General features: G+C 37.5%; 5 protein-coding genes across 5 annotated transcripts; 2 read left to right on the top strand and 3 right to left on the bottom strand.

Annotated features, from left to right (window-relative positions):
* Nucleotides 1–16,966: 16,966 nt before the first annotated feature.
* On the bottom strand, nt 16,967–18,690 carry LOC122597011. The gene is made up of 5 exons (XM_043769651.1): nt 18,378–18,690; nt 18,003–18,331; nt 17,497–17,921; nt 17,291–17,302; nt 16,967–17,219 (listed from the first exon to the last, which is right to left on the bottom strand). The coding sequence occupies exons 1-5, from the start codon at nt 18,688–18,690 to the stop codon at nt 16,967–16,969; spliced, it is 1,332 nt and encodes a 443-aa protein (XP_043625586.1).
* Nucleotides 18,691–20,786: 2,096 nt separating this feature from the next.
* Nucleotides 20,787–21,356, bottom strand: LOC122597010. Its single transcript, XM_043769650.1, has one exon. It carries the CDS (start codon nt 21,354–21,356, stop codon nt 20,787–20,789), a length of 570 nt encoding a protein of 189 aa, XP_043625585.1.
* An 11,570-nt stretch (nt 21,357–32,926) lies between these two features.
* On the top strand, nt 32,927–33,967 carry LOC122597009. Its single transcript, XM_043769649.1, has one exon. The coding sequence runs from the start codon at nt 32,927–32,929 to the stop codon at nt 33,965–33,967; it is 1,041 nt and encodes a 346-aa protein (XP_043625584.1).
* A 6,362-nt stretch (nt 33,968–40,329) lies between these two features.
* LOC122597008 lies at nt 40,330–49,115 on the top strand. The gene is made up of 4 exons (XM_043769648.1): nt 40,330–41,263; nt 41,525–42,717; nt 48,509–48,658; nt 49,083–49,115. Exons 1-4 carry the CDS (start codon nt 40,330–40,332, stop codon nt 49,113–49,115), a joined length of 2,310 nt encoding a protein of 769 aa, XP_043625583.1.
* Nucleotides 49,116–52,753: 3,638 nt separating this feature from the next.
* Nucleotides 52,754–53,612, bottom strand: LOC122597007. Its single transcript, XM_043769647.1, has 3 exons — nt 53,457–53,612; nt 53,293–53,385; nt 52,754–53,215 (listed from the first exon to the last, which is right to left on the bottom strand). Exons 1-3 carry the CDS (start codon nt 53,604–53,606, stop codon nt 52,754–52,756), a joined length of 705 nt encoding a protein of 234 aa, XP_043625582.1. The 5' UTR covers nt 53,607–53,612.
* Nucleotides 53,613–72,089: the final 18,477 nt, after the last annotated feature.

Below are 72,089 nucleotides of genomic sequence, written 5' to 3'. Positions count from 1 at the left end.
TACTGAGAAAGGAAAAACTGTATGGAAAATTTTCCAAATGTGAGTTTTGGCTTGATGAGATACACTTTCTGGGACATGTCGTGAGCAAGGATGGAATACACGTGGATCCTGGCAAGATTGACTCAGTCAAGAACTGGAGAACACCAGAGACACCGACTGAAGTCAGACAATTTCTTGGACTGGCTGGCTACTATAGAAAGTTCATCGAGAATTTCTCTAAGATTGCGTTGCCGCTTATGCAGTTAACTCAGAAGGATAGGCCGTATGTCTGGGGTGATAAACAAGAGGCAGCGTTTCAAATCTTGAAAGATAAGCTATGTAATGCGCCGATTTTGAGTCTGCCTGAAGGATCTGACGATTTTGTAGTGTATTGCGATGCATCGGGTCAAGGATTAGGTTGTGTGCTCATGCAAAAAGGCAAAGTGATTGCTTACACCTCACGACAATTGAAGGTCCATGAGAAGAATTATACAACCCATGATTTGGAATTAGGAGCAGTGATTTTTGCATTAAAGTGTTGGAGGCATTATTTGTATGGGACTAAGTATGTAATCTACACGGATCATAAGAGCTTACAACATATTTTCAATCAACAAGATTTGAATATGAGACAACGAAGATGGCTTGAGTTACTCAGTGATTATGACTGTGACATTCGTTATCACCCGGGGAAAGCCAATGTAGTGGCCGATGCCTTAAGTCGTAAGGAAAGTGTTAAGCCTAGACGAGTACGTGTTATGAGTATTACAGTGCAAAGGAGTGTTAGAGATCAGATCATAGAAGCACAATTGGTGGTTGCTGGCGATAAAGATATTCTTAAGAAGGAACTACGAGGAATGGAACAACATTTGGATAGAAAAGACGATGATGGTTTGTATTTCGTGGACAGACTATGGGTTCCTTCCACTGGTGACCTACGAACATTAATATTGAACGAAGCTCATAATACAAGGTATTCAGTACATCCGGGTACCGACAAGATGTACTATGATTTGCATGAATTATATTGGTGGCCTGGCATGAAGAAAGATGTTGTTGAGTTTGTAAGTCGATGCTTGACATGTCTAGAGGTGAAGGCAGAACATCAAAAGCCTGCGGGATTACTCAGACAACAAGAAATTCCTGAATGGAAGTGGGAGAACATAACTATGGATTTCATTACCAAACTACCTAGGACGAAGGAGGGTCATGATATGATATGGGTGATCGTCGATAGATTGACAAAGTCTGCTCATATCTTAGCCATTCGTGAAAAAGATCCCACAGAGAAATTGGTGAGGAAGTATGTAAGGGAAGTCGTATCGAAACATGGCGTACCAGTTTCGATTATATCAGACAGAGATACTCGCTTTAATTCTCAGTTTTGGCGAGGGTTTCAAAAGGCTTTTGGGACTAGGATAGACATAAGTACGACGTACCATCCACAAACTAATGGTCAGAGTGAACGTACTATTCAGACTTTAGAAGACATGTTGAGAGCTTGTGTCTTAGATTTTGGTGGTAACTGGGATGATCATCTACATTTAATAGAATTCTCTTACAACAATAGTTATCATGCGAGTATTAATAGGGCTCCTTTCAAGGCATTATATGGACGGAAGTGTAGATCACCTGTCACATGGTCTGACTTTGGCGATAGTCAGTTGGTTGGACCTGAGCTTATTGAAGAGACCGCCGAGAAAATAATCCAGATAAAGGAGCGACTTAGATTAGCACGTGAACGACAAAAGAAGTATGCCGACGTCAGACGTAGACCTTTAGAATTCAATGTTGGAGACCGTGTACTTCTTAAGGTTTCCCCTTGGAAGGGAGTGGTTAGATTTGTCAAGAGTGGAAAGCTTGGGCCTAGATTTATTGGACCTTTTGAGATACTAGAAAGAGTTGGCGAAGTAGCTTATCGATTGAGACTTTCGGAAGAGCTTAAGGGAGTTCATGACGTATTTCATGTGTCTCACCTTAGAAAATGTCTAGCTGAAGAAGATCGTCAAGTGCCTATGGATGAGATCCGAATTGACGATAAGTTGAATTTCGTTGAAGAGCCTTTAGAGATTGTAGACCGCAAGGTGCGGAAACTAAAGAAAACCAAGTATACACTTATCAAAGTTCAATGGAATTCAAAGCGAGGGCCTGAGTATACTTGGGAATGGGAAGATCATTTTAAGACAAAATACCCCCAATTGTTTAATAGGACTAGTTCGAGTTGAATTTCGGGACGAAATTCTTTTAACAGGGTAATGCTGTGACAACCGTCATCTGAGCGTACATCCTGAAACACTTTCCGGTCACTTTAGTTCGTTTGGTTTATGTATGTCAGTAGCCTTTAAAACTTTATCATGGAATAAGTGAATTTATGTTTGATTTGAGCTTTATGAGCACCTAGACTTTAGAAAAATTGTACATGGACTCAAGAACAGGAGGAAGACTAGTTGTCTTGTGGAAGTGCCAAATTAAGTAAAATACTTAAAATTAAATCAATAAAAGGTTTAATGAATAGATATAGACATATTTATATCCATTAGAAAGCTATTGAAAAGTTATATTTAACTATGTCGATGATATGAATTAACGGGTCACGAGTCTTCTAGAATGGTCGAGTCAAACGAGCTTTAGTGGAGTCAAAGATGGTCAAATTTCGGTCAAACTAGGGAAAAGGCTAAACAAAACCCTAAAATTTCTAACCCTAGCCCCATTTCCACATTTCACTTTTTCTCTCACACACTTCTCTTCTCTTTTCTCTCCCTAGCCGTCCCCTCTCCCCCTCTCTCTTTTTGGCAGCCACGAGCCACACGAACCACCACGAATTCATTCTTCTTTTCTTATTTTCTTTGAGTTGTGGTAAGATTACATAAATCCATGCATTAGATCGGTTTTTCTTCATCAAAATCATTTCTTTTTATATATTATGTATATATAATTCGGCCATGTATATATATATATGGAACCGAAAAGTTTTTTAAAAATATGTATAGATCGGGCCTTCTTCTTCTTCCTTCTTTCAACAATCGTTATGTATATATATATGTATATATATAGGTCCGAAAATATTATTTTTGTACATACATAAACCGGTTGTGATTATACATATAGATATAGACTCAAATTTTTGACTAAAACTATATATATTTCGGCTGTATATACCCGAAATTCTTTGAATCCGAGTTCTTGATCCGAAATCTCCTTAGATCCGAAAAGATACATATCCGAAATCTTGTTATAATCCGAAAAAAATGTGTTGTTCCGGTTGTTTTCGGTTTGATCCGAATTGTATTAGTGAATTTGTTCTTGGAATTGTATTTCGTTCAGTCAAACGGCCGGTCAACGCCGGTCAAACCGGCCGGGAAATATATTTGGGTTGGTCAAACTGGGTCAAACTGGTTGAAATGTATATTTTTGAGTCTAGAAGTCGATTTGAATTGCTTTTGGTGTTTAGATCTTGATTTTTCGGTTCGGTCAACCGTCGGTCAAACTGTTGGTCAAACTTAGTCAACAACGGCTTAATGATAAAGATTAGGGTTGGGCATTATTTTGGGTATTTAGTCAAAAATTTAAAGTTTTTGAACAAGTCAAATTGTATTTCAATTAATTGATCTATAATAAAAATTAAATCTGAAGTTTTTATAATAATGAAATTAATATGGATATATATATATACAAATGTATTAAAAGACTAATTTAATTAGATATATATATACAAGATTTATATTGATATGGACATATGTATATATATATATAAGGATTAAAAATTTAATATGGACATATGATTAAATATATATATATTAAAAAGATTTTGTAAAGACTATATAAATTATACATTTGTATAATAATAATCAATGACTCATTGGACTTAACATATTTTACGATGACGTTCCATACGAATACTTGACGAGATATAAACATAAAACGTGACATTATTATTGGACAATTTATAAGGACAACAAGACTATTATATATATTAAGACATTGACGAGACATAATGGCATTTCTAAGACACTAATATGGGACATACACGAGTACAATCAAATCCAAGTTCTTATTGGGTGACTTGTGGACAATGTAGGATCTTCGGATAGTTAGTGTACGTGCTCCAAGTGTATTTGACTACTCGTGTCCTTGTTCATTCATCTAGGATAATTGTGCTTGTGCTGTTTACAGGTGAGTTTCGTAGCCCCTCTTTTTATAAGTTTTGGGGTGGAAAGTATACTTATTTTCAAACAGTTTTGTCGATTTCTGTTTTATGTTCAATATTGAGCCTGTGCGTATAGAGTTATTTGTGCCATTGACGTGCTTTGATCTTGTTGTATGTGTGTGATTATGTGTTTGTTGGTTGTGCTTTGGACGTACTTATTGTATGAGCTGAGACTTGAGACTTTGGACTAAGGTAGGTACCATAAGGCCGGACTTTGAGACATTGAGGCATTTGGACTTATTATGGCGTAACTCTGCTCGTTATATATTGAACTATTACTTGTTTAGACTTAAGGGAATCGACAAAAGACTTATTTCTTTTATTAGACTTTTGACATAAAACCTACGAACTCACCAACCTTTGTGTTGACACGTTTTAGTATAGTTTTCAGGTGCTCAGGTTAATCAGGGATAAAGGCTGCTCTGGTAGGCTGGATTTCGGAGATTAGTACTCCTTAATAATTGTCAGACTTTGAGGCTACATGCCTTGGATTATCTCTTTATGGACTTGGTTGTAATAAGCTATTTTAGCACTGTTATGACTTTGAACTCATGTTTTTAGGAATATATTTATTATATTCTATTTCATTTAGCAGTATCTATGTAATTCCATGTCGTGCTGTACTTTTCATGACACCTCATGATTCTGCCCACGGTGGGGTGTTACACAATCCCAATGCTTCTCCTTCTAACTCTCAGTCTAGTTCTTTACCTAAGGTGTCTAAGTCTAGCTCAGGTTTGCTAAATAAGGACATATCGAATGGTTCAACTAGATATAAGGATATTTATGGATAGTTTTCTCATGATACACCAAAGAAGCAAGAAATTTCCTTACCTCCAAAAGAGACCAAAAAGATGAAAGTGTTTAAAACCCCTCGTTCTAATCTTCTTAGTTTCAATTCAACAGGTGGAAAGAGCATAAATAGTGATACTAAATGGGTAGCTAAGTCATTAGTACCTAAGATCACTAGTAAGCATGTTGAGGAAAAAAAGAAGAGGAGGAGGAGAAAGAGTCATAATAGGAAGAAGAGAGTTCCTATTGATCTGAACAATTCATCTTTGAAAAACAATGTTAATAAAGCCAAGGCAATGCCTTGTGGGTCTGTAAACAATTTTAACTCTCGTGCTTGTGTGAATGATTTGAATGCTGATAGACATGTTACCTTTAATTCCCGTGTGAATGTTCGTACTTCTTATCCAAATATGCTTGTTGATAATGTGATTGTTAATGCTTATGTTGATTCTAAAGCATGTTTGTATGCATTTCCTAAGTTATATACCCTGCCTGTGTTAACTAACCACAAAGGACCCGTCTTCAAGTGGGTACCTAAAGTCGGTTAAATTTCTTTGATTGCAGGAAATAACCATCTGTGTTTAGATACTCGATTTCGGGTGTTCAAAACACATGACTGGCAATAAAGCATTGCTCAAGAACTTTATCGAACGATTCATGGGAACTGTTCAATTTGGGAACAACAATTTCGCTCCTATCTTAGGTTATGAAGACATTGAACGCAATGGAATTGTCATTAGCACCTCTTCATTTGCTTCACATGGATCTTTGTGGGCCGATGAAAGTACATAGCCGAAATGGGAAGAGATACATCTTGGTTATTGTTGATGATTATTCAAGATATACTTGGGTCAAGTTTCTTGCATCCAAAGATGAAACAACTCAGATTTTGATTGATTTCATCACTTCTACTCAAGTAAATCTTTAACTTCCAGTTCGTTACATCCGTTCGGATAACGGAATTGAGTTCAAAAATGTCGTTTTTGATGAGTTTTGTAAATCCAAGGGCATTACTCACCAATTCTCTGCGGTTCGTACCCCACGACCAAACGGTGTTGTTGAAAGGAGAAATCGAACGCTGAAGCTGAAGCTGTTGACACTGCTTGTCACACTCAGAATCGGTCTATTGTCAATCAGCGTTTCGAGAAGACTCCTTATGAGGTTGTTAACAAATGCAAACCCAACATCAACTATTTTCATATCTTTGGGTGTGTTTGCTATACTTTGAATGATCGGGAGAATCTTGGAAAGTTCGAAAAGAAAGGTGATGAAGGTTACTTTGTTGGTTATTCCAAGACATCAATTGCCTACCGAATCTACAATCGCCGAAAGTTTGCTACCAACAAGTAATGATCCAAGTGCTTCAAGTACTTCATCAAGAACTTCTACTTTAGCATCTAAATTCAAGAAGTTTCCAACTCCAACAAGTGATGAATTAGATATTCTTTTTGAAGAATTCTACAATTCTAAACCGATTCATGATAAAGAACCTCAAGTCATCGTTGAACCAATTCCGAACAATGATCCAGTTCCTGACAACAATCATGAATCATCATCAAGTTCTTCTGAACAAGGTGCTACTTCCTCAAGTAATAGTTCTTCATCCTCTTTTAATGATTCTTCTTCACCATCCTCTCCTGATAATTCTTCTCAAGTAAATGTTCAAGAACAACCTACCCAATTTACTCAGATAACAAACCCGATGAACACTCCAAATGTGTATGTGCCACTTGACTTCGATCATCCATCCTATGAGGAAGTTGTTCTACCAAGCTATGATTCCATCTCTCAAAAAAACTCAGGTTTTAATGATGATGATGTTGATGTTCAACAACAAGATCCTCTTCCTCATGATCGCAAATGGTCACGTATGCTGAAAAATCATCCTACTGATCAAATTATTGGAGATCCACAAGCTAGAGTAACTACTCGTACTTCAGTAAACGAGTGTCTTGTTGCACTTTCTCTCAGCAACATCGAACCCAAAATTGTCTCTGAAGCTCTTCATGATCCAGAGTGGGTTAAGGCAATGCAAGAAGAACTCGCACAGTTTGAAAGACTGAAAGTATGGAGATTAGTTCCAAATCCGAGAAAAGATGAACCAATTGGAACAAAGTGGATTTTCAAGAACAAAAAGGATGAAAATGGAGTGGTAGTAAGGAACAAAGCTCAACTTGTTGCAAAGGGTTATTGCCAACAACATGGTGTTGACTTCGACAAAACTTTTGCTCCAGTTGCAAGAATGGAAGCCATTCGGATTTTCTTAGCTTGTGCCGCATTCAGAAACTTCACTGTGTTTCAAATGGATGTGAAGACAGCTTTCTTGAATGGTGACCTCAAAGAAGAAGTTTACGTTGAACAACCAGAAGGTTTTGTTGATCCTAAAAGGCCAAACCATGTCTACAGGTTAGACAAGGCTCTCTACGGTCTTAAGCAAGCACCCCACGCATGGTATGATTCCTTAACTACTTTCTTGATGAGAGGTAGATTTACCAAAGGCACAATTGACCCTACCTTGTTCATTCGCAAACAAGGTAAGCATGTTCTTCTTGTCCAAATATATGTTGATGACATTATCTTTGGGTCAACCAGTCAAACATTTTGTCAAAACTTTTCATCTCTGATGGTTAATCATTTTGAAATGAGTATGATTTGGGGAAATGAACTACTTTTTGGGTCTTTAAATCAAACAATTACTAAATGGTATTTTTATATCACAAGGTAAATACATAAATGATATGTTGAAAAAGTTTGATATGACTTCATGTTCTTCAATTTCTACCCCAATGGCTGCTCGAACAAACATAAATGTTGATAAAAATGGGAAACCATTTGACCAAAAGAGATATCGAAGTATGATTGGTTCATTATTGTATCTCATAGCATCTCACCCAGATATAATGTTTGCAACATGTATGTGTGCTAGGTATCAAGCTGCTCCAACTGATTTACATTTTCAAGCCGTGAAACGAATATTTCGTTATATGAAGGGTACACCCAATTTAGGTCTCTGGTATCCAAGGGATACTGGATTCAATCTAACTGCCTATTCAGATGCAGATCATGCAGGTTGTAAGCTTGATCGCAATAGCACTTCCGGTACTTTATAATTTTTAGGTGATAAAATTGTGAGTTGGTCTTCCAAGAAACAGAATTGAGTGTCACTATCAACAGCTGAAGCTGAATATGTGGCTGCGGCTAGTTGTCTGAAATATGATCATATCCCTATCTATTGTGACTCTCAAAGTGCCATTGCTATTGCAGTCAACTCAGTAAACCACTCTCGATCAAAGCATATTGATGTGAGATATCATTTTCTCAAAGATCATATTGACAAAGGTGACATCGAGCTCTACTTTGTGGGTACTGACTATCAGCTTGCAGATTTGTTCACCAAACCATTGGACGAAAAGAGGTTTAACTTTCTTATCTCAAAGCTTGGCATGTTAAATCTTGAGCCTTAACTTATTTTGTTCTTGATACATTCTTAAAAACAAAATACAAAATTTGAAAAGACAAAATCAAATACAAAAGTATAAAATTTTGAAAAATAACAAAAATATTTTTTTTGTTAAAGGTGGTTTACATATGCTATGTATGTAACCCGTGCTTCATTGATTTATTTATATCACAGTGGCTTATACATACTCTGTGTATAACCCGGGCTTCATAGTTTTATTTATTTCCAAAAGAGGCTTTCATGATTTCTTTTTAAGATCATGGGCAAGAATTATTTTTCCCGCCAAAAGAATTTGTTACTATATATTGTTAAACAATTTTTTTTCCAAAAACTCTCAATTGTTGATATGAGAAGCAAAGGATCGAACCCCTTTGTGTACTCCCTAGTTGTCTCATCTTGAACAATTGATTGAGTCAAAAAAAATTTTTGCTTAAAATGTTTATTTGCATCCAACTTGTTGATGTAAGATGCGAAGGATCGAATGCCTTTGTGTACTCCCTAGCATTCTTACTATGAACATTGTTGGTGAAGCAAAATTTTGTGTTACTTAAAATTTTGTTCACATTAGACTCTCAAATTTTTTTGAATGTATCACAACCAAGATTTTACTCTTTTTGATTTCACAAAAACCAATTTTTGCTCTACCTTTCTATGAAAAACATTTTGATCTACCTTTGCATAGATTAAGAGGGAGTTTGTGATTTCAAAACTTTCAAAAAACTTCAAATGTGTTTTAAATCTTCTCATATACACGTTTGATGATTTTCAAATGACTTTTCATCAATTTTCATTAGATAGTAAGGGTATTTTGAGTGCTGATGGTTTCGTGCAAATAGGATGGAGGGAGTAAAGTCAAAAAGTGAGAGGTTACGGTGATATGTTGTGAGAAAAGGGTTAAAAGAAATGATACCCTTCCCTAAATTCTCAAATCGCCGGGTGAAATAAATTTCTATCGGATGTCATTTGTTGAGATCTTGATAAAGACTTCATGGACCCAGTGAAGCAATGCACATCTTTACCTAACCACTCAAGTGTTTCTTAACAAATACTTGTTTCATTTCTCACGGAGATTTTCACATTTCTATTGACTCTTCATTTGGAAGATGTTGATATTGAAAAAGGGCGACATTCTGCTCCAGTCCCCGACTTCATTTGATCATGTTGTGTCTAGAGCTATCTTGATCAATCATTAATTTGATTATTATTCATTTCTTTAAGACACATTCGAGTCATATCTTTGTGATATTATTGCTTATCTATGTGATATAGCCGGAACATTTGTAGTGATATCTTAATTGGTATTCCACGATGATCAAATGGAAATCCTACCAATGCTAACATCTTTTCCAATGTTGAACGTAGGTCTCATAATTATAGTTATGTGATTATTGAGTGAACGAGAAGTCTAACAGTGACCTCGGATTTTACCTAAAAGTCTTTAAGGATAATAGATTGTGGTTATCGAACGCTTTGGCTGTACTAACCATGATTTATATTCTTTGAAGCAATCTCGTGGTTGAAAAGCTGCAGACCGAACTATGTTAGAATATTGCTTTGTGCATGTCTCAATGATACATAGGAAATCCGAAAAATGTAACACATTTATATCGGTCATTTCATTAATCATTTTGATTTTTGAATATGTTAACGGATCATTCTTATCCGATTTTCATTTCTCATCTCACAAATACAAAAACCACCAACACCATTCTATAACATTTGTATCAACAACTTCAACCTTACATTTTAATTACCCTTAGGATTCTTTGGGTTGGGCTAATGGTTTGGGTTGATACGTTGATGGTTGATATTTCTCCATGTGAATCTCGTTTTAGTTTGTCATATTTCTTTTCTCAATCAATGTTTGCATAATGACATTGGTTCCCAACTTTGTCATTATGAGGGGGAGAAAAAGATTATGATTGATTGAGAAAGAAAATTTTGAGCTTGATTTGTGCAATCATGGAGTTAGTGTGAAAAGGTTGTATTGATTGGGTGTATTAAAGATGAAGTTGAGAAAGAATAATTAGATTTCAGTCAATTGAGCTCAGATTTTCACAGTTCTTGACTTGAAAAAAACCTGAGATGATTACAAAGATAAGAATAAGACCAAAGATGAGAGGATATTATCTCAAGATGGAACAAATGTACAAAGATGCTCCAAAATGTTTATACTCATGGATTGAGGGGGAGCATGATTATTTCATAAGAAATTTATTCAAACTTCATTCAAATGTTTACTCTTCAAAGTGTTCAAGTTAATGTGACAAAGATCAAAGCTAAAAAAAAAATTGAAAGATTGATTGGAAGATTCAAGACAAAAGATTGATTGGAAGATTCAAGACAAAGATGTAAAGCTTCAAAAGAGTCTTCATCAACATATTTCATTCAAGATTTTCAAAGTCATACAATAACACTTGTTCAAGAAGCTCCAACGCATACATCAAGAGGGAGAGTATAAGTTCATGATACTTCATTCTAAGAAGATTTGTTTTCGAATTTCACTCAAGAATCAAAGATTGAAGAATCAAATCCAAGTTTATACCTTCCGCATCTCAAAAGACAACTCTGATTCATGGTTCAATAATCTTCAAAGAATCAAGAAAGAACACACACTTATTCTCTGTTCAACAAGAACATTGAGAATCTCTTCATGATTTAACTTTAAGAAGTCCTAGACCAAGATTGAATCAAGTTCTCCAAACACTTGTTTCAAACAACCAACTATCTTCACCATCGGGCTCATCAATTTCATTCCTACAAGACAAGATTAACACGTACTTCATTCATTACAATATATCACTAGGGGGGAGAATGTTAGAAATCCAAAAATAGTGATAAATTGTAATCTAAGTTAGTGGACTTACTTGTTGTTAAGTCATAGATAAATGATTTCTAAGGATGAGGGACTAGATATGTTAATTAGCTTAATTGTATAGTTAGACTATAAATACCCCTCAACACCTTAGAAATCATAAGCCTTTTTCCCCATTTCATTTCATTCTGGTAAATTTTACACACACATAAATCCACCAGTGAATTTGTGAATTCGGAAATGAAATCATGTTAATTACATTCAATGGTTCCTCCCCAGTATAACCTTGTTGCTTTAACCTTTCTAATAAAGGTTTAAACTTTTGTTGGAATGTTATACGTGTGTGACCAATATTGAAGAACACAGCTTCACTTATGGCCAAAAACTCATCTTCTTCGAGCTCCATTTCTTGTATAGCACATCCTTGTATCTCCGCTTCTGGCTTTGTCTGGATTGTTGTTATTCCCTTGTAGAAAGTGACTATATTACCTTTTAAATGAACCCCTCCTTGTTGGCTTTTAAGAAAATTACAGCCAATCAGCATTCCTATGCCATCACGATCCCTCATTCCCATAGGGAAACAATATGTAAACGGAATTCTGAATTTGTATTCTCCTATCTCTAATTGTCCATCTTTTAGCTTTTTATCAACTTCTTGAACAGAGTTAATTCCTGAGAACTTAACGGAGTAAAGGCATTTTTCAATGGCCTTTACCGGAACAACATTTCTGTCAACACAACACGTAGTACATCCTGTATCAAGAATTGCTTTGACAGTGAACCTTTCGACACCTGGAATGTCAAATGTGACAGGCAGATTATACAACCTGTTTATGACTTTCTTCTTCTTAAGACCCATTTTAACGACCTATAATTCTTGCACAAGGTTAGCTTGCTCAATCATAACCAGTACATGCTCCATTTTTCTAACCTCATCTACTTCTGGATCACTATCAGCGTAATTTTTCAGGTAGCTGGGTTCAGCCCTCTTCTTTTCAGGACTTCCTTATCCTTTTCATTATTAGGATCAAGTAATCATGTGTTCTTCTTTAATCCGCTGGTACCTTCCTTTTCATCTTTGATTTTAAGTGGTTGATTTTGTCTATTAACCAATTCCTCCCATTCTTTTACCAGCTCTTCTTTCTCACTTTCCTTAAAGGCGCCTTTTCCTTTAAGGTCTTCTGCATCTTGCTCAAGGCTCTTTTCCATCCGCTTCTTAAGCCTTTCATTTTCGTTTGAAAGATGTATGCAGTATCTGAGCAATTCATTAAGGAGCTCATCTTTATTGTGATTCCACATACCATAGCCAAGAGTATCTTCGGCCTTAACCTTAGATAACTTAGTTTTTACCCCATTAAGATCAAAACTTGGAATCTGTCCTGTTCTAGTGGCTGGTGGATAACCAACCTGACCCATTAATGGCTCAGTAGGTGGTTTATAGCCAGAGGTTACGCTACTATAACCTTGTTCTTGTTTTGCTCCAAGCTTTTCTGCTGCTTGTACAAATTTCTGCAATGAGGGGTAATCCCAGTTGGGTTCTTCACCAAGAACATAACCTGCTTGAGTGCATTCTGGCTCACTTTTTTCATAATGGTTACAAAATATACTATGAGAGCCATGCTTTCCTGAGCAGTTACTACACCTTCTGTTTCCTTTTGATCCCCCGTATTTTTGCTTCCTGAATTTTGTCACCAGGTCATGATTTGCATCGAAACAAAGAGTATCAAAGGTTTCATTGTTTTCATACTTATCCTCATAATTCTACTTTAAAACATATGGTAACGAGCATTCACCACTGTTGTAAGTTTATACAGGTGTGGGATTCCAGTTAACAGGAGTATTACCAGGTTCCAATTGATCCTGAGAATATCCTGCTAAATAATCTTCATCTTCAGATTCCATACCTTGCATCAATTCTTCATTCTGGTAGGATACTGAGGGTTTTGTTCCTTGCATCAGTTAGGACTGATAGGACGCAACAGAATTACCCTCACTTTGCACCATATTTTGGTTTTGATAGGACGCTACGAAAGATTTACCATAATCCCACCACCTTCTGCATTGAGATGATGATGCAAAGTTATCATCTCATCTTCCCAATCATAGTCTTGCCATAGGCTTTTGGAAACTTCTTTTGTGCGTGTGCGCCAAGCACCTTCATCTTCACTTTGGGTGTTACTTGAACTATCATAACTAGCCATTTTTCTTCCATATTCTGAAATACTTTTATCTTCATCTTCTGAATATCCGACACATACTACTTTTGTTTCATCAGTATCATTTTCCCCCGAGCCTGTTGGGATTATATCTTCTATGGATATTTCTGAACTTGGTGGTGATGAGTATTTCACCATGTAATCATATTTTCCAGATGGTTTTCCGAGGGTATCCCAAACTTCCTTCTTTTTCTTTTGTTGCTGGATCGATCTTTGTTTACTTTCAGCTTCATACCTTAGGATAATCTCATGGGACATTCCATTACTAAGGAAATGTCTCCTTTCAGAATCTGCAAAAACAGCAGCAAATTCCTCACGCTCCATGCCTCTGTTGTTATAGGCAGGTTCTCCAACTACTGGTGCTGCTTTATGGTTTGTAAACCTTAGAGAGACTGTTCCATATGTATGTGTTCCAGTACTAACTCTTCCCGGAACTTTTGGTTGCACCATCTTGCTTTTCATCAGGATCCACCTCTGGCCTTCCAATTGGGCTGTTGTCCATCTATCACCCGTGATTGCACAAATTCCATTGGATACAAGGTATTCAAATACGTTTTGAACATTGTATGTAAATCCTGTAACACTGGTATTCGTTATTCGTCCAATCAGTGCTTTTGTGATAAGCAAGTTTGGTACCCGCAGAAGTCCTATATGAATCAAGAGGCTGGTTTGAATCTAGGCATAGAGTCTACAAACATTACAGCGAAGAAAGAGTTCTCATAATAGAAGAAGGTGATCAAAAGGACATTAGTCTCATTAATGATGAGTCATACAAAGCTCTCAAGCAATCAGGTATGCAACCCATACACTATATACCACCCTCAGAAAACCATCAGAGAAAGTCTCTACTGAAGTGCTCCAGTCCACTAAAGCTCTCCAGTGACCAGTTCCAGTCTTCAGATGGATGCTCCAGATTTATGTCCCTAGTGGAGGTCCAGATTTCTGCTCTCCAGTTGCCTTAATAAAGTTTGCTTCTGACGCATGCTTGTGGACCCAATAAAGGAAGAATGACAACTGTCAAAGAAGAAGACAAGAAAGGAATTAGTGGCCACATTATTTCTAACGGTATTGTGGCCCTCTTGCAAAGGAATCCTTCTATAAGCTTATTTTGCCCATTTCCCATTGCCTAATAAGTTAGTGGTTGTCCTTTACACATGACAGCTTTTTATTATTATTATTTTGATAACTCCTAGGAAATAGTTTTATCTATAAATAGAGGTTATATTTCTCATTATAAGCAGATTATGTTGTTTAATGAAATTAATAGAGCAGCCTCTATTAATGAAATTAATAGAGGTTATATTTCTTATCCAAAATCTTCATTTACCTTTAGACATCTTTCATCTTGGTGGTTTGGAGTGATCCCTTTATCTATATTTGTGGTGGTTCATCCTTTATCAGATATAGTGGTGAGATCTTAAATCTTCGATTCCTTTATCTGTGTTTATGGTGGCTAGACCTTTATCAAACATAGTGGTGGGTTGGAGTGTTTCCTTTATCCTTGATTCCGGTGGCTTGGCCTTTATGAATCTTGGTGTTGGATTCTTTTATCTATCCGTTTTATTTATCGTCTTGTTTTTTTGTTTATTTCATAAAATCCAGAAAATACCAAATAGTAATTTGAGTTGTAAAATTCCGCTGTGCTTGGTTTTTGCATGATTTACGTATCAAATTTGGTATCAGATTTAGGTTTTTCAAAAAGGTTTCTTAATCTTTTAGTCCTTGGTTGTTGTTTGGTTAAGTTGGGTCAGATTAGATCTGTTGGACTTGTAGTTCGTTTTGTTTAGATTTGTTATTGTTGGTATTGTTTTGTTGAAGATTAATGGCTTTTAGAAGAGATATGACATTAGAAGAAGCTCATCATTAGGAGGGATAAGCAGATTGAAGATCTACAAGAAACACTTGGTAGAGTTCTTAATCTATTAGAAGATGGTGGTTTAAGGTTGAATAGAGAACGTGTTGTAGGTGAAAGAGATGATGAGTCTCAATGTCCTGGTGAGAGATCTGATGACACCCCCAGATCTTCTAGTGATTCTGATAAGTCGAATCAGTCTAGAAGAAGGCATAGGAGACATAAGGTTGATGACACAAAAGATATCAAGATAGATCCACCAGGTTTCATTGGTTCTTCTAACCCAGAAGAGTTCTTTGAATGGATTCCGGTTATGGATAAAATAATGGAAATAAATGGTTATAATGATAAGAAAAGCTTTAAAGTTGCCATTATTAGGTTGAAAAAGTATGCTTCATCTAAACATAGTGATGATGAACAACCCTATCTCTCTCTCTCACCATTGCGATTTCCTGCCCTAATTCTTCCCTCAATTCGTTTCTCCTCTTTGATCTAATCTAGCTTGTAAATGTGTCCCTCTCATGAACATTACATCCATTAGGGTTTGATGTTCGCTGATGTGCACGTTTGAGTTGGGTTTTTTCAATCTAGGGTTCTGATTTTCGTTTTTTCTTTAAATTTCTCTGGCCTTAATTCGGTTTGATCTATTCTTGTCAATTATATTGATTCTGATCATGGCTATTTTATAGTTCAGCTAGATCGCTGAGTCTCTATAATTGATAAAGTTTTAGGTTTTCTGGATTAGGGTTTTTGGTGATTCTTCCTTGTTCGCTGCGGTCGTTTTATTAGGTTGTTTGATGCATGGTTATTTTTAGTTTATGAAGATAGATAGTCCATTTGATTTTAGAGCTTTAGACGAACGTTTTAATAGAATACGTGCTGGTGAGATTCGTATTGATGAGATGTCTGGAAAGAAGAAAAAGAAAGGTTGAAGCCCTAATAAGGGCAATGTGTCTAAACAAGATGGAATTTCGCAATCATCAGGGGGTAACCCTAACTCATCCAATCTGTTTATGGATGGTCTAGGTGGTGGTAATAACTCCACTAACAAAACTCCTGGCTCTAATGAGATGAATGATGATGGTAAGACGAATATTGATAATGGTACTAAACATATGCCGAGAAGAATTTTGAAAAACCCTAATCGGGAACCAGTTGATGGGGATAAAACTCATGGGGATGTTGATGTTAATGACAAAGCAGCAGGTGCTGGATCCTTTTCCTTAAGTGAAACTCCTATTGCTTCGATGCATACTTGTAATCAAAAGGATGAGGCTGCTACTTTCTCCTCAATGGATATGGATAAGGAGAATGTTTCTACTCCTACAAAGGATAAACAACCTGCCCAACATGTTCCAGATATGGATAAATCGTCTCTGGAAGTAGATGTGGATAATACACCAAGGTACACAATGGGTGATCAATCTTTTTTGGGTAAAAGGGTAAAAAAAAACCCGTTGACTTTTATAAATACCCAAAAAACATTATAGTACAAGTAGTGTGACAGATTGTCCACTAGTTTCATATACAGGACATGCCTTGTATATGTCATCCAAAACTACATCAAGAAACATACATAGCCAATCTAAACAAGTCTACCTATATGCTAAAGTAACATACACGTAGACACTTAAAAAGAAAGAAATCAATCGCCTTCCTTATAGACTTGATCGCCAACAATTCCCCATGCTGTGAGTGCCTGAACCACTCGAGCATTCCTCTTAAATTTCAACAGTGAGAGTCTAGAATGAACAGTGGAGATGATTAGATCAGACACCACGTCAGGTGGCCTGGTGTGATTCATAAACATCCTATTGTTTCTCTCTTGCCATAAGAAATAAGCAGTCGCCACTACAACTAGTCTTCCCATCACACTATAAGCAGATCGTGATATCACCCTAGGCATAAGATGAAACATGATCAATTCCTATATAGGTGGGACTCCATGCATACCTGCATAATCACGTACCACCTTCCAGACCTGCGAGGAAAACGAGCATTAAAAAAAAAAGATGTTCATGTGAGTCATAATCTGCAACACAGAGTGAGCAACACATCACGTTCATAATTTTCCTTCTTGCAGCGCTCCATTTCAATATCCTATCTTGAGTCAAGAGTTTCTTCCTCATAATAAGCAACATAATAAAAGCATGTCTTGGAATACTTTGTGAGAACCACACAGCTCCAACCCAATTAACCTCGTCCTCCCTAGTTCGAATTGCATCCCATACAACAGTAGTAGAGAATTGAAATTCCTTTTTATGATTGTCCCTCCACACAAGTTCATCCTTTTTAGCTAGGTTTAGCGGAACAACCGGGAGAGTACGGAGTACCATATACTTATCATACCAAGACAAAGGCCAAGACCAGGAACCATTCGAGATAATATCAGCAACCTTAGATTTTAAATTAAACCGTCCTGTTGTTATGTCCCTAGGTGTAACAAACTCTCCAATAGGGCCAATGTCACTCCATAGAAAAAACAATGCTGAGGTATCTTTGCCATCACCAATATTCGACCAGATATATTGTCTTGTAGTAGGTCTAAGATGTAGTAGCTTTCTCCATCCCCAACTACTAGCTGATCGAATAGGCACATCCTAAAAAGATCGTCCCTTCAGTTTATAATCGTGCATCCAGCAAACCCATTAAGACTTTTTTTTCGTAAGAACACTCCAAACATGGGAGGCCATCAACGCTTTATTCATATCAGAAATACGTCTAATGCTCAGGCCACCCTCATATTTGGGAACACAAATGTCTTTCCAAGCCACCTTTGCTTTTCCTTGTTGCATAGGACCTTGACACCATAAGAACCCTCGCATAGTTTTCTCCAAATCATTGACAATTCTAGAGGGAAGAATAAAAATAGATGCCCAGTAGACATGCATTGAGGATAACACAGAACGAATAAGCTGTAACCTCCCCGCAAAAGAGGGATTTATTCCTCCAATCCAAAATCCTTTTTTCCATTTTTTCCACAAGGATTTTGCAATCTTTATAAAGGAGTCTAGAAGAGATTAAGGGGACACCAAAATATTTTACAGGAAGTTTACCTTCATCAAATGGCATTATATTGAGAATACCTTGTTTAGTTTGCTCCGACACATTCGAGAAGAAAATAGTACTCTTCTTTATACTCGGAACCACCCCAGACATACATTTAAACGTTGACAAGGAGTCCATTAAGATTCTGGCTGAATGAACATCACCTCTTGCAAAAAGGAACAGATCATTAGCAAAACAAAGATTAACAAGACACTGCTTCACACAATTGTGATGGAATCGGAACGATGAGTCAATCTGAGTAGATTGTTGCAGAATGAGCGTGAGAACTTCCAAGACAATGGTAAAAAGATAGGGAGACATAGGATCCCTTTGTCATAAGCCACACTTTCCCTTCCAAAAAACGCCAATTAACAGTATCATAAGCCTTTTGGATGTCCACCTTGAAAGCACATCGAGGTGGGCCCACATCACGATGATAATTATGCATGAGTTCTTAGGTAAGAAGTATATTATCAGATATACATCTACCCGGAACAAAAGCCGACTGATTAATATTCACAATTTCAACCAAGCCCTCTTTGATGCGTTCGGCAATAAGTTTACTTATGCATTTATTAAGAACATTGCAACATGCAATGGGGCGAAAATCAGTAATTGCCGAAGGGGTGGTAACCTTAGGAACCAAAGCAATCAGAGTGTGATTAAGTTCTTTCAGGAGCTTACCTTTACGAAAAAAATCCCGAATTGCTTTACACACATCCTCACCTACAATCGACCATGAAGATTTAAAGAAGGCCGATGAGAAACCATCCAGGCCTGGTGCTTTATCATCACCAATTGAGAACGTTGATTTCTTGATTTCATCGTTAGTAACAGGTCGAATCATATGTTCAGTAGATTGTGGAGATAAATGATGCACAAACAAGTCTGGTGAGGGTAACATGGATCCATCTCCTTCAGATCCCAGGAAATTTTCGTAGTAGTGAACAAAAGAATCCTTGACCTCTCCACCCTCTCGCATACGTCCATCAATGTCCTTAATAATATCAATTCTGTTCCAGTGATTCCTGCATTTAAGAGACTTATGGAAATAAGAGGTGTTAGCGTCCCCAATAGCAAGCCATTCCACTTTGGATTTTTGCTTTAAGAAACGTTCTTCATCAAGAACAGCCTCATGGAAAGCTTTTAGAACTCTAATTTCTTCCTCACGCAATTCAACTTTTACTGGGTCATCATCAATAGCTCGTTGCAAAGTATCCAGCTCTAAACGAAGGTTGTCGACTTTTCTATGGAGATTACCTTGTTTAAACAAAAGACCATGAAGTAGTGACTTAAGCAGTTTTAGCTTCTTGGTAACTCTAAACTGATTCACTCCTACAACTTCAGTCTTCCACTTATCAGCAAAAATATCAAGAAAATCCGGCTTATGAATAAGAAAATTAGCGAATTTGAAAGGCCGAGACTTTGCTCTTGCAATACCAGGAATCTTCAGAACACATGGTGAATGATCTGATATCCGGTAGGGCTGAAAGATGGCACATGCAGCAGGAAAAGCATCAATAAAAGGAGTATTACCCATAATACGATCAATTTTTTTAAGAATCCCCACCCCCTTCTTCGGTTTCTGGTTCCAGGTATAATGTAACCCCATACTATTAATATCCATGATTTCCAACATATTAACACACTCTTGAAAATCCCTCATCCCAATACTAATATTAGAAGACCCTGAAAAGCTGTCTTCAAGGTTAAGAGACGTGTTGAAGTCTCCAAGTATTACCCAAGGCCTATCACAAACAAAAGCCTTATGGATACAGAGGTTACTCCATAACTCTCTTCTAGTTTTATAGTTGTTATCAACGTACACAATAGAGCAAAACATATGTTTTTGATCGACTTTAAAGATAATTTGAACATGCATAACCTGATCAGATTGTGATAAAACCATAACATCAACAACTTCAGTATTCCAACCCAGGTTAATACGCATACCTTTACTGCACATACCTCCATTCGAAGTCCAGTCCCAAGTTCTACAAATCTTTTTACAAACATTAAACAATTTAGAGACATCTACATGTGACTCTAATATAGCACAAACATTCAGCTGGTTTTCTTTCACGACCTGTCGAACCTCATTTTGCTTAAGAGGTCGGTTCAAACCTCTGATGTTCCAAGAAGCTAGGCTACCCATTAAAACCGTCTTCACCGGGAGTGCTTGCCCCCTCAGAACTAGTATTAAAAGAGTTGGATTTCATAAAAGCTGCTGTCTCATTAAACACCTCCTCAACCTCCTCTCCATCAGAGGGAAAATCATCATAGGGCATTTTCCTTCTACCTGTCCACTCCTTCTCTTTTTCATGACTCTCCTTTTTTCCATTTAGCAGCTCATTTTCATTATTAAGAACAACAAAAGAATTTTGAGTCTTCACTTCTAAAGAAGAGGTAGAGGCCCCCTACTTTGCAGATTCAGTTTTTTCCATATTATCTGTAGGCTTGGAAACAGGTTTATACACAAACTTTGTATTCTGTTTTTGGACCGAAAAACCTTGTCTACGAGCAACTTTCTTTTTGCCCTTTACTTCAGTAAAACCCTGGTCATCAACCTTACCAGCCTTTGACACAACCACGTGACTAGGGCACATATCCGAATTGTGGCCAAATACACAGCAATGAGAACACCTAGGTGGTCTCCACTCATATTCAACTCGCATTGTTTCCTTAGTATAATCATCCCCATCCATCGAAGGAATAGCTATAGTCAATTCATTCTTGAACTCATGCACAGCAGAAACTTCAACCAGCATTCTAGCATAGCTACTTCTTCCCCATGCATCTGAACACATGGAGTTCGTATATGTATCTAGCATTTTAGGATTACCTAGCTTAGTTGCAAGCATGCTGAGGCCAACATCTGAGTAAGTAGCAATCGGAACATCATGGATCTTAATCCAAACTGACACTTCTTTAATATCCTCTTTTTTTAGCCGCGACGTTGGTAACCAAATATTAAGGAAGATAGGCATATTAAGAATAACCCAAGGTAATCTATCATTTCAGCAAATTTGAAAAAGAAGAACCCATTTGCATTCATCATGATCTTTTCCAATCCAAATTTCTTCTAATTCATTTTAGCAAAGTATTCTACAACAGGAAATGCTAATCTGTCTCCTAAGAAGTACCCATATAAAGTATTTGAGAACTTATCTTGAACATTTTTAACAGATTCGTGAGGGAGCACCACATCAATGTCATCCTGTTTTTCCACATTTTCAAGTTTCCTGAAGTTAACAACGTTCTTGATAAACCCTGATTTTAGTTTTGTAGCATAAGATTGTGATGCTTGGGTTTGAGTACCCTTTACACCACTGTCTTCACTACCGTTTTTAGGCACTTCAGACATACCTTCCCCATCCTGTTCCACGCAACTTGGTGGATCTTTTTTATCATCTTCGTGTTCAGTTTCCACTGTCCCTGACCATTCAGGAGCGTATCTAGATTCTTTATCACTTTTCCCCAAATTGGATTCATTCATACAGTTATCCTCAATCTCCATGGATCCACCAGGAGTTTTAGCAGAAGTATTGGAACTCCCACCTAGTTGATCGTCATTCATATTGGACCCAACATCTTTATTTACCGAATTTTTGTCAGCATTACTAGGTTTGCTAGAGGTAGGGTTCTTATTTTTAAGAATTGAGCGTACAAGAAATTCTCATAAATTTGTTGTGTAATTCTGTCTCATATGCAGATAAGGTACAAGCAAATTCAGAAGGTAAAAAAGTTAATTTTATATTAATGGAGTCTAAAGAAGTGATTGATAATGTTGATGTTGTTATACCTAGAGAGTCGGTGAAGCAGGTACAAAGTCGATATGAGAATGTATCATATGGTTACTTTCTGGGTGATCGGTTAGCTAATCCAGTGGTTGAGTATTTTACAAAGAATTCATGGGCGAAATATGGCATTAGCAAAATTATGATGAATTCAAATGGATTTTTTTTCTTAAAATTCTCAACTAAGGAGGGCATGGAAAAATTGTTATCAGAAGGGCCTTGCCTAATATGTATTACACCTATTTTCCTAAATAAATGGTCTCCTAATGTAAATCTGAAGAAAGAGGATATTAAAAAGGTGTCTGTTTTGGTGAAACTACATGATGTTCCCTTAGCTGCATATTCTGATGATGGTCTAAGCGTGCTTGTTTCAAAATTGGGTACACCTAAGATGTTGGATAGCTATACTATAGCGATGTGTACTGAATCATGGGGACGTAGTAGTTATGCACGTGCTCTAATTGAATTAGATGCTGGAAATGAAATGTAAAATCAGTTGAGTGTTGCGATTCCCAACGTGGAGGCTGAGGGCTTTACAACAAGAATTATTAAGGTGGAATATGAATGGAACCCTCCTAGATGCTCAACTTGTTGTGTTTTTGGACACAAGAATGAAACCTATCCTAAACAGATCCGCACTGTTTCGAAATCAACAAGCAAAACTGATGAGGAAAGTTCTATAGAGGTTAACCGGAGGAAGAAATTCAATAACTAACCAGCCTTTCTGGTTAATAAACCAAAATGAAAGCCAAAATGGGTGGCTAAACCAAAGGATAACTCGAATATTGCTAGCACTTCTACAGCAAAAGCAACAGCTTCAAATGTTAAACTAAGTAATTCCATTGGAGCTTTGGTAGATGAAGATAGACAAAAAGGATATGACATACACCAATTAATTGATTATGGGACTAAACCAAGTGAACCTGTACTTCGGGAAGCTACTGAAAGTGAAAAGACTGCGAAATTGAAGAAAAAGATAGATGAGGCATTTTATGTTGATTCTGATGATGATGAAGTGGAAGATGTACACAATGAGGCTGCCAATTTTATTAGCATGAAGCAAAATGTGAAAATCTCTATTGAGGGGACAAGCACTCCCAGATTGGATGTGAAATCTGGAGCATTTTGACTGAAGTAACTTACTGGAGTGCAACCGAAACATAGATGTTAAGTTCACTAGTGGATGCTCGCTGAAGTGTAGCTGAAGGATGATCGCTGAAGGATTAGTTATTGTTCCAGATACTCGCTGATAGAAGTTATTGCTTAAATGCAAACCGAAATCGTCCACTGAAGTTAATGACTGAGAACTGATAACTAGCAACTGGTCACTGGTCAGTAGCACTTCTGAAATGAAGTTACTGAAGACTTGTCGCTGAAGTGTCTTGCTTGTTGATCTGGACACTCGCTGGTTGCATCTGTTGCTGACTAGTTCACTGGTCGTGATCAACTGAAGTTGTTTCAGCGAGGCTTGTTGCTGATCAAAACTAGTTCCATCACTGACAGACTTTAAGACCAGTAACACTTGATTTTGTTACATAACTTCAGTGCTCGACTTATTATCAAGATCAGCATACACCAGTTTAGTAAGTATAATAGTTTTGGATTGGTTTCGTCTTAACTCATCGGCACATAACAAGGAGTACTTGGTGCTGATGCCATCAGCGAGTATATTCCAATAATGAGAAATCAGGGGGAATTTAGCTTGCTGGGCTTCAATTATTAAAAACACGAACCAACCATTTATGTGGAAATGGGTCGGGGTCATTTCTGCATCAGGTTGATATCAACAGTTCGGGGTTACATTATACATGGAATCAAAAACCGAAAAAAGGTGGGGGTATTTTCAAGAAAATAGATCGTGTTATGGGTAACATTAGTTTCATTGATGAATTCCCAGGTTCTTGTGCAATTTTCCAGCCTAATAGAGTGTCCGATCACTCTCCATGTATTTTGATGTTGCCATCTATATCCCGCAGCCGTCCAAAGCCTTTCAAATTTGCTAACTTTCTTGTTCATAAGCAGGGTTTCTTGGAAGCTGTTATTGAGTCCTGGAAAATGGAAGTTCAAGGTCACTATATGTTTAAAGTTGTAAAGCGCCTTAAAGCATGAAAACATCCTATGCGCAAATTGTTATTGCAACAAGGTAATTTGCATAAAAAAGTTACTACTTTGCGTGCTTCTCTTGATGCGATGCAGATTGAGAATGACAAAGATCCAACTGATTCTTCTTTGTTGGAGAATGAAGCTGCTTGTTTACAAGAATTTCAGATTGCTCATTTTGATGAAGAGAGGTTTTTGAAGCGAAAAGGTAAAGTAGAATGGCTGGCGGTGGGTGATCGTAATTTGGCCTATTTCCATAACTATGTAAAAAGTAAAAACCACCGTAGTCAGATTGAAGTCATTAGAGATACTGATGGTTTTTGTATGAAGGCGGGGATGCTCCAAAAGCTTTTGTGTAACACTAAGAGAAGTTCTTGGGATGTGAAGGGGTTACGAGCTCATCACCACCCCCTAAATTGTTTACAAAAAAGTTATCTAGTCAGAAAACCTCTGAAATGGTTCGAAATGTATTCAATGAGGAGATTCGGCTTGCCATGTTCTCTATTGGTGAAGATAAGGCCCCTGGACCAGATGGATTTACCTCTACATTCTTTAAAAGTGCATGGGATATAGTGGGAAATGATGTATGCCTTGCTATTCAGGAATTTTTCCGAAACAGTAAGCTACTTCAGGAAGTAAAGCATACGTTGATTGCTTTAGTTCCAAAAGTTCCTACACCATCTTCTGTTCTTGATTACCAGCCTATTTCTTGCTGTAACACTATTTATAAGTATATTAGTAAGATAATCGCTAATAGAATTAAGGATGGTCTTCATGATATAGTGAGTATAAACCAATCAACATTTGTTCCTGGTCGTAGAATCTCGGATAATATATTACTTACTGAGGAATTGATGCACAACTACCATCGTAATTCTGGTCCTCCTAGATGTGGTTTTAAAATTGATATTCAAAAAGCTTACGAAACGGTTGATTAGAAGTTTCTTGAGACTGCTCTTAATGGATTTGGCTTTCACAAGCAAATGATCAAATAGATTATGGTTTGTGTCACTTCTGCTTCATTCTCTTTGGTGGTAAATAGGAATGTATATGGTTACTTCAAAGGAGGAAGGGGATTAAGACCGGGGGATCCATTATCTCCATATTTATTCACCTTGGTGATGGAAGTTCTTACACTTGTCTTGCAGAACTCGGTGCTCTCTACTGCTAGTTTTCGATTTCACAATAAATGTGAGAAAGAACGTATTATTAACCTTTGTATTGTAGATGACCTATTTTTATTCGCTAGAGGAGAAACAAATTCAGCTAAAACAGTTATGAATGATGTGAATGTCTTCAAGGATATGTCGGGGCTAATTTCAAGTATTCCTAAGAGTAAAGCCTATTTCTATAATGTTGTTGATCATGTGAAGTAGACTATTTTGTTGGTGAAGAAGGTTCACTTCCTGTTCGTTATCTTGGAGTACCATTAATTACGACTCGGCTATTTCACAAGGATTGCAATATGCTTGTGGAGAAATTGGAAAACAAGATTACGGATTGGCGCTACAAGTCTTTATCCTTTGCGGGAAGAGTTCAATTGGTAAAATCTGTCCTCTCTTCTTTTCATATCTATTGGGCTTCTGTGTTTATATTGCCAGCTAGTATTATTAAGGACCTTGAAAAGAAAATGCGGTCATTTTTATGGTGCCAAGGGCCGATGGGAAAAAGGTAAGGCTAAAGTGTCTTGGAATTCAATTTTTTTACCAAAAAGTGAGGGTGGTTTTGATATTCTTAGGATAACTGAAGTTAATAAATCACTTACGGTATTTCATATTTGGAGCCTCCTATCTCACAGAGGGGTAAAATGGGTGCACTCATATAGGATCAAAAATAAAAGTTTTTGGGATATAAAGCAGCCTAAGAATTGTAGTTGGGGATGGCGTAAACTACTGCATCTTATAGATGTAGTTAGACTATTTTTATGGAAGAAAATTGGAGATGGAAGAAGCACATCATTATGGTTTGATAAATGGGTTGATGTATGCCCATTAAACTCGTTAATTTCTCCTAGGCAGATTGCACAAGCCGGCCACTGTTTATGCTCAAATGTTGCGGATGTAATTCAAAATGGTGAGTGGAAATGGCCAATTGCTTGGCTTGATCTTTTTCCTGTTTTAATTAACCTCCCTTCTATCATTTTACATGCAAATCAAATGGATACTATTGTTTAGAAGGAGTTGGATGGAAGGGAGAATGTGTTTTCCTCTAAAGTGGTTTGGAACTCGATTAGGATGAAGGGAAATGAGGTTAATTGGGCAAAAGGTATATGGAATTCGCATAGTATCCCTAGACATGCGTTTTTGGTATGGCTGATTATACTAGAGAAACTCAAAACTCAAGACAAAATGATGCAATGGAGTCGGTCGAGCGGCAACACAAACTACAGGCTTCTTTGTTGTTCCTTGTGCAAACAAGGACCAGACACTCACATTTGTTTTTTGGATGTAATTATTCTTCACAGGTATGGAAAAGGATTAAAGCTATGGCCAAAGTGCCTGATATGACTAATTCATGGGCTAACATACTCCGATGGTTTATTGTGAAGTCTAATTCAAGATCAGCAAAGAATGTAATTGGAAGATTACTAGTAGCAGCCACAACTTACTTCATATGGAAAGAGAGGAATAATCGATTATTTTCTAACCATGCTAGACCTCCGGACCAAATTGTTGAGCTCATTGCAACCACGGTCAGATTTAAATTGGTTACTATTATGTTCAAGCATACTCCTACACTCGATTGTTTGTTGGAAGAATGGAAGGTACCATGCCATTTAGTGGTAAACCCGAGATAGGCGCTGTAAATCTACTTTTCAGTCTTTGCAAGATACAAATCATTAGTTATGTTTGTTGCTACTAGTGTGTAGGTTTTTTCTATTGCTTAAATTGTTTTGCTTTCTAGCTTGTTAACATATATATGGCTTGTCATATATATGAATTGGTTCTGTCAATCCACTTGTACCTGAACTTTTTAGTGTTGTGAAATATAATTCGTAGCGGTATCGCATTACCCAAAAAAAAAGTATGCTTCATCTTGGTATGATAATATAAAGTCGGAAAGAGAAATATAAGGGTAAAAGCAAAATTAAGACCTGCTCCAAGCTAAAATAAGTTATGCAAAAAAGATTTGTTCCCCAGTCGTACAAGCAAGATCAATATCTTCTGATGAATATTCTGAAGCAAGGTACAAAAGAGGTTGTGGAGTATATATTAGAGAATTCGAGCAACTGAAGACTCGAACTGGTGTGAAAGAAACTGAAGATCATACTATCGCCAGATTCATTGGTGGGTTGAATGCTACCATTTCAGAAAAGATAGAGTTGCAGCCCATCTGGACGTACGAAGGAGCTTGCAAATTGGCTCTCCAGATTGAGAAGCAACTGAAGAAGAAAGTCCAATACAAACCTTTCACTAAGGTTTCATCCGGTTCCAGTCAATCAGTTCTGAAGCCCAGTGCAACTGGTCGATAGTCCTTCAGAGGCAAGGAGAAAGAAACTGGAGGATCAAAAGAGCCAGTTGTAAGAAAATGCTTTAAGTGTCATGGTTTTGGTCACTTCCAGGCACAGTGTCCCAACCAAAGAACACTCACTGCTAAGGAGATTGAAAGCTTACCAGATGTTGACCCTGAAGAAGGTGAACCAGTGTACGATGATGATGAAAGTGAAGAGACATATATTGGTGCAGATGTTGGAGAAATGTTGGTTGTGAGAAGAGTGATGCATGCTAATGAAGTTGTAAGTGATACTGCCCAGATAGAAAATATCTTCCATTCCAGATGTACTGTTAAAGACAAAGTGTGTGATCTGATCATTGATGGTGGAAGTTGTGCTAATGTTGCTTCAACTTATATGGTAGAAAAACTGGAGTTACCTACCACAAAATACCCCCGTCCTTACAAGTTGCAATGGCTTAGTGAAGGATCTGAGGTAAAAGTTAATCGACAAGTTACTTTTCCTTTTCCCATTGGATCTGTCTATGAAGATAAAATTATTTGTGATGTTGTTCCTATGGATGCTTGTCACATATTGTTAGGTGGACCATGGTTATTTGACTATTATGTATTTCATAATGGTCATGCGAATTCTTATTCATTGTTTGTAAGTGGTAAGAAGGTCACTTTGACTTCTCTGAAACCCAACGAGTCACTGAAAGTTAATAAGAAAGACCATCCCAACAAGTCTTTATTTATGTCCCAAACTAAAGTTGAGGAAGAGTTAACAGGAGGCTCTCAAGTTATGATGTTGTTGGTGCTTGAACGTATTGAAGACAAGGAGTTTATTGGAGTCCCCAGTCTCCTAGAGTCTTTACTGAAGGAATTCACTGATGTTTTCCCAGAAGACCTACCTGAAGGTTTATCGCCAGTTAGAGGTATAGAACACCAGATTAACCTGGTTCCAAGTTCAGTTCTTCGAAACAAAGCTGCTTACAGATGTTCACCAACTGAAGCAAAAGAATTGCAAAGGCACCTGATGAATTGGTTGTTAAAGGATATGTGAGAGCAAGTATGAGTCCTTATTCAGTCCCAGCTCTCTTGGTTCCAAAGAAAGATGGTTCAATGAGAATGTGTGTTGATAGTAGAGCCATAAATAATATAACTATTAAGTATAGATATCTCATTCCCAATGAGTGCATCGTTGTACACTACAAAAACATCTGATGCACAATTTCGCTCCATTTAATTTGCTTGTCATTCGTTTTCTATTCCATTATGTGGATTGATTTCGTTTATGAGTTAGGTTAAACTGATTTTGTGTTGATTTAGGGTTAGGTTTTCTCCGTTTTAGAATTAGGGTTTTCTTTTATGCTTCGTTCTTCATAGAGTTACAGTTTTGCTTATTTGATTTCGAGGTTTGTATGTTTTTTCTTGATTATGGAGAGAGGGTCTTTATCCAAGGGTGTCAACCCTGGTGTTGCTTCGAAGGTGCGGAATATTGATGGTAAAAGATTACCAGTGAGGGGTATTCTTAAGTTTCTTAACCCTAATTCGGGTAAGGATGGGAGTAGTGGGAAGAAAGTGTCGAATACTAGCCAGAATCTTGGTGATGATGTGAACCAGAAGGAAACGGACGATCAAAATATATCAGGAATGCAAGCTGAGCCGTCCATGCATGCAAATCCTGTTCAATCCCCACCAAAGGTATCGTTTAGTGTTGAGAAGGATAATGTGAATGTTTCACAGGAATACGATGAGTATGGTTATTTAAAGGGCATGCCTGCTACTGCTGATGATCAAAAAGATAGTCATATTACTGATTCATTGAAGGCTGACCTCCCAAAGATTGATGGCGAATCTGTTGATGCTAACATGGAATCGCACAATGGCCAGGCTTCTAAAGCTCCTGTCTCTTATGCGAAGGCTGTTCAAGTAGAAAAGGATAATCCAAAGGTAAATTTCAGAACTATGAATGTTGATAATTCTATTGATGATATTGATATAGTTATCCCTATTGAATCGGTGAAGTTAACTTCTGCTCGGTATGACAATACACTTTATGGCTATTTTTTGGGTAAACCTCAAGCTTATCCAGTAGTTGATAACTTTGTAAGGAGCTCATGGAAGAAATATGGTCTATCTCGTGTCATGATGAACTCAAGGGGTTTTTTCTTTTTTAAATTTGTTACTAAAGATGGGATGAATAAGCTGATTGAAGATGGTCCATGGATGATTCGTAATGTTCCCATTATTTTAAAAGAGTGGTCCCCTACGGTTGATTTAAAAAAAGAGGATATTTCATCTATTCCTGTTTGGGTTAAAATGCATGTACCACTTGTGGCTTTTTCAAAGGATGGATTGAGTATGATGGCTTCTAAATTGGGAACTCCTAAAATGCTGGATAAATATACTTCTGATATGTGTGTGGATTCATGGGGAAGGAGTAGTTTTGCACGTGCTATGATTGAGATTAAGGCTGATAAAGATCTTAAAGACTCTTTAAATGTTGCAATACTTGATCTTAATGGTGGTGGATTTTTGACAGCTAAAGTAATGCTTGAATATGAATGGAAACCTCCTCGATGTGCTATGTGTTCTGTTTTTGGACATGTTGATTCCCAATGTCCAAAACAAGTTAAAATTGTTTCAAAAGAGGCTGCTAAAGGATCTGAGGATGGTTTTAAAATAGTAACGAATAAGAAGGGTAAAAAAGGTGTTCCTTTGAAGAAACAAGCTCCAAACTTGGTGTATAGACCAGTGGTGAAACCGAAGCCTTCTGATGGGCAGCCTAAGTCACAAATGACGAATACTGCTGAAGCAAGTACCTCTAACTCTAAGGTGGAAGTTAGCAATACTTTTGAGTTATTATCGGAGTATGGAGAGGATCATGGGAACAAGCTTAAGAAACCTGAGAATAAACATGAATGGGAAGTTCTTTCGGATGAAGAAGACGTTGAGGTTATTTATGATGAAACTGAAAACTCAAAGTTCATGGCTTCGGGTATCTCGTCAGGCTCTTCTAAGAATGAACCAGTAAAATCTAATGACAGTACATCTGAGGGGGCAAGCACTCCCGGTATCATTAGTTCCAATGGGTAGTGTCGCAGCTTGGAATATTAGGGGATTGAACCGTCCTCTCAAGCAAAAAGAGGTTCGTCAAGTGGTTTCTGAAAACCATCTGAATGTGTATGCTATTATGGAATCTCATGTAGATGTTTCGCAGATTTTTGATATTTGCAAAAAGATTTGTAAGAATTGGGATTGGACGTCTAATGGCAGGTTGTGCAACAAAGGGACACGTATAATCATTGGATGGAATACTTACGTCCTTGATCTTATGGTTCTCTCCCAAACTGAACAGGTAATGCATGTACAACTAATTTTCAAGGTAGATAAAAAGGTTCTCTTTTGTTCTTTTGTTTATGCTGATAACTATTACAAGAATCGAAGGGCTTTGTGGAGTAACTTGTGTTTGCATAAAAGTTTTGTTTGTGATAAACCATGGGCGATTTTAGGTGATTTTAATTCGTCTCTGAATTTGGAAGATAATTATTCTGGTTCATCCACAATCAACATTGGTATGCGGGACTTTAAAGAGTGTGTTGAAAATATTGAAGCTATGGATGTGAATAGCTCTGGTCTTCATTATACCTGGACGCAAAAACCTAAAAAGACAGGGTTATGGCGAATACACAGTTTATTACAGAATTTCCAGCCTCTGTTGCTTTATTTCATCCATATCGTGTGTCTGATCACTCCCCCTGTATCCTGAAATTACCAAGTATTTCTCGTAATCGTCCAAAGCCTTTCAAATTTGCAAATCTCTTGGTAAATAAACAGGGTTTTAAAGAGGCGGTTGAAAAGCAGTGGAAAGAAGATATTGATGGTCATAATATGTTTAAAGTGGTTAAAAAGTTGCGGGCTTTGAAGACTCCTATGCGTAATCTGCTACATAAGCAAGGAAATCTTCATCAAAAGGTCAACATGTTGCGTAATCAGCTAGATTCATTACAGCTAGATCTGGATAAAGATCCTTCAAATTAGGTTTTGCGAGAGATGGAATTAAAATGCCTTAATGATTATAAAGATGCTTTGTTGGATGAGGAGCTGTTTTTGAAGCAGAAATCAAAAGTGGAATGGCTATAGGTAGGTGATTCCAATTCTTCATATTTTCATAACTCTGTTAAATCGAAGAACCACAGGAGCAGAAGTGATATGATAAAGGATAACAATGGGGTCCTTCATGAAGGTGGAGAGGTACATTCTGTATTTGGTCACCATTATATAAATTTTTTGGGTGTCCAAGGTGCTACGAATCAGTTACCGATTCAGGGTATCTTCTCCAAAAAACTCAGCCCTGATAGGGCGGCGCAAATGGTTAGACAGGTTTCTGATGATGAGATTAAAGATGCCATCTATTCTATTGGGGATATTAAGGCGCCTGGTCCTGATGGGTATTCATCAACTTTCTTTAAGAATACTTGGTCGATTGTGGGTAGAGATGTTTGCAATGCTCTTAAAGATTTTTTCTTGAATGGCCAGTTACTCAAGGAAATCAATCATACTAACCTGGCTTTGGTCCCGAAAGTTCCTACTCCGTCTCGGGTAAATGACTATCATCCTATTTCTTGTTGCAACGTTCTTTATAAATGTATTAGCAAGATTTTAACCAACAGGATTAAGGAGGATTGCATGAATTGGTGAGTATTAATCAATCTGCATTTGTGCCGGATAGGCGTATTTCGGATAATATTTTGCTCACTCAGGATTTAATGCATGGTTATCATCGAGAGAAGGGCCCTCCAAGGTGTGCATTTAAGGTTGATATTCAAAAGGCTTATGATACAGTTGACTGGCAGTTTTTATATGCTATCTTATGTGAGTTTGGTTTTCATGCTACTATGGTGAAATGGATCATGACGTGTGTATCAACTGTTTCGTTTTCTCTTAAGCGAATTATTGATTGGAGAAATAAGACTTTATCGTTTTCGGGTAGATTACAACTAATCAGGTCAATTTTATCTTCAATGCATATTTATTGGGTTGCTGTTTTCATTCTACCTGCCAGAATTGTTGCTGAGCTTGAGCATAAAATGCGTAATTTCTTATGGACCCAAGGAACTTTGTCCAAGGGAAAAGCTAAAGTGGCATGGAAGGCTATTTTTCTTCCTAAGTATGAGGGAGGCTTAGGGATTTGACGTATTGGAGATATGAACAAAGCACTGATGACTTCGCATATATGGGCTATTCTGAATAATCGTGAGTCCTTGTGGGTTAAGTGGGTTTATGATTATAAGCTTAAAGGCCGTAGTTTCTGGGATATCCCTTTACATTCTGGGGTTAGCTGGGGGTGGCGTAAACTTCTACAACTACGCCCTAATATACGTCCCCATATTCGATCACAAATTGGTAATGGTATGGATACATCTATATGGTTTGATAGCTGGTGCCCGTCTAGCCCAACTATTCAACATGTAACTCCTAGAGCAATTGCTAGCACAGGTTTCTCTATGCAAAATACTGTAGCAGATCTGTACGAGAATGGTGAGTGGAAGTTTCCTGTTGCTTGGTATGACTTATTTCCGGTACTCATCAGCCTTCCTTCTTTACACTTACAGGATAGGTCTGATTCATTATTATGGCGTGACCATCTCGATCGTGACATGAATTATTCATCTACTAATGTTTGGGATACTATTCGTCATAAGGGTAATGTAGTTACGTGGGTGAATTTGGTCTGGTTTCCTCAATGCATTCCAAGGCATGCTTTTCATTTGTGGCTGGTCATGCGCAAAAAACTCAAAACTCAGGATAGAATGAAGTATTGGGATGCAGGAAGTGAAACAAATTTGCGTTTGATGTGTTGTTCTTTTTGTCAACGAGGGTTGGATTCTCACTCACATTTGTTCTTTGAATGTGAATTTTCTTCATTAGTTTGGAATGAAGTAAAGTCGCTTGCTGATCTTCAACACCTCCCGAATCAATGGGAGGCTATTGTTTCATGGATGATTGCGCAACAGCAGCAAAATACAGCACAAATTATTATTGCTAAACTAGTGCTAGCTGCGGTGTCTTATTTTGTTTGGCAGGAACGTAATAATCGATTGTTTTCTACTAAAAAACGTTCTGCCATGGCACTTGTGGAGGTGATTAAGTATACGGTGAGGTTAAAGCTTCTTTCTATGCGTTTCAAGAATACAAATCGGGTGCAACACTTGCTTGAGAAATGGAAGTTACCAAGAAGGCTGACTTTTGATAATGGCTAAGGAGAGCTTATAGTGTCATTGCATATTTACATTTCTTAATATGTAATGCTTATGTTTTATAGCTGCTAGGTTTAGTTGTTCTAGCTTGTTTTTTTTTCCACATTCATATGGCCTGTCATATGGATGAACTAATGTGACACTCTGTCACGTTACTTGTACTTATTTTTTTTTATGGTTGTTATAAAATTCACTAGGGTAACCTATTTTACCCAAAAAAACATGTTTGATGAGTTACATCGCTCCAGTGTATTTTCTAAAATTGATCTCAGAAGTGGGTATCACCAGATTCGAATGAAAGATGGAGATGAGTGAAAGACTGCATTCAAAATCAAAGGAGGCCTTTATGAATGGTTAGTAATGCCTTTTGGTTTATCTAATGTTCCCAGTACTTTCATGAGACTGATGAATGAAGTTCTCAAACCACTCATTGGTCAGTTTGTTGTTGTTTATTTTGATGATATTCTGGTATATTCAAAATCTGAAGCTGAACATATCATTTAAGAAGTGTATTTGAATTACTAATAAAACACCAGTTGTATGGCAAACTGGAGCAATGTGATTTTATGGTGGAAAGTGTTATTTTTCTTGGATATGTGATGTCAAAAGAAGGTATTTCCATGGATCCTTCTAAGGTAGAAGCCATCAGGTCATGGCCAGTTCCTACTACCATCACTGAAGTACGAAATTTTCATGGACTGGCATCTTTTGATAGAAGATTTATCAAGAATTTCTCTACAATTGTGGCTCCAATTATTGATTGCCTGAAGAAAGGTGTGTTTGACTGGCCAAATTCAGCTCAGTTGGCATTTAAGTTACTGAAGGAAAACGGTTTGTTTTATTCTCTAACCATTAAGCACTGAAGTTTATTAATGGTCAACACAAGCTTAAAGCCAGACATGGAAAGTGGGTGGAATTTTTGCAGTCTTATTCTTTTGTCTCTAAACATAAAGCTGGAATAGCAAATGTTGTTGCTGATGCACTATCTAGAAGATATTCGTTGCTATCAATTCTGGAAGAAAAAGTTCTTGGATTTTCTTTCAATAAGGAGTTGTATGCTGCTGATCTAGACTTTGTTGACCGTTTCACTGAAGCTCACCAGAAAGGACCATTTTCCGTTCAAGATGGTTTCCTATTTAAAAATGGTAAGTTGTGTATTCAAAGGGGTTCCATCAGAGATTTACTTATAAGAGGAGCACATGGAGGGGGTTTAGCTGGCCATTTTGGCATAAACAAAATTAGAGAGATCCTCACTGAACACTTCTACTGGCCGAGTTTACTGAAGGATGTCCAGAATATCATCAGTCGATGTCCAACTTGTCACCAGGCGAAGGCAACTTTTCACAAGGGTTTGTATACTCCTCTTCTAGTTCCAAGTCAACCATAGGAAGATCTTAGCATGTATTTTATTGTTGCACTACCCAGAACTCAGAAGGGAAAAGATTCAATAATGGTGGTTGTTGACCGTTTTTCAAAGATGGCTCATTTTATTCTTTGCAATACTACAAATGATGCTTCAGCAGTGGCAAATTTATTTTTCAAGGAGATTGTTCGCTTGCATGGGATTCCAAAGACAATTATGTCGGATAGAGATGTGAAATTTCTAAGTTATTTCTGGAAGACATTATGGAGATTGATGGGTACCAGATTAATGTTCAGTACGTCTCATAACCCTCAAACTGATGGACAAACTGAAGTTACAAATAGAACAATTGGTATGTTGTTACGAACACTGGTGAAGAAAACACTGAAAGATTGGGATCTGAAGATTGCTCATGCAGAGTTTGCTTTTAACATAGCTCCAAATTATTCTACCAGTAAATCACCATTTGAAATATGTGATGGTATTAATCCTTTAACTCCAATTGATTTAATTCCATTTTCAATTAAACCAAAAGCAACTATTGAAGCTGAGGCCAGAACTAGAGAGATCAAGAAAATTCATCAATGTAAGTCCCCTTGACGCGGATCGTTAATAGTTTGATCCCGTTATCCAGGGGTGCGGAATCCCTCTCTATAACATGGTGATTCACAACGAAAGCCCCTAGATCACCTGTTGCCTCGCAAGTCTTCTTCGAGCTAGCGAAACGACCTTTGACCTATTAACCTGCACAAATATGCTTGATAATTCGACAAATGTTCGACCCTAATCTCCGTTAGGGTTCTGTATTTATAGGAACACGATCTGGGCTTTCAGCGAGTCAACCTCGCATTTTCTGTCCAGCTCGACACCTTTACAAGGTCGTAATTGTGTCCCACCTCGTATTTGACCCTGCAAATATGAGGTCGTATTCCTATGTCTTGCCTCGTAATTGACCCTGCAATTATGAGGTCGTATTTCACATAGTAGAATATTATTACACATTCAATACTTAAATTTAATCTAGTATTCTATGCATAATACAAAGTTCATTAATGACAATCACATGACAAAGACATATTACAATATAAGCCCAAACAATCTAGACTGCTATTGACATAGACGTGCACTTACAGAATCCCCCTTGGCAATAGCTACTAGACGTTAAAATAAATGTTTTCATCTTGTCTTTGTCATCAATCTACTTCTTCTGCTTCAGTTGAGAACAATAACTTCAGGTTGATTTAACTTGAGGCGCCTTAAGCTCAATTATCATGTTTATCTCTGTAAACAACTATTCTTTGAGCTTGTAGAGCTTCTGAGGTAACCTTGCCAACATAACTAGCCTGGCTAGACTCTTACTGAGTCTCTGTTCTGATCACAGAACTTCCTCCTAGCTCTTGAGTAACTCGAGCAGCATCAGGATCTTCATTCTGATTATCCTTATTTCCTGCTTTAGCTAGCTCATCACCCTTACAACCTGAGTTATCCCTCTCAGCTAACCATTTGACATAGTTGTCATATAGCTCATGCATTTTCTCCTCAGGAATCCTAACTCCCTGCTTGAGTCCATCTGCTATCTTGACAACCTTGCCTTCAACCTCCAGAGACTTATCAGACATCTTGGATACTACCTCCTCGATCTTGTCCAACTTGTCTTCAAGAATTCTATTCTTGTAAGTCACAACCTTTATATCATCAACCATATCTCTGATCAGGCTTCTCATTACATTCATAGCCTTATCATGCTGCTCTTTCTGCCCAGACATCAGCCCCTGCAAATCAGCAAGGCTTAGACTAGCCTCTTCAGTCCTTCGTGGCTGTGGTTGTGCCTGAGTAGTCTCCAGACTATGATAACTGGACCACCAATAGCAGCAGAAGTCTCTTGTGCCCTAACAAGTTTACTTTTCTTAAGCAGTGGCTGTTCTGGTTCCCAGTCCTCATCAGTTTCTCCTCTTCTTCTTCTTCCTAAATTGACTACTAGAGATTTAGGAATCAGCTTAGATCCAACTCTGATGAACACGTCTGATCTGTAAGGATCATCATCTCCATCACTGCTGGACTCATCATCTGAGTGCACTGAAGGCTCTCTATCTTGTTCAATAGCTGTAGCCTTCCCTCTATCACGAGCATCAATACCCGATCCACTAGCATGATCAATGCCTGACCCACTAGCTTTAGTAGCACCTAACTTACTAACTCTAGCTGCTTCAGAACCATCTGCAGCTTCAGTTACATAGTCATCTATGTCCCGATCTTGGTCTACGTTCAATAGATCATCATCATTGGGATTATACCTCTGCACTTGTGCAATATCACCCTCTTGATCAGCCATCTGCTCAAGAATATCATCAATGATTTCAGGATTGGCACCAGGTTGGTTGCAACCTGTACAACAACATCAGGCTCATTTGGCACATCACCTTCAACTACAACATCATGCAACTGCTCTGGAAACTCAACATCCACAGTAGCTTCACCATCTTCTGGCTGAGGCCCTTCATACGCTGATATGACCTCATCAGCTCGTGCTACATAGTTGGAGTTGATGATCGCACCGAACAATGCAACATCTTGTGCATTTGGATCATTCAGTTATCAAGACAAAAACTCATCATAACCACGTCTGATGATCGTACTCACTTGCTTCACTTCCCTTCCAGCAGGTAGATTCGGAAGTCTAGCATTGATTATCATCATCACAAGTCGAGGAAACAACAAAAACCTCCTCTTGCCCGCAGCTATGATCTGTTTTCTCATCTCGTCGAAGAAGAACTTCGAGAAGCTATATGGCTTGTTAAACACCAAGCCAGCCATTTGTGTCTGGGCTTCCTGGTTCAAAGTATCGAAACCAAATTTTTTATTGCTCATCCCAACGTTTATCACATGAGCGAGATACCTCCACCTGCCATAGAAACCTTTCTTAAACAACGTTCTACTGGCCAGGTCACCTGCAAACCCCATCCTTCGAAAAACACCATGTATCAAGTCATGACGGAACCTGGTGAGACCTGTAGCACCACCTTCCTGCTTAACTGTGACTAATCGAAGTATGTCAATGAGATTAGCAGCGGTGAACTGTATCTGCTGCCCGGCAAGAATGGTATGAAAAATATGTTCGTCTCTAGCACGAACAACATTAGTGTGGCCCAAAAATCTCTTAAATAATCGAGATAAATAACGGGCGAATGAGTCAAAGCATGGTAAACTTGAGATCTTCGGAAGAAAGCAAATATGTCGTGATAATACTCGGTTTCTTCCTGACCATCATCGAAGTTCATCACATAGTTATGCGCACCGATGAAATTTCTTGCCATTTCTGTAATCAATAACAAATCATTAATTACCTAAACAGACACAAAATTCACACGCATAAACAACTAAGATTATCTCGGTAATCTAGTCAAACATATAAATTATCCCTGTAATTTATAATACATAAATTATCTCTGTAATTTAGTTAATATCATTAACTATAATTATCTTTGTAATTAAGTTAACCAATCATAAATATCTTTGTAATATACAATAACACATATAAATAAATTATCCCGATAATTTAGTTATACAAAATTAACTCATTTTCAAATCTTTATTAACATAAACTTTTGAAAATCTGTTAACAATAACTTAGATTATCCCTGTAATTACGTTAAAATAATAAATAACCATTTTTCAAATATTTTATAAAAAATAAAACTTTTAAAAATCTGTTAACGTAACTTAAATTATCCCAGTATTTAAGTTAAAATAAAAATTAACCCATTTTCAAATATTTTATAAAAATAAAACTTTTGAAAATCTGATAAGTCAAAATACAAGGTCGTATCTCTGTACGAGGTCGTATTTCAAGGTCAAAATGCAGTCAACTAAATTCTAAATACGAGGTCGTATTTCTAATTTAGCCACGTATTTGGTCCAGGTCGTAAATCGGCATCGTATTCCAAAAGTCAAACCAGTCAAAATTAATTGACATTTGCGAGGTCGTATTTCCGGGCTAGCAAACCCCTAAATACGAGGTCATCTCACTGTTCATCTTCCCCAACTCGAAAACACGATTTACCCAACCAAAACTTGTAAAAATTGTATCTATACGTTCGTATTCGAGTGATAAACATACCCCAACCCTTAGTTTTACCCAGAAAACATCAAAATCGAAGAACATAGAAAAAACTTGTTCGAAAATTTCGAACCCTATTTTCTTGATTTTCTTGTTGCATGGTTAACTATTGGACGATTAGATTATATACCTAGATTCAGTATTTCACGAGGATGATGAATATATCACTAAAAAACACTCGATCTAATTGTATCTATCAAATCTCAAACGGGGTAGCAAAGTGGTATTATCGGGTTCGTAATGCTCTAAAATTGATATTTAATATGCGAGGTCGTGTTTGGGTAAAATTGGTTTATATACCCAATTGACCCGAATGGGTCTGGGTCAACCCACCCACCAATTACGAGGTCGTATTCTGCCATCTTCAATTATGAGGTCGTAATCTCACCTCCTGCTCACTTTAAATTTCAATTTTCGTCAAAGTTTCTGAATAATTGATCAAAGTTTATTACGAACTTCCTGGAAACATGAAAAATTAAAATGACCAAACATGTAGTTATCAAATATTCATCTTTTCCCTGATCTTCATCTTAAACCTGAAAAGTTAATAAACTTATACAAAATTCGTTAACTTTTCCACGATAAAGCTTTCTTAAACAATCTTGAAACAAGCTTTCCCGAAACTGAACCACTTGCAAATAATACACTTGCAATTTATTCTGTACCACTTGTGACATAACAAACGTATTCATAAAATTTCACAAAATATTTGATGCGTAAATCACGCAAAAACCCAAGCACATAGTTGTAAAGAGTCGAACCTCCAGAAATAGAATTGATGCAGTTCAGGATTCTAATGGTAATGTGGTTGACGGTGAACAGGTAGCTGATGCTTTTGTGTCTCACTATTCGAACTTTCTTGGCCAAGCGCAGCAAGTACAACCTATGGATACTACTAATCTTTTTCCTAATAAGCTATCTTCTAATGATGCGGTTTCTATGATTCGTGCCATTACTGATAATGAGGTTAAGGATGCATTGTTTTCGATGGGGGATGATAAGTCGCCAAGACCTGACGGTTTTTCTGCTGCTTTCTTTAAGGCAGCCTTGGATGTAATTGGGACTGATGTAATGGCTGCAGTTAAGGATTTTTTTCATTCTGGTAAACTTTTGAAGGAACTCAACCACACTATTATTGCGTTGATTCCAAAGGTGGCTGCTCCTGCTCGTGTCACTGATTTTAGGCCTATATCTCTTTGTAATGTATTGTTTAAATGCATTACAAAGATTATAGTCAATAGGATGAAAGAGAGCTTGAAGTCTTTAATTAGTGAGAACCAGTCTGCTTTCGTTCCTGGTAGAAGGATATCTGATAATATTTTACTAGTTCAGGAACTTATGCATAATTATCATCTAGATCTAGGTCCTCCACGATGTGCTTTTAAAGTAGACATTCAAAAAGCTTATGATACTGTTGATTGGGGCTTTTTGAAAACTATTTTGATTGAGTTTGGGTTTAATGAGCGTATGGTGGCATGGATAATGGAATGTGTTTCATCGACTACTTTCTCTATTAGTATTAATGGGATGGTTCATGGATATTTTCATGGAAAAAGGGGTCTTCATCAAGGTGATCCGCTTTCTCCATATTTGTTCACCTTAGTAATGGAGGTTCTTACTCTTATGCTGAAACGACAGGTTACACTCTCTGGTACTTTTAGATATCATAAACATTGCTCGGATGTTGCTATTATTAATCTTTGCTTTGCGGATGATTTGTTTATTTTCCTCCATGGTGATTCTGATTCTGCTCGTGTTATTATGAATGGTTTGAACGAGTTTAAGAATGTTTCTGGTCTACAGCCTAGCCTTCCCAAGAGTACAGCTTACTTTTGTAATGTGCTAAATTATATAAAGTTAGAGATACTTACTATTCTCCCATTTGAGGAAGGATATTTACTTGTAAAATATTTAGGGGTACCATTGGTCTCATCTAGATTAGCTTATCGCGATTGCAAAGAGCTGATAGAAAGAGTTTAGTCACGAGTGCAAGATTGGAAGTCTAAGTTTCTATCGTTTGCTGGACGTTTACAACTTGTGAATTCAGTTATTGCCTCTATGCATGTGTATTGGTCCTCAGTTTTTGCTCTTCCTAGTCGAGTTATACATGAAATTGAACAAATGATGCGCAATTTTTTATGGAGTCAAGGGTCTGTAAAAAGGGGTGCATCGAAGGTTGCATGGGAAGATGTTTGTTTGCCAAAAGAGGAAGGGGGTCTTGGTATACGAAGACTTGCTACTTTCAATACTGCTCTTCTCTCTGCTCATATTTGGTCTATAATATCATTGAAGGAATCTCTTTGGGTTCGCTGGATTCATACTTACGAACTACGTGGTAAGTCTTTTTGGGAGGTTCCTTTAAAAGGTTGTGTGACATGGGGATGGCGAAAGCTTTTGCAAGCTAGGAACCAGGTTAGGCCTTTTTTCTACACTCAAATTGGTGATGGTTTAAGCACATCGGCATGGTATGATAATTGGTGTTATGGCCCTCTTATTTCACATATATCACCAAGGATCATTAATAATGTTGGATTTCATCTTAATACTAAAGTGGCCGAGGTTATTGATAATGAGGTATGGGCATGGCCAACTTCTTGGAACACGTTCTTTCCTAACCTTGTGCCATTCCCTCTTGTAAATGGGGTTACAGATCGTGTTTTCTGGAAGAATAGATATGGATTGTTATTACAATTTTCGGTTTCTGTTGCTTGGGAGGATCTACGACAGCGAAGTAACGAAGTCTCTTGGCATAGGCTGGTTTGGTTTCCTCAATATATTTTGAAACATTCTTTCATTTTATGGTTAGTTATGAGACGCAGGTTGAAGACCCAGGATCTGTTACAGCAATGGGACGTCTCAACCTCTAATGCATCGCCATTGTGTTCTTTATGTGGACATGTAGCTGATTCCCACGATCATCTCTTCTTTGAATGTGATTTTTCTTCTAAGGTGTGGGATTCTTTGAAGATTAAGGCTGAATTACAAGGTACTTCTCATGAATGGAAATCAATTATTACTAATATGTCCGGGAGGGCTTCTTCGAATTCAATTGCAAATGTCGTATCTAAATTATTGTTAGCTGCTACTACTTATTACGTATGGCAAGAGCGCAACCAAAGACTGTTTGGAAGCAATAGAAGGACGACACATCAATTGGTGGATGCCATTGTTCACACAGTTAGATTAAAGTTGATGACATGTCGGTTCAAGAAAACTAGGCGTGTGGAGCGGTTTCTGAGTGCATGGGATCTTCCTGTTTCTTTACTTTGCTGTGTAATCTGGGTGGCATGTCACCCTGTTTTTTGAATATTGCACTTATTAGTGCTTGTCTGTAAAGTCAACTTGGATTTCCCCAAGTTGCATGTTCTTCATTTGTTTATAAAATTCGAGCTAGGGGTAACGGCCTTTTACCGAACCTCAAAAGTTAATAAACTTATACAAAATTCTTTAACTTTTCCACGATAAAGCTTTCTTAAACAATCTCGAAAAAAGCTTTCCCGAAACTGAACCACTTGCAAATTTATTCTGTACCACTTCTGACATAACAAACGTATTCATAAAATTTCACAAAATATTTCATGCGTAAATCACGCAAAAACCCAAGCACAGCGAAAATTAAACAAAATGAAATTAGATATTTTTGGTATTTTCTGGATTTTATGAAATAAACAACAAAGCAAGACGATAAATAAAATGATAGATAAAAGAATCCACCACCAAGATTCGTTAAGGCCAAGCCACCGGAACCAAGGATAAAGGAAACACTCCAACCCACCACTATGTTTGATAAAGGTCTAGCCACCACAAACACAGATAAATGAATCGAAGATTTTTGGATCTCACCACTATAATTGATAAAGGACGAACTACCACAATTATAGATAAACAGATCACTCCAAACCACCAAGATCAAAGATCTATAAAGGTAAATGAAGATTTTTAAGAAATAGAGGCTGCTCTATTAATTTCATTCAATTCAACATAATCTGTTTTACAATGAGAAATAAGCCCCTATTTATAGATAACTACCTGTCTAGAAATCATCGAAATTATAATAAAAATAATAAGGAAATAAAATAAATAAAAGACTGGCAAATGGCGGGGACAACCACTAACAAAATGGACCAATAGAAAGAGCACACATAAAGCTTCTAGAAATACTCCTTTTGCAGCTGGGCCCACAAACCGTTAGGAATAACGTCGTCACACGCCGCTCTTTTTGTCTTTATCACATTTTGATTTCAAACCAGTCAAAATTAATTGATTTCAGTTCTTCTAAAGATCAAATTCAAAACTATGAACACCTCTGTGTTCATTCTTAAGAAAATCTTCTTTCTAAGAAATTATATTAACTTAATATTTGTTTATTGAAATTAACAACTCTGTGTTCTTTTCCTTAAACTGATATCTACTTAACCAAACACAATTTCTTTTAGCTTTTGATCCTTTCTCTATCGCTTAACTACCCTACTCGTTTATTCGTTGTTCCATAAGAATGTAGTTGAGTCCTCTTGGAAACTAGATTCTATTCTGACTCTGTCTCTCGTGCAATAGGAACTTTTATTTAAACAATACAAACATAAATAAATAAAATTACACACATTTTACGAGACACATAACACAAATACACACACCAACATAAACGAATAACATAGTTATAAGAGCTAAAGTATTGCATTGATTAGAGCAGCTTAGCATGTTACATAAGCCCACATGAGAAATAATTCTCTTATTATTAATTATGAACAGTGATCCAAGAGGATTACCAATATGTTTGTCCTCTTAAACACTCGCTACTTCCAGTTTCCTTTTTGTTTGTAACACTTTCGACATATCCTGGCCAAGGACAGTCACCATGTAACCCGAGTAGCCTAATATGCCACTTAATCAAGTTTGCGAACTTAAGTGACCCACATTCAGATATACTCTCACAATCGACACAAGCACTACGATTAAGACATTTGGTAACTAAAGGGAGACGGTCTTTAAGAATCATGTTAGCGGTGACAGGTTGGTGATTCCTCACACGCAGAGCGACCTAACTTGACTCATCGTACGGAAATATACTCAACATTACATAATGCTAAGTACTTGTATATTTGTGACATAATTTTAAAGCGCTTATGGAAACCCGTGACTTTCGATGAGACCCGTGTAGCAAACTTTCTGACAACCTATCCCAAGCTGGAAGCTTTAGGTAGGCTAGGTATACAAAGACACCCCAAGGACTTACTTGTCCGAATCTCAAAGGCCACATTAGCTCCATAATTTTCAAAAGATTAATTAGATATTTGCATATCTTGTCACAAATATACATATGAAAAAGCAATACATACACATGTATGTACCCGAGACCTTCTATATAATAACCAAATATACATAATTACAATGCTAGATCTTTTGCAAGATTTAAGGACCATACTCTAAATACAGAGCAGACATTCTCAGCCATAAATCTGAATATGTTTCCCATAAGAACATTGTATACATTTAAGTTCAGAGTATAAGGAAACTTTGGTACTTTGTGCCTATCGATACATCATATAATAGAGTCACTGAACAAAGCAATTTTAAAGCTAAATTATCATCATGTCTAATCATCTTCACACAATGACCTTACTCCTTTTATTATTTTCTTTTTCTTTTCTGATTTTTTTTATTTTGTTTTTATGACTCTATATGATACACAATACGACACGACACATTTTACAAAGTTCCTGTTGAGAGACACTGTCACTATAGATTTCTCATTCCAATCAATTGGACTAGCAACTCGAAACGAGGTCGGTCAAAAGCCTTAGTGAACAGATCAGCCAAATTAAAGTCACCTTCTAATAGAATAAATATTTTAATCATATGACTTTAATTTCCCTTTAGCACGAAATTCTAATTAGATGAACCTTTATGTCCATTGTGCTTAACAGGAATGGATATGGTGGATAAAGTGTCCTTCTATATGAGAGTATAAGGGAATTTCTAACCGTAATTTTCTGAGCCTGTGAACAAGCTTTCACTTGCTGTAATGTACTCTAAAGTCTCTCCTAAGATCGACATCCACTTATTGTTGTTTTCACAAGTTTTGGTGCAAGATCAAAAAGCTCAGAAAATGAATATTTGAATGATTTTGACTCAACTGACTTATCTTTTCAAATTGGTTTCCATTTAGATTTAGTCAACTGAGATTTTGCTTTCGAAATATGTTTAGAATTATCCTCGAAAGATAGAAAAGAGACAGAAGTAGTTGTTTCATCAAAATTTGGTTTCTTAGCATACTTCTTACCCTTTTGCAAGGAGTAATTAGTAAACTGAGAGATTTTTCTTTCAAATGGTTTGGAAGATCTACCCGTGTAAATCCTCTTTGGAACATCAACTTTAGGTTTGGATGACTCGGTTTTTGGAAAACTTTTAGAAACCTCAATCTTGTCACAAATACAATCAAAATCAGTCTGAGTTGAGGTCTTAATGGTCTCAATAACATCACAAATAGTTTGTACAGGGGTATTCACAGCTTCACATATAGGACAATTAGGTTGAGTGCAAACGTCAACAACTTCTTTAAATCGATTAGAAGAGACAAAACAATGATTTTGACTTGGAAAAGATTTGGTTTATGTTTGCAATTCAATCTCAAGGTCAAAAATTTTCTTGGTCAAAGATGTTTCATTTTACTGAAATTGTAAACACTTGTCTTCAAAACACTTGATTTGAGGACAAAAATTTGTTCTTTCCTTTTCAACTTTGCTCTCAAAAATGGTGGACTTGTTTCGCAACTCATGGTGTAACTCAGAAATCTTTTGTTGCAAAACAAGTTCTTTGATTTGACTCTCTAAAACAACTTTATTGAGCTCTTTGGAAGAATTGTCCAACTCATTTGTTAATTTGAAAATCTGTGAGTGCAAATGATCATTTTGTTTTTGAAGACATTCCATGTTTGACAAAATAAGATCATTTACAGATTTGAGCTCTTTATTCTCATATTTGAGTTGGTCAATTTCAGATTGAAAAATTTTGTATTCTCTTACAAAAGTTTTAAATGTATTCACATCGACTTTATTTTTCTCAAAACAAACCACTACACATGGATTCTTCCTGATATACCAATAAATGTGATTATCATGACGACGCATTTCTTCCCAACTTGGCTCTTTGCCCATTAAAAAATCCAATACCTTGTTAAAAAATTCGGCTGAAAGTTTTATTGTCATTTTGATTCAAAACTTGTTGACAATCGAATTAAATGAACAACCCAAGAGAAGACTAAAATTTAGCCCAAGACAATTTCTAAAAGATTAAAGCTTTAGTCCAACAAAAACACTAGTATGATCAACAAAAGAAAAAAAAATTAATAGAAAAAAGTCCAAAACAAACACAACATAGTCAAAATAGAATCATATGACCCCACTCTAATTTCCAAACACGTTATCTCTTGATTTTATGACTCAAAATAATAATACACTTTAAAAAAAAATCCTTTTAACACTCTAGATCTCAAACAATTTCTCTTAACACTTTCTCCTTTTCTCAAACACCACAGCTGAGTTTCTCTTGTAGACACACAACATCAGACAATCTCAATCAATCACAGCCAGCTGAAAAACCACACAATCACGAGACAAGCACTTTGAGGAAAAAGCGTATTGTATGTCGAGCTATGAGCTCGGAAAATGGTGTAATTGGGTCGAAAATTAGTTAAGTGTAGGACAATCGATTGAATTGTATAGTTTGCAGTGGAAAATGATCGGTAAATGCGGGTATTTGGTGATCTTGGATGATTTTGTATTGTTTGCAGAGAACTGAGCTCTTCAAATGAGTGTATTGTGACTGAAAATCGGTTAAATGAAAAGGTACGGGTTGCAGAGATATGAGCTCTGCAAATGGAAGAATTTGAAAATTTCGGCTAAGTGATTTAGTACGGGTTGCAGAGATATGAGCTCTGCAAATGCGGTGTTGGTGGTGTTGGTCGAATTTGTAGAAGTCAAAAACGGGATATATGGTGTTTGCCGAGCTCGGTAAACACGAGAATCAATATGGATTTTAGTGATCGGTTACTTCTGCAAATGTAGAGATAAGCAAATCGGTTACTTCGCCAATGGCAAGATTTGGACTTCTGCAAATGACTAAGTCCACGAGTTCTACAAACACTATGTTTGTCACCTTGGCAAAGGCTAGTAATTCCACCACTTCGGCAAACAATTGTTTTGTAACTTATTGCTGGAAAAACTCAAGAACACGTCGGAAAAAAAATAATCCAGATTACTCCTTCTTTCCTTTGAATCAAATCTCAAAACGACCACCAATACATTCAGAAATGACCCGCGAACAAACCCTGACCAAAAATTAAGCCGATAGACACTCGCCGGAAAATTCGATAGTTCGCCGGAGAAATTAAAACTCCGATAACTTTGTTGTTTCTTTAAGTTAACACTTGAAATCACCACCAATCGAATCAACTCTTTATCCCGCACAACCCTAACCAAAAAACTCTTCAGATTATGTCTTGCCGGAAAACTCAGTCACGTGCCGGAATATGAATTCACTACAAAACTTCTTCAATCAGTAACATAAGTACATCGTTCTGCTCAGAATTGGATTGCAATTAATTCCTTATGAATTTCAGAACGAATCAACAACAAACGAAGAAGAAAATGAAGAGAGAAGATCTGGAGAAATTTGTTTCCTTTCTGCCCTATTTTCTCTCTCTCTATTTTTTTTGGGGGACGTGTAGGCCGACCACCCCATATGTAATCCGACCACCCCTTTTGGAGCGACTGTCACTCCTAAAGGGGTAGTAGGATACGACAACGGGCGACAGCATACGACAAATGTTATGTACGATTCGAACCTACCACCCCTTTAGGAGCGACTGTCGCTCCTAAAGGGGTAGTAGGTTCGAATCTAACTATTTGCCCCTATAATGTATCTGTTTCCCCGTGACGATTCATATTCTCTTTAAAAGTTCGATCGATCGAGGCATTTCATTTGCTCACTTTTACACATTCCTCTGTTTTTGGATATAAAGTATAGTAAGTATAGATATTACTGATAAGTGTTTTTATTATTTTAGATGGATTGCTTGGAGGAAATTTTCTTAAATCCAAATGCGCCGGAAGGTGTAAATGATGAGTTTGTGTACGAAGAGCCCGATGATGAATTTGAATCCCCAGATGTCCGTGCTGAATTTGATTACGATCACGATGTTTTTTATACCAAGGAGGTATGTATATAATCCAACCTTTTCATTTTTTGTGTTGTTATTTTGTGAGTAATTGTATTTTGTTATTATTCATTAGATTTGTTGCTATAAAAGTATGTAAGAAAACTAATTATTAAAACTACGGATAAAAAATTGTTTATAAAAACATATTAAAAAATGTACGTAAAAATGTAGATTAACAAAAGCTATTGAAAAGTTGTTAAAAAAAAAGTGTATAAAAAAGTGTATTATAAAAAAGTGTATAAAAAGTGTATTATAAAAAAATGTATAAGAAAGTGGATTATAAAAAAGTATATAAAATAGTGTATTAAAAAAAATGTATTATAAAAAAGTGCATATAAAATCTAATTATAAAAAAGTATATAAAAAGTAAAATTAAAAGTGTATAGAAAGTGTATTAAAAAAAGTGTATAAAATATTTCAGGTGTTTGACACACACATAGATTTGGTAGACTAGGCTCAAAAAACGGCAAAGGAGCTTGGTTATGTGTTAGTAAAACGAAGATCAAATGCCACAAAAGGCGGAGAAGTTAAAAAGGTGGTCCTTATTTGCAACCGTGGTGAAAAAAAGATAAGCGGTCAACCGGGGCACCCAAAGGGAGTACCAAAATTGACTGTCCATTCAAATTGGTAGGCCGTCTGACAAAGGACCATAGTTGGTGGGTTGAAGTTATAGATCACCGACATAACCATCCATCAGCTCGTAATTTGGAAGGTATTGCGTACGCAAGACGACTAACCGATGTTCAAAAAGAATTTGTGGACGAAAAGGCGTTGCTAGGTTTTGGGCCAAATAGCATAAGGGACCAATTGAAGGATGCATTTCCCGGCATCTTGACCCGTTCACAAGACATTTCTAACTACCTGCGGCAACACCGGCTAAAGCACGCCCAACAACAAGGGGAAACTCGAATGCAGGTGAAATAAGAAACATACCTGCTTGTGGATCGTATAACTATATGTTTATTTTTTAAAAAAATACGACTTCCTTATACTTTGGTCGTTTACCCGTTGCAGATCGTGCTCCAATTACTATCTGACCATCAGTACACGTATCAGTACACGACGGATAGCAAAACCGGATGTTTGACCAATCTCTTTTTCGTACATCCTACATCACTTGACATATGGCGTGCATTTCCTTGGATCATTGAAATAGACGCCACGTATAAAACCAACATTTACAACATGCCGCTTGTTGAGATTGTGGGTGTCACTCCAACTGGCAAGACATTCAGCATTGCGCACGCACTTATTGAAAATAAGCAACATGCGGCATACACATGGGTGTTACAGTGCTTGAGGTCGATGCTCGAAGAAGGGTTCGTCGTGCGTGTGGCACTCACTGATCGGGATCTGGCCCTCATGAAAGCGGTTAAGGATGTGATGCCGGAAACGAAGCTGATACTGTGTAGAATACACATTTGGAGGAATATTGAGTTACATGCCAACCCATCGTTTGGGTCAAAAAAAGATTATGGTTCGTTTAGACACCGGTGGGATAAACTCGTAAAGTCAATCACGCTTAAAGAATACGCAGAGAATGAGCAGCGGCTAAAAGTATTCTTGGCAGATAAACCAAGTATATACATCCCGTCCCCATACTGTTTTTATGATAACGCTTACGATATAACCATGTAGCTAAATCACTTTTTATTTTCCTGCAGATCTTTATAAGTATCTACAAATACAGTGGCTTGCCTCGTACAAGGAGTTATTTGTGTCATGTTGGATCGACCAACACCGCAACTATCGTAACTACACTACCAACAGGGTTGAGAGCGAGCATTCTTTGCTGAAGTCAGTTATGCATCAAAAGCGGCTTACGTTCCACAGAATCGTTGAATGTGTTAACTCTGTTGTCAGCGGGCAATACACCGAAATAAAGGGGTCACTGGAACATTGCAGGCAGTACAATCAAAATAAACACAACTATCCTTGTTTAAAGGATTTGCTCGGTAAAGCCTCCCATGTAGCCTTGCAAATTATGGTTGACGAAATTGATCGATTGAAAAATACACTAAAAGGGGACGTGTCAAAGTGCGGGTGTACAGTATGGGCTAGCTGTGGCTTGCCATGTAGTTGTCGACTTCTAACATACATGCAGGAACGTAAGTACAGTTCATTCAAATACAAATGGTCCATTTTACTTAAAAATACTTAATGTAATATTTTTATTCCTGCAGGAAGGCATGTTCAAGAATATGAGATAGATGCATTTTGGTGCAGGCTCAATATAAACCCGTCCACCTGCCTGCCTGGAAATGTGAAGAAAGACTCGGATGATGACAAGCCTGTTGAGGACTTTTGTGGCGAGGTTACTACTGCCTTGGAACGACAACCCATAAAACAAAGGAAAAGCTTGATGTCAAAAATAAAGGACCTCATCTATCCGGGTCGGTCCAAAATCAAGGATCCGGAGGTCCTAAAGAAAACACGTGGTAGACCTGTTGGGTCAAAGAAAAAGGTATATTATTATAGTCTAGCAAATTATTAATTGTTAAATACTATACGGGTATACATCTAACTTAATTATTCATTCATTCATTGCAGATGCCAGACTTGAACGTATCACCTCCGATGCCACCACCACCAAAGATGAAAAAGTCAAGGTCCGTGCACGTGACAACACCTAAGTATCCGGATACCGCACCAGACTCAGGCTCATGCTACAGAGACTTTCAGTCGGCGAGACACAGTGACCATGTGCCCACGCAGTCACGTTTCGCGGAGCCTGACACCGAATTACGGGAGGACACCCGTGGATATATTGATGAGTTGATCCGATCGTCACAATTTTCAGCAGCAGGGCCGAGTAATGAGCCTACAACCGAACCCTCATTCTTAGATCAGTTGTTCGGCGCAGCCGAACCCGCGTACTATCCTGTGCCACCAACAGCACCAACAGGCGTAGTGGATCAGTTCTTCAGTGCCGATACTTATTTTCCTGCAGGTCCTAGCACTCCGATGCTAGCTGCACCATCATCGTACTTTGATTTTTTCACTACGCCCACACAACCTTCGATGCCACCAGCACCATCACCTCCGATGCCACCAGCACCAGCACCATCACCAATATCTCCCATATCAGCTGAGCAGCAATTGGCTGCTCTACCAGTACCACCACCTAACACTCGCCCACTGCAGACGACGGGTATAAAGGGTTACCTTGATGACATACCGAATGTATTTAGACCATACGTCAAGGGGATTATTAATGTCAGTGGTGATGGCAACTGTGGATTCCGGGCACTTGCTGTTGCATTGGGGTACGATGAAAACGAAGGTTACGAGTGGATCCGACTACATATGTTGGCCGAGTATGAAAACAACAAACAATTCTACAATGAACTAACAAAATGGGGACAGGCTGAAGCGAGGTTTTTTGAGGGGTTATCAAGGTCTTATGTATGGGTGTTTAGACCAACTGGCTACTGGATGCACATGACTATGGGGGCCATGTTGTTGTCCAACAGGATGGGTATAGTAATTAACTGTTTATCTACTGCCGCCAGTTGGACTTCGTTCCCATTTACCTATGGTCCTGATGAGATGCCTAGGACAGAGCCCATATCAATAGCATTAGTACATGGTCACGGTCACTATATCATGGTGCAGTTGGAAGGTGACTACCCGATGGCCCCAGAGATCGCATATTGGGTACAGGATCGTGTAAGGCCTCCCGTGAGCAAATGGAAAGATTTGTACCGACACCGCCAGTTAGCCTACAATAGATATATAGATGCAACAAAACCTCCTCCCATCTATATGGGAACAGTGGACTCATCTGATTAGGATTGTAATAAAGTTTTTTGTTTTTTGTTATGCCCGTTTTTTTTTTTTTTTTTTTATTAAAGAAAACTTGGGGTGTTACTTCGTAACTTTATCATCTTTTTACTTGCTATATTACTTTTAATAATATAATAATACTACGAAATTTGGGGTGTTACATTTTTGCAAACCGGATAGTCCACCATCATTATAAACAAACAGTACACAAATAATAAAAATGTCCATATCAAATACAAATAATAAAAATGTACATAACAAACTGTATTTATAAAAATGTCCATACTTCGTACAAATAAAAAAAGTCTAATCACCGGAACCGTCGTCGTCCTCACCGGCATTATCATCACCCACACCTGGTCCGGATACAGAGCCTGTTCCACTAAAAAATCCACTCATATCCGACAAGCTACCAAATTCCCCTGATGGAGGTCTATAATGCGCCGATGTCCCATCCCATAACTGGCGGGGGTCGAAATACTCATCACCAGGCTGGTTCAAGTCAACATAGTAGCCGGAAGGTTGGGATCCAGAGGGGCCAGAATAGGATCCAGACGGGCCGGAGGAGGATCCAGATTGGCCTTCCGGAGGTCCATAATGTGGTTGCGGCAACTCAACAGGGAAATCATGGGATCCGAAACCCCTGAGAATCCTCCCTAGTCCACGCTGATGTCCCGATCGCGATCCAAACGCTTCCGGGAACAACTGGGTTGGAGGTGTCGGTGCAGGATCCTGTGAATGTCTCACCTGCGCAGCTTCCAGACGGGACTGCATATAAATAGTAAGGTAAGTTTAATAAATGGAGCAGTAATTAAAAGTAATTTAACTTAAAGTTATGTATATACCGCAACTTCCGGAGGTTGTAGTCTGTGGGTTGCCGCCCAAGTCGACTCCCACGTGGGCGGTGGCCCCTCCTTATTTTCGTTATGGTGCTTGGCCTGCAAACAAGTCAAATAATTAGCATAAAAAAAACACAAGAATTGTATACTTTTGTTAAAACCAAACGTACCAACGCCCGATCGTGGGCAAGAGAAATAGATCGCCGACCCTGAGTCCCCACCGCCTGTTTGGACCGGTTTGTCTTGTTTGTCTCGGCCCGCTTGACCCGGTCATCCCTCGTATAGAAACGCAATAGTTTTCCCCACTCTTCCGGGTCCATACCAGCTGGCGGTACTGTCTGCAGGGTATCTGCTGCGCCTACACCCCCCCGTGCTGTAAAATGCTGAGATTTGAATTTTGACTTTCTCTGCCTATATATGCTAGCTGCATCAGCACGGAAAGCCTGTTTTGCTGCCTTCCAGGTGGGGTCGTCCTCATCAAGCTCTAAGTACTGGTCCATCGCAAACCAGCGCTACATTGTTTACAAATACAAGTTAGCATTTTCGGGTTATCATTGTAAAACATATTAAGTAAAAAAATATAAAAAGAAACATATTCTAACCTGTATTTCCTCCAAGATATTGTCCCTCAGAGACTCAGGCACATCGTCCCATGACTCGTAGTACTGGGGGACATCTCCGATCAATGAGCCTAACAAAGATTTGTACATAGCCCCGTAGTCCCCGATTGACTGAAAGGTCTTTGATTTGTAATCGAAGTACATGGGTAACGGGCCTCCATTTTTCTTGAAGGCAGCCTCAAGGTTTAGATGTTTGGCTGCCCCTCTTGGTGGTGGTGGTGTTTTCTTCGACCCTACAGAACCAATAAGTAACAATAACATAAATAAGTTACTTTAAACGATAAGAATACAATTATTTCAATGCATAACTAAATTTAATGTAAAGTCAATTTTCTTACCGCTGTTTTTGCAGCATGTTATTTTCTTCCACCACGATCGGTGCGGATCGTTTCCATCGCCGTCGCCGCCGTGAGCTCCTAGCATTTTTCTTATATCTACATAAATAATACACGTATTATAATACTTTTTATATCAACTTTTTTAACTACTTTTTTTTTAACTTAATTTTTTATATGACTTTTGTACTACTAATTTTTCAATATATGTTTTAATATCTTTTTATACTTATGTTTTAATACCTTTTTTATTTATACATTTTTATATTTTCTAATACAAACATTTTCTAGTACAAACTTTTATAAACTTTTTTTAAATATATTTGTTATATACTATGTAATACACTTTTTTTACATTTTATATTTTTTACACTTTTTTACAAACATTTTTACATAACAAAAACAAGAACAACAACAAGAACACAAGAACAACAATACATTAAATCTATGGGCGTATACAATACGTTAAATCTATGGGCATATAAGATCGATCCTAATACATCTATGCATAACAAGAATAACATCAAACTAATACATATACTATATAGCAAATTAATAGATACGAAATAAAAATAAAAAATAAAAACTTACTTCAACGTTGGGTTTACGAAAGGGGTAACGACGGGTCGCTCCTAAAGCCTCACTGAAAAACTGGGTCGCTCCTAAAGCCTCACCGGAATATCTTGGCCGGAAAATATGGGGGAGAGGGGGGTTGGATCGGTTGGAATGGAGAAGAGAAAGGGAGAAGGGAATGAATAAGGGGATGGATCGGTACAGAGAAAGAATGTATTAATTTTTTCGAGGCACCCCTTTAGGAGCGACAGTCGCTCCTAAAGGGGGGTTTGACGGGTCAACGGTTCCAACGGGTATATGCATAGGTATCCGCGAGCAATAAATGGGTCGACCCTTTAGGAGCGACAGTCGCTCCTAAAGAGGGGTGGTCGGGTTACCGAACATTCCGTGGTCGGGGTATGTGGCCTGTTTTTTTATTAATCGATAATAACAATAGTAAGACACACACGTGATCTGTACTGTATCCACTATAGTAGCAGTTTCTCTTTTCTGTTTGACTTTTCTATTTGTATTAGATGTCGAGTTCAATGTTTAACCCATAAAATCATGAATTATCGATCTAAAATTCGAAAATAAAAACAAGATTAATCAGATTAATCACTAATCCACCTTCAATCACTGTCCAGATTCACTAATCAGCCTTGAAATCAGTGAAAACAGTAAAATCATATTCAAATTAAGCTCAAAACACCAAATTTTGAACAAAATCGATTACGAATATGTTCGTGGATCGCTCGAATACACCGATTATGCTTTGATACCAAATGTAAAGAATAAACTTGAGCTTAATTGAGATAACAATGGTGGAATTAGGGTTATGTGTGTGTTTGAGTGTGTGTGGATGATGGGTGGTGGAAGATGAAGTTAGAGAGAGAAAGTAACTTAGAGAGAAGGAAGTATGGAATTATGATTAAAGACTTATTACAAGGTTTATGGGGAAGGAGTATTTATACAAATCACTAACTTAACACTAACACCCCTTCCAATTCTAGAATTTATAATTAAACACCATATTTATAATTCTAACAGGTGTCTGATCACTCGCCATGTGTTTTAAAACTTCCATCCTTTGCAAGAACTCGACCTAAGCCTTTTAAGTTTGCGAATTTCATTATGCATAAACCGGGTTTCAATGAGGCTAGGAAGCGTGATTGGGATATGAAAGTGCAAGGCCATTACATGTTTCGGGAAGTAAAGAAACCCAAAAACACTTAAAAAACCAATTTGCAAAATATTGCAAAATCAAGGTAACTTGCATAATAATGTTGATAGATTGAGGAAGGAGTTAGATGAAATTCAAAAGTCCGTTGAAATCAATCCTATGGATGGGCAACTTGGCCAAAATGAAGATATGATGTGGAAACGTCCAGATTCACTAAAGTGACTGACACTAGTGAACTGAGTAAATCTTCTTAACTGAAGAAGTCATCTGAGATGAAGCCCATTTATGAGCTGACGAGGTTATCTGAACTGAAAGAAGATTCTGAATGAACAATGCCATCTGAACAAGCCATGCAAATTCTGCCAGCGATAGCCCATTTTAGACAAGTGTTCACTAAGCCAGTTCAACCACCAGTGGTAACACTTCTCCAATGGAAAGATTCTCCAGTGGCATCAGTTTGTGAAGTTTTCCACTGAAGCACTCCAGTGACCAGTTTCACTTTCGTCTCCAGTTGGTTGCTCCAGTGTCCAGTCTACAGTTGAAGCTCCAGATGTTAAATTCCAGTTCCTAGCTAAAGTTTGTTTCAGTCTAGTGGCGGCGGCAGTTTCAGGTGGCCTGACGGCGGCGGTATTTTTAGGTGGCTCGACAAGTCGTGGTTAGTTTCATTTTTTGTTATTGATTCTTGGATAATATATGATGTTTCTCTTGATTTCTTTAAGTGCGTATGATTATTCTGTGATTTAGATTTGATGAGGATGATAATGAAGAATTGAAATGAATGAAGATAACGATTGTTTATGGTAGACTACAAGAGAGATTTGAGCCTATTATCCAAAAAAGTTCATTTATATATTTTTCTTCTTTCTTTTTATTAATTATGCATATTGATTGATGATGATGATTTAAGGATTATGTGTTTGTGTGTGTGAGAGATCTGGGTTTTGATATGTATACGGTAGATTGATAATGATAACTTTGCACGAGTAGCCCTGCTTTATATAAAAAAACAATATTACCCCTCACGTGAGAGGCACATGATGTATTTAACGGTAAAAATAGACGGAAAGTTAACTTTGGACCAAGATTGCAAGGGATGCATTTCACGACTTTGCACATGTTTGTACTAAACTTGGAAAAAGTGTGATAACACAGAGACCAAAAATGCAATTTGTTCTTAATAAAATATATATATGAGTAACTGCTTTGTTGGATTGAATTATTTGGACATTTAAGTACATACGGAAACATCACCAAACATCTTACATGGTGGTTACTATATGATATAGTAACATGATATACGTAAAAATGTATTAAAGAAAATCATGTCATATGGGTTACTGTGTGTGCATTAAGTAGGCACGAATGGAATTTGTTGATCAAAAATGTATAACACTATAACACGTACAAACCTACAAAAATTACATACAAGTTGCAATGGCATTGCATGACACATAATCAGTCTTTAGGCGCAGGACTATTTGTGGCATGAGACTTGGTTCTCTTTTGCGTATTTGTGTGACTAGGTTTAGCGACGTTCGAGGACGTTAACTTGTTCAATTTACTTGTACTCGTATTTCTATAAGACGTTATCTAAAGGTGAGTTTATAACCCCTTTAAGTTTACTATTTTCTAAATGTGGGATGAAAGACATACTTTAATTTACTAAATCTTGGTTGATCCTATTTATATATATTTGATATTTTAGTCATATTGATATTTTTGTTGAATTGATAGACATATTTTAAGCTTTTGAGCTTGTCATAGACTTTTAGACATATTTTTGTATACTTGTACGTTATTGCATGAGTTCTAACAATTTAAGTCCCTGAGACATTCACATTACTATTAACTTTATGTCGTAGATATTATGGGATAGTGCTATCTAGGGTCAGACCAGCCCTCATCCACACTACTCAGTGGGTGCATGGTATCTTTAGATCCTATTCATACGATGTTAGAATATGAATCCTCATAGGGCATAATCGGTCAAGCGGTTTAGTAATGGCCTCATTGCAATTGACAGTTCAAGCATACTGTAAGTGTACGTCTATGTCAATAGCAGTCTAGATTGTTTGGGCTTATATTGTAATATGTCTTTGTCATGTGATTGTCATTAATGAACTTTGTATTATGCATAGAATACTAGATTAAGTTTAAGTATTGAATGTATAATGATATTCTGCTAAGGAAATACGACCTCGTAATTGCAGGGTCAATTACGAGGTGGCTTATAGGAATACGACCCCGTATTTGCAAGGTCAAATACGAGGCCAATCACATAATACAACCTCGTATTAGTGACGGGCTGGGCTGGATTTGCGAGCTCGACTCGCTGAAGTCCAATCGGGTGTTTCCTATAAATACCAGAACCCTAACAGAGATTAGGGTCGAACATTTGTCGAATTATCAAGCATATTTGTGCAGGTTAATAAGTCAAAGGTCATTCCGCTAGCCCGAAGAAGACCTGCGAGGCAGCAGGTGATCTAGGGGCTTTCGTTGTGAATCACCACGTTATAGAGAGGGATTCCGCACCTCTAGATAACAGGATCGAACTATTAACGATTCGCGTCATGGGGACTTACACATACTAAATGTCTAGACTTAATCAACCAATTATATTATTTATGTACATTGACTAAGCATATTCTTTTACACAAGTTGACATGGATCCTGAAAACCTATGGACTCACTCAACTATTTTTAGTTGATTCCGTTTTAATTCGCGTGCCTTTCAGGAAATCGTTAGTAAGGGTCAGCTCTTACAAAGAAGTTTCAGACTCTTACCTCGTCAAGATATATTGTTCTCTAGATCATTGTATAGTCTTTTGGTATGTTTCAGATCATGTATCTTGTCTACTTTAGTCTTTTATTATGGGACTTTCTGGTAAAGTGTAATCCTCCTTTTGTACTTCTTGTAATATAATGGTGTGTTATGATCTATTGACTTGTGCTATGTACTATATATTTGTTGCATCCTATATTTCGCCTTAGCGGGGTGTTACAAGGAAAGCGAGGATTGAGACAGGGTGACCCTATGTCACCTTATCTATTCACTTTGGTGATGGAAGTACTGACACTTATTTTGAATACTTTTGTTTCTGCTACTTCTAATTTCAGGTTCCATAATAGATGTGACAAGTTACATATCACTAATTTATGTTTTGATGATGACTTGTTTATCTTCTCACGGGGTGAAACGAGATCAGCGAAAGTCGTTATGGTGTCTTTTAACTGATTTCGAGATATGTTTGGCCTAGTGGCGAGTATGACAAAGAGCATGACATTTTTCTGTAATGTCCCTGATCATGTTAAACATGCTATTCTTGCTATCATGCCATTTGAAGAAGGAAGTCTACTGGTAAGATACCTTAGAGTCCCTCTAATTTCAACTCGTTTATTGTATAAGGATTGTAAAATTTTGATGGAAAAATTAGAGAAGTGGATTACGGATTGGCGAAACAAATCCTTATCTTTTGCGGGGATTTCTATGGAATCCAGGTGAATATGTAAAAGGCAAAGCCAAAGTGTCATGGAAAGCTATTTGTCTTCCAAAATCGGAATGAGGGCTTGGTATTAGACGGATCGTATGGGTCAAATAGATCCATAAAGCTTTAATCGTCACACATGTTTGGAGTCTACTTAACCATAGGGAATCCTTATGGGTTAAATAGATACATGTGTATAAAATAAAAGAGAGAAACTTTTGGGATCTACCGATTCAAGTGAATTGTAGCTGGAGTTGGAGGAAACATTTACTTCTTCATTATCAAATCAGGCCTCATATTTGGACTAGAATTGGTAATGGATTGAACACTTCTGTTTGGTATGATAAGTGGGCAGATTTATGTCCTATTAGCAGCTATATCACTCCTTGTGAGGTTAATCATGCTGGTCTTAATCTTGGAGAATTTGTTGCTGATCTTTTTGATGAGGGGAATTGGAAATGGCCAGTTGCTTGGTTTGATTTATTTCCGATATTAATTGACCTGCCCAACATCCACCTCTCACCGCATACTCGTGATACATTATTTTTAAAATTTCTCTTCTTCAGCCGTTTGAGATACAATTCGATCCAAGCAAGATGTAGTTACGTGGCACAGAGTTGTTTAGTTTTTGCAAATGATACCGCGGCATGCATTTCTTATGTGGTTGTTGGTTTTACGCAAATTGAAAACTCAGGACATTATTATCCAAGCAAGTGTATGTTTTCATCACAGGTTTGGCTATGGGTTAGACATTTGGCTCAAATGCATCAAGTTGATTCGAGATGGGATGACATATACTCGTGGCTAATTCCACGAGCTAAGTCTAATTCGGCTAGAAGTGTGATTGGGAAATTACTTGTAGCTGCTTTTGCATGCTTTATAAGGCAAAGGAAGAAATCAAAGATTGTTTCCTAACAAATCTCGAAATCCCGATCTTTAATTGCCTCTACAGTTTGGTTAAAACTTGTTACTTTGAGATTTAAGAACACAGTTCAAGTTGATCGCTTTGTTCAAGCTTGGAATTTGCTCCATCAGATGGTTGTCTTCGATCATATCCGGCGCTAGGAGGCTTTAGTGTTTTATGCGTTTTTTTTCTTCACTTCATATTAGGTTATATTTGTAACTTATATGTAGTGTTGTTAGCTTGATAGCCAGAATAGATTGTACGCTTGTAACGAGTTTCACATATGCATGGCATGTCATGTGTATGAATTAGTATGGTACTTCAGCCATATTACTTGTTTTGTAATGATTTTGGTGGTGGTACAAAAGTTATTTTTTAAGAAAAACCCAATCCACTGTGTCATATGCCTTTTAAATATCAACCTTAAACGCACATCCTAGTATTCGTCTGTCCAAATGATAATTATGCATCAATTCTTGAGTGAGCAAGATATTATCCGAGATACTCCTACCAGGAATAAAAGCTGATTAATTTGTTGTAACCAAACCAGCTAAATATCCCTTAACTTTGTTTGCAATGATTTTCATGATACATTTAAAGATGACATTGCACAAAGAGATTAGCTGATGCGTAAAACACGTGAATAACTCAAGCACAGCGGAAATTAAAACGAATATTTTTGGTATTTTCTGGATTTTATGAAATAAACAACAAAACAAGACGATAAATAAAATGATAGATAAAGAATCCACCACCAAGACTCGTAAAGGCTAAGCCACCGGAATCAAGGATAAAGGAAACACTCCAACCCACCACTATGCTTGATAAAGGTCTAGCCACCACAAACACAGATAAAGGAATCGAAGATTTAAGACCTCACCACTATATTTGATAAAGAACAAATCATCACAAATATAGATAAAGGGGCCACTCCAAACCACCAAGATCAAAGATCTATAAAGGTAAATGAAGATTTTTTTAAGAAATAGAGGCTGCTCTATTAATTTCATTCAACTCAACATAATCTATCATAAAATGAGATATGAGCCCCTATTTATAGATAACTACCTGCCTAGGAATCATCAAAATTATAATAAAAATAATAAGGAAATAAAATAAATAAAAGGTTGGTACATGGTGGGGACAACCACTAACAAAATTGACCAATAGAAAGACCACGCATAAAGCTTCTAGAAATATTCCTTTTGCAGCCGGGCCTACAAACCGTTAGGAATAACGTTGTCACACGCCCCTCTTTTTGTCTTTATCACAGCTGTCATCCACCTTCTCTTATTGGGTCCACCAGACACGTAACAATCTTTATTATTCAAAAATAAACTTTATTGAGGCAACTGGAGAGTGATATCTGGACTCCCACTGGAGACTTAAATCTGGAGCATTCATCAGTAGACTTGACTGGAGAGTGGTCACTGGAAAGCTTCAGTGGAGAACATTACTGGTGGATCACTACTGGTAACATCTGGAGACCCTTGCCACTGGAGTAGCGTTATAACTGGTAACTGGGTTGGTTCAGTAAATAGTTGTTTAAAGTGGGCGACAACTGGCAGAATCAACATTGCTTGTTCTGGTGGCATTATCTGGCCAGTTTTCTCCATTTCACTTAACTTTTTCAGTTCAGTTGGATCCTCCAGTTCACTCGATTTCTTCAGTTCAGTGAACCTGGTAATTTCTGTATCAATCTCCCCCTCTAAAGAAAGACTTGTCCTCAAGTCTTCGAGGTACTCATCCTCCAGATAAGGTATCAGATCACCCACATTAAAGGTACTTGAAACGGAGGTATCTCCAGGTAACTCAACCATGTAAGCATTTTCACCATATTTCTCCAAAATTTTGAACGGTCCTTCAGCTCTGGGCATCAACTTGTTCTTTCTCCTTGATGAAAACCTTTCTTTTCTGAGATGTACCCAGACAAGATCACCTGGAACAAAACTGGACTACTTTCTATGCTTGTTTGCTCTTGCCTTGTACTCAGCATTAGTTTTCTCAATTTTGGCCTTCACATGTTCATGAATTTTCTTAATTTCTTTTGCTCTGGCCTCAGCTTCAATACTTGCCTTAGGGTCAATCGACAATGGAATTAGATCAATGGGAGTTAAAGGATTGACTCCATAACAAATTTCGAATGGTGATTTCTTAGTAGAATAATTAGGAGCTCTGTTGAAAGCAAATTCTGCATGAGCTAGTTTCAGATCCCAATCTTTTAAAGTTTTCTTCACCAATGTTCTCAAAAACATACCAATGGTTCTGTTAGTATCTTCAGTTTGTCCATCAGTCTGAGGATGATGAGACGTAGTGAACATCAATCTGTTACCCATCAGTCTCCATAGTGTCTTCCAGAAATAACTCAAAAACTTGACATCTCTATCTGAAACAACTGTTTTTGGAATCCCATGTAAACGAACAATTTCTTTGAAAAATAAGTTTGCCACTGCTGAAGCATCATTTGTAGTATTGCAAGGAACAAAATGGGCCATTTTCGAAAATCGATCAACAACCACCATTATAGAATCTTTTCCCCTTTGGGTTCTGGACAGTGCAACGATGAAATCCATACTAAGATCTTCCCATGGCTGACTTGGAACTGGAAGAGGAGTATACAATCCTTTGTGAAAAGTAGCCTTTGCCTGATGACAAGTTGGGCAGCGATCGATAATATTCTGAACATCCTTCAGCAAAACTTGGCCAGTAAAAGTGTTCAGTCAGAATCTCTCCAGTTTTGTTATTGCCAAAATGACCAGCTAAACCTCCTCCATGTGCTTCCCTTATCAATAAATCTCTAATAGAACCCCTTGGAATACACAATTTACCATTTTTAAATAAGAAACCATCTTGAACAATAAATGGTCCTTTTTGGTGAGCTTTAGTGAGACGATCAGAAAAGTCTGGATCAGCAGCATACAACTCCTTAATGAAAGAAAATCCAAGAACTCTTGCTTCCAGAATGGACAATAATGAATATCGTCTGGAGAGTGCATCAACAACAACATTAGCCACTCCAGCCTTATGTTTTGAAACAAATGAATAAGATTGCAAAAATTTCACCCATTTTGCATGTCTGGCAATAAACTTGTGTTGACCATTAATGAACTTTAGTGCTTCGTGGTCAGAAAATAAAACAAACTGTTTTGGCTTCAGATAATGTGACCAGTGAGTGATAGCACGAATAATTGCATAAAATTCTTTATCATAAGTGCTATATTTCAGTTTTGAGCCATTAAGTTTTTCACTGAAATATACAACTGGACGCCTTGCTTGCACCAGAACTGCACCAATACCCACACCACTGGCGTCACACTCTAACTCAAATAGCTGATCAAAATCTGGCAAAGATAATACTGGAGCTGAGCTGAGCTTTTCCTTTAGTGATTCAAATGCTAACTGGGCTGAACTTGGCCAGTCAAATACGCCTTTCTTCAGACAGTCAGTGATTGGAGCCACTACTATAGAGAAATTCTTGATAATAAACCTTCTATAAAAAGATGTTAGTTCATGAAAACTTCTTGCTTCAGTGATAGTAGTAGGAACTGGCCATGATTTGATGGCTTCCACTTTAGAAGGATCCATGTAAATACCTTCTTTTTATACCACATAACCATGAAATATTACACTTTCCACCATGAAATCACATTTTTCTAATTTGCGATACAACTGGAGTTTTCTCAGTAATTCAAACACACTTCTTAAATGGTCAACATGTTCAGCTTCAGTTTTTGAATATACCAGAATATCATCAAAGTAAACAACAACAAACTAACTAATAAGTGGTCTGAGAACTTCATTCATCAGTCTTATGAAAGTACTGGGAGCATTAGATAAACCAAAAGGCATTACTAACCATTCATAAAGGCCTCCTTTGATTTTGAAAGCAGTCTTCCACTCATCTCCATCTTTCATTCTGATCTGGTGATAACCACTTCTGAGATCAATTTTGGAAAACATACTAGAGCCATGTAACTCATCAAGCATATCATCCAACCTGGGAATAGGATATCTATACTTAATAGTTATATTATTTATGGCTCTACTATCAACACACATTCTCATCAACCATCTTTTTTTGGAACCAGGAGAGCTGGAACTGAGCAAGGACTCATACTGGCTCTCACATAACCTTTGGCAACCAACTCATCTACTTGTCTTTGCAATTCTTTTGCTTAAGTTGGTGAACATCTGTAAGCAGCTTTCTTTGGAAGGACTGACCTTGGAACCAGGTCAATCTGGTGTTCAATACCTCTTACTGGCGGCAAACCTTCAAGTAGGTCTTCTGGGAAAACATCAGTGAATTCCTTCAGTAAAGATTTCAGGAGATTGGGGATTCCAGTGAGCTCCTTTTCTCCAGTACGCTCTAGCACCAGTAACATCATAACTGGAGAGCCTCCAGTTAACTCTTCTTCAACTTCAGCTTGAGACATAAATAAGGACTTGCTAGGTTGATCCCCATTAATTTTCAATAACTCATTGGGTTTCAGAGAAGTCAAAGTGACCTTTCCCCCACTTACAAATAATAAATAAGAATTTGCACGACCATTATGAAATACATAATTATCAAATATCCAAGGTCTACCCAGTAAAATATGACAAGCATCCATAGGGACAACGTCACAGACAATTTTATCTTGATAAACAGATCCAATGGAAAAAGGAATAGTAACTTGTCGATTGACTTTTACCTCAGATCCTTCACGTAGCCATTGCAATTTGTATGGACGAGGATGCTTTACTGTTGGCAATTCCAGTTTCTCTACCATGTAAGTAGAAGCAGCATTAGCACAACTCCCACCATCGATGATCAGATCACACACCTTGCCTTTAACAGTACATCTAGAATGAAAAATATTCTCTCTCTGGGCGACATCAGTTACAACTTCATTAGCATGCATCATTCTTCTCACGACCAACATTTCTCCAATATCTGCACCAACATATGTTTCTTCACTTTCATCATCATCATACACTGGTTTACCTTCTTCAGTGTCAACATCTGGTAAGCTTTCAATCTCCATAGCAGTAAGTGCTCTTTGATTGGGGCACTGTGCTTGGAAGTGACCAAACCCATGACACTTAAAGCATTTTCTTCCAACTGGCTCTTTTGATCCCCCAGTTTCTTTGTCTTTGCCTCTGAAGGATTGTTGACCAGTTGCAATGGGCTTCAGAACTGGTTGACTAGAACTGGACGAAACCTTAGTAAAAGGTTTGTACTGGACTTTTTTCTTCAGTTGCTTCTCAATCTGGAGAGCCAATTTGCAAGCTCCTTCATACGTCCAGATGGGCTGCAACTCTATCTTTTCAGAAATGGTAGCATTTCAACCCACCAATGAATCTGGCGATAGTATGCTCTTCAGCTTCTTTCACACCAGTTTGAGTCTTCAGTTGCTCGAATTCCCTGATATACTCCATAACTTCTTTTCAGCCTTGCTTCAGATTGTTTATCTGAAGATATTGATCCTGCTTGTACGACTGAGGAACAAACCTCTTCTGCATAACTTCCTTCAGTTTGAACCAGGTCTTGATTCTGCTTTTCCCTTTATAATTTCTTTCATCTTTCATATTATCATACCAGGATGAAGCATACTTTTTCAACCTAATAATGGCAACCTTAAAACTTTTCTTATCATCATACCCTTTTATCTCCATTCTTCTATCCATCACCTGAACCCATTCAAAGAACTCTTCTGGGTTAGAAGAACCAATGAAATCTGGTGGATCTATCTTGATATCTTTCGTGTCATCCTTATATCTCCTATGCCTTCTTTTAGATTGATTAGACCCATCATCAGAATCACTAGAGGATCTATGAATACTTTCAAATCTATCACTAGGATCTGGAGATTCATCATCCCTTTCACCTACAACACGTTCCCTATTGAACCTTAAACCACCATCTTTTTATAGATTAACAACCCTACCAAGTGTTTCTTGTAGATCTTCAATCTGCCTATCTCTCCTAGCATTATGAGCTTCTTCTAGAGTCATATTTCTTCTATAAGCCATTTATATTCAACAAAATAACACCAACAAAAACAGATTTAGACAAAACAAACCACAATCCCAACAGATCTAATCTGACCCAACAGACAAGATAACAAAACCCACGGATAAAAAGATTAAGAAAGCTTTTTCAACCTGGCTCTGATACCAATTTGATGCGTAAAACACGCGAATAACTCAAGCACAGCGGAAATTAAAACGACTATTTTTGGTATTTTCTGGATTTTATGAAATAAACAACGAAACAAGACAATAAATAAAATGATAGATAAAAGAATCCACCACCAAGACTCGTAAAGGCTAAGCCACCGGAATAAAGGATAAAGGAAACACTCCAACCCACCACTATGCTTGATAAAGGTCTAGCCACCACAAACACAGATAAAGGAATCGAAGATTTAAGACCTCACCACTATATTTGATAAAGAACAAATCATCACAAATATAGATAAAGGGGCCACTCCAAACCACCAAGATCAAAGATCTATAAAGGTAAATGAAGATTTTTTTAAGAAATAGAGGCTGCTCTATTAATTTCATTCAACTCAACATAATCTATCATAAAATGAGATATGAGCCCCTATTTATAGATAACTACCTGCCTAGGAATCATCAAAATTATAATAAAAATAATAAGGAAATAAAATAAATAAAAGGCTGGTACATGGTGGGGACAACCACTAACAAAATTGACCAATAGAAAGACCATGCATAAAGCTTCTAGAAATATTCCTTTTGCAGTCGGGCCTACAAACCGTTAGGAATAACGTTGTCACACGCCCCTCTTTTTGTCTTTATCACAGCTGTCATCCACCTTCTTTTATTGGGTCCACCAGACACGTGACAATCTTTATTATTCAGAAATAAACTTTATTGAGGTAACTGGAGAGTGACATCTGGACTCCCACTGGAGACTTAAATCTGGAGCATTCATTAGTAGACTTGACTGGAGAGTGGTCACTGGAAAGCTTCAGTGGAGAACATTACTGGTGGATCACTACTGGTAACATCTGGAGACCCTTGCCACTGGAGTAGTGTTATAACTGGTAATTGGGTTGGTTCAGTAAATAGTTGTTTAAAGTGGGCGACAACTGGCAGAATCAACATTGCTTGTTCTGGTGGCATTATCTGGCCAGTTTTCTCCATTTCACTTAACTTTTTCAGTTCAGTTGGATCCTCCAGTTCACTCGATTTCTCCAGTTCAGTGTACCTGGTAATTTTTGTATCATTAGCCTAAAGTCAGTAATACAAGTATGAGATGTTACCTTGGGAATCAACGAAATAACAGTGTGATTTACCTCTATAAGTAGTTTCCCACTCGCGAAAAAGTTCTTCACAACTTCATATACACTATTAACGATTAAATTCCATGCTGCTTTAAAGAAAGCTACTGTCAGGGCCTAAAACCTTATCATCCCCCATGTCGAATACAACCTTTTTAACTTCATTAGCAGAGACATCTTGCACCATACTATTAGCTTGATCTACAAAAAGCTTTCTAGTGAATAAATCAAAAGTATTAAGAGGCAAGAGTAATCCTGGAGTAACCAAAATAGTTTTTTTATAATGGGTCACAAAAGTCGTAGCCACCCCTTCCCTAACAAAACTATTTCCCACATCATCCATCATGATATCATATTGATTTCTAGCCTTGCACTCCGTAACAACTTTGTGGAAATAAGACGTTTTTGAATCACCAACCCGGAGTCATTCAACCTTAGCCTTTTGTTTTAAAAATATTTCCTCATCAATAATAGCATCATTATAAGCTTGCAAATAAGTAGCATTCTCCTCACAAAACTGGAAATTGGTTGGATCTTTATCCAGCTGAATTTGAATCACATCCAATTCCTCCCTTAAAAGATCTAATTTCCTATGAAGATTACCCCTTTATCAAAAAGCAGCTTACGAAACGGACGTTTAAGTGCTTTGAGATTTTCAACCACTTTAAACATCGGGTAACCCTCCACTTTGGAATTCCAATTAGCCAAAACCATCTCCTTAAACTTGTCATGATGAATGAGAACGTTTGAGAGCTTGAAAGGCTTTGGTTTAAAACTCACAAATCTAGGAATACTTAAGATAAGTAGTGCATTACCAAAAATGCGATACGGGTGAAATTGCGCATGAGCACCTATAAACACATGAAAGAACTCTTGATTAGCGATTACCGTGTCCAGCTTCTTTAAGATGCCATTCAATCCCCTCGGCTTTTGTGTCAGAGTAAATTGAAGTCCACTACTATTCACATCTGTAACTTCTAGCTCTTCAATACAATCTCTAAACTCACGCATAGCTGTATCAATACTAGATTATCCCATAGCATTATCATCCAAAGAAAGAGCCACGTCAAAGTCCTTAAGCAATGACCAGGGCTTTCCCTTGACAAATGCTTTATGTACAAGTAAATTATGCCATAGCTTCCTTCTCTGTAAGTAAGCATTATACGCATAAATGAAAGAGCAAAACAACACTTTACCATCCTGCTTGAAAGCTACTTTGGTATGATTCACTTGATCCGTCTGAGCCAACAACATAAAATCAACAATATCATGATACCAGCCTAGAATGATTCGTGACCCCTATTACACAATTTATCATGTTGTGACACACCAACATGAGACTCTAAGATAGAACATATACATAATATATTTTCATTGATCACATGACGAACCTCAGTTTGTTTGGGGGATAGGTTCATTCCCGTATTCAAAGAAGATATGTTGTACATGAGGAACCGTATGTCTGAGAACACTTGCCCTCTCAGTACTAGCCATTAACTCATCAGTTTTGTTTTGCACATCCTCCACATCATTTTCCTCATCTAAATCATCCGCTTCAACACTAGCTAAAACATCATATGCATTTTTAAGAGGAACACCCTTACTACTCGGTTTATGATTCAAAGGGGCTGAGTTTTCTTTAGAATTACTTGCTTGAGGAGAGTATAGCCCGTTATTCCGTTTGTGCCAGTTGCAGCTACTAAAAGCTTTCCAATAACCATTCTATCTAGCTGCGATTTACTAGCTTGTAGCTCACAATAGCCTCCCAATCATTCGGTATCTGGTCCATGAAAGCAAGGGGTTTCACCAAATTCCATACCTGCGAGGAATAAGCACACTCAAAGAATAGATGCTCATGAGAATCAGGACCTTTTTTGCAAAGAGTGCAACAAAGCAGGTTTAGATTAGTAGAGTCATTCACATCCCATTGCTTGAGTTTGTCTTGAGTCTTGAATTTTTTCTTCATGATCAGCCACACATGAAAAGAATGTCTGGGAATGCAATGGGAAACCAGAGATATCAACCCATGGGACTTGCTATTGCTGCAATCGAATAGTATCCCAGGTATAGCTAGATGAGTATTCCACTTCCTTCCTATCTCGTGTTTTCCATGGTATTGAATCATTTATATCTGTTTTAAGAACAGTGGGAGTAACCGAAATAAGAACATGAAATAAGTCTAACCAAGCTGTAGGCCAAGTCCATACACCATGACTAAAAAGATCAGCCACCTTTGTATAAGCTTTAAAACGCGCTTTGGCAATCTCTCTATTGGAAATGAATTTGCATAGGGGTCAAATCGTAGCCCAGTTATCAAACCATGCTGATATAGAATTGCCACTCCCAATCTAGTGTAAAATATGCGGTCGAATAGAATTACCAGCCCCATGCACATCCTGCCCGTAAAGGGACATCCCAGAAACTTCGGCCTTTAAGTTTATTTGAGTAGATCCAACTCACCCAAACTGACCTCCTCTTATTAATAATACTCCAAGTATGTGAGGTCTTTAGAGCCCTATTAACAACGCTAATCCTTATAATACCAAGGCCTCCTTCATATCTAGGAAGACAATAATCGTTCCATGAATAAAAACTAAAGGAAGACAATAATCATATCTAGGAAGACATTACCAAGGCCTCCTTATAATACCAAGGCCTCCTTCATATCTAGGAAGACAATAATCCTTCCATGACAATATCCTCTAGTAGGTCTTGATAGAGAAGGTGGTAACGGGATCTTAGGGATTGGGCAATTGGTTAATGGGTTTGGATAGGGTAATAATCTAGGTGGCCAACTTGTGAGTTCTTTGTCTAACCTCGTAATAAAATCAACATAAGCTTTAATTTAAGGACTTCAACTCCTCTCTAAACATTGAAGATAGATCTTGTGGATCCTCATTAGCCCATATTGGAATGCGTGAGTTTAAAGACTGTGTGCAACATATTGAAATTATGGATATCAACAGTTCGGGTATGCACTATACTTGGACACATAAACCTAAAAAAGTAATAGGTTTATTAGATGCTTAAATCACGGAAAAACCAAGCACATCGGAGTTTTACAACAACTCAAATTACTATTTTGGTATTTTCTGGATTTTATGAAATAAACAACAAAACAAGACGATAAATAAAAGTCATAGATAAAAGAATCTAGCACAAAGATTCGAAAAGGCCAAGCCACCGGAATCAAGGATAAAGGAAACACTCCAACCCACCACTATGTTTGATAAAGATCTAGCCACCACAAACACGGATAAAGGAATCGAAGATTTAAGATCTCACCACTATATTTGATAAAGGACGAACCACCACAAATATAGATAAAGGGATCACTCCAAACCACCAAGATCAAAGATCTCTAAAGGTAAATGAAGATTTTGGATAAGAAATAGAGGATGCTCTATTAATTTCATTCAACAACATAATCTGCTTACAATGAGAAATACAACCTCTATTTATAGATAAAACTATTTCCTAGAAGTTATCGAAATAATAATAATAATAAAAAGTTGTCGTGTGGAAAGGACAACCACTAATTTATTAGCCAATGGGAAATGGGCAGAATAAGCTTCTAGAAAGATTCCTTTGCAAGAGGGCCCACAATACCGTTAGAAATAATGTGGCCACTAATTCCTTTCTTGTCTTCTTCTTTAACAGCTGTTATTCTTCCTTTATTGGGTCCCATAAGCATGCGTCAGAAGCAAATTTTATTAAGGAAACTGGAAAGCAGAAATCTGGACCTTCATTGGGGACATAAATCTGGAGCATCCATCTGAAGACTGGAACTGGTCATTGGAGAGCTTCAGTGGACTGAAGCACTTTAGTGGAGACTTTCTCTGATGGTTTTCTGAGGGTAGCATCTGGAGCTTCTTGCCATTGGAGAAGTGTTACAACTGGAGGCTGAGCTTGTTCAGTGAACACTTGTCTGAAATAGGCTATCGCTGGCAGAATTAGCATGGCTTGCTCAGATGGTATCAAGAGCTCAGAATCCTGCACCAACTCAGAAGTCCAGCTCAAAATTTAACTTCATTTCAGAATCTTCTTTTCCCTCAAAAATTCTGGTCACTTCAGTTGATCTGCTCAGCTCACTGGCAACGGTTAGTTAAGTGAATCTGGTCATTTCCACATCATTCTCCCCTTCTAAAAAAGGACTTCTCCTCAAGTCCTTGAGGTACTCATCTTCCAGATAAGGCATCAGATCTCCAACATTAAAAGTACTTGAAACTGTCATTTCTCTAGGTAGCTCAACTTTGTAAGTATTATCACCATATCTCTCCAGAATCTTGAATGGTCCTTCAGCTCTGGCATTAACTTGTTCTTTCTTCTGGATGGAAACCTTTCTTTTCTCAGATGCACCCAAACTAAATCACCTGGAGCAAAACTGGACTATTTTCTATGGTTATTTGCTCTTGCCTTGTATTCAGCATTT

This window comes from Erigeron canadensis, chromosome 4 (genome assembly GCF_010389155.1).
Source record: "Erigeron canadensis isolate Cc75 chromosome 4, C_canadensis_v1, whole genome shotgun sequence".
Taxonomy (NCBI): domain Eukaryota; kingdom Viridiplantae; phylum Streptophyta; class Magnoliopsida; order Asterales; family Asteraceae; genus Erigeron; species Erigeron canadensis.
Note: the sequence above shows the minus strand (reverse complement) of the source record. Positions and strands in the feature narration are given on the sequence as shown.

Bases quoted from the DNA above. Each gene is read 5' to 3' on its own strand.
- LOC122597009 (XM_043769649.1), top strand. From the start codon at position 32,927: ATGACTTCGCATATATGGGCTATTCTGAATAATCGTGAGTCCTTGTGG.
- LOC122597010 (XM_043769650.1), bottom strand. From the start codon at position 21,356: ATGCCTATCTTCCTTAATATTTGGTTACCAACGTCGCGGCTAAAAAAA.
- LOC122597008 (XM_043769648.1), top strand. From the start codon at position 40,330: ATGGATACTACTAATCTTTTTCCTAATAAGCTATCTTCTAATGATGCG. The intron at 41,264-41,524 runs GTACAGCTTACT...ATTGGTCCTCAG, and splicing joins ACAGCCTAGCCTTCCCAAGA to TTTTTGCTCTTCCTAGTCGA. The intron at 42,718-48,508 runs GTAATCTGGGTG...TTATTATTTTAG, and splicing joins CTGTTTCTTTACTTTGCTGT to ATGGATTGCTTGGAGGAAAT.
- LOC122597011 (XM_043769651.1), bottom strand. From the start codon at position 18,690: ATGTCTCCCTATCTTTTTACCATTGTCTTGGAAGTTCTCACGCTCATT. The intron at 18,332-18,377 runs GTAAACTTCCTG...AATCTCTTCTAG, and splicing joins TATAATGCCATTTGATGAAG to ACTCCTTTATAAAGATTGCA. The intron at 17,922-18,002 runs GTTTGGAGTGTT...CGATCTTTTTAG, and splicing joins AAGCGTTGATGGCCTCCCAT to GATGTGCCTATTCGATCAGC.
- LOC122597007 (XM_043769647.1), bottom strand. From the start codon at position 53,606: ATGGACCCGGAAGAGTGGGGAAAACTATTGCGTTTCTATACGAGGGAT. The intron at 53,386-53,456 runs GTACGTTTGGTT...ACTTGTTTGCAG, and splicing joins TTGCCCACGATCGGGCGTTG to GCCAAGCACCATAACGAAAA. The intron at 53,216-53,292 runs GTATATACATAA...ATTTATATGCAG, and splicing joins TACAACCTCCGGAAGTTGCG to TCCCGTCTGGAAGCTGCGCA.